A 72,089-nucleotide genomic window follows, 5' to 3' on the forward strand; every position below is an offset into this window, starting at 1 on the left:
CAGCTTCTAGGATAACAAAGCCTTTAGGAGGAATGTAGCTTCACTTCCTTAGTCCTGCTTTGCTGGATTTTCTTAATGTTTCATACTTTTGTTCACACATCTGCCTGATCATGCTATGCCCTTTGTCTTGATTGGTAACAGCTTTGTTCATAATAGAACTCTCAGCTTTTTCCTTTCCTGATCATGGGGAGTCTTACGAGGAATGTATTTATATAGTCCTAATCTTCAAATCTAAAAGGGCTCTAATACTTCCCTTCAATGAGCAACTCTAACGGGGTACAGACTGGAACAAAAATAGAAGCTTATTTATTGATTGTCTTGTTAGCAGAGCAGATATTCATCTGACAACCTTAACTTTTTGATTCCTAACAAAAAGGGTGTTTACAACCCTCTTCTTGGACAGTACAGTTAATTTCCCAAAGGGTAGGTTTTTGTTTGGTGGGAGTGAAGTAGATCTCTGAAACAGGGGAAGTAAATTAATTCCCTACCCATCACTGAACCTTTCATCTTTCCACAGTGACTAATCCTCTCAAGGGTGTAATACTGGTAGAATTTGTGCTAGACCAGAAACAAAAATATCACAAATGTAATATTGAATAATAGATTCCCCTTGATATTGAACCTCTACTCTGTTGCAAGCACTGTAGTCTTTACTGGAGACATAATGGAAAACAAATTCAATATGGCTTCTAAATCATGTAGTTGACATTGCAGTAAGAAGGAAAAACACCCCACATAATTAAAATAATGTGTATAGTATTATAAAATGTTATGTTTCAAAGTAAAGAAAATTGAATTTGTAGGAGTGCATGAAGAGAACTCAATCTAGATTGGGTACAAGAAATCTTCTTGAGAGAGTGACCACAGGGGCACAGAAAATGATACCCCAAAGTGGGGTGCTTTGGCAGGCTGCACACTTTGAGCTAAAGGAAATTAAAAGACTTTAGAAGCAGCCTCAGAGCCAAGGACTTTCTGGCCTTCTCTTGTTTCTCTCCCCAAGTGCAAGATGAAACTCTCCCTAAAGTTTCTCATCTGAAGCTCCCTAGAAGGAACACAATTGCATTGGATCCACTCCCTGAAATTCCATGACCCAGGGGATATTAAACTCACATTACGGAAAGAAAGACTGAAGAATGTTATCACACTTAGACAGACTTTGTCACAAGCTATTTTCTGCTCTTTTGCTCATTCATCTTCTAGAGAGAATCATTTACAAACTCCTGTCTATTCGTTGGGCCCATTCAGTGCCCCTGAAAATCATTTACTACCTCTCAAAATTGCCTACCTCCCCCATTGCCATCTCCTTATAAAGAACATATGTAAACCTCAACCAGCAGGCCCTTCTTTGAGTCTCATATTTTACATGGCTCCCATGCACAGTTGCACATAAGTTTGTTAGCCTTTTCTTCTGTTACTCTATTGTCAGTTTACTTCAGCAGATTCAAACCTTTAGAGAGGGAGGGAAAAATATCATGTCACCCTACATGATATTTGATATGAAATCTGAAGGAAGAGTAGGAGGTGATCAAATAAAAAAAGCATTCTGGACAGAGGAAATGATCTGGGAGAAAAATATCACATTCGGGATACTGAAAGGAGACCCATATGGCTCAGGTACAGAGAACAAAGGGGAAAGTCCAGTAAGATGGGGTTGGAAAGGGTATACACCAAGTCATGAGCAGCTTGTAGGCCATGGTAAGTATTTTCATCTTTATTATAAATGAACTTCCACTTAAGCAATTTATACTTAAGAATGGTGTAATTATAACCACATAACTATGGTATCTTATAACTACATAACTATATAATAATGGTATAATTATAACTACATAATATGGTATCTTATAACTACAACTTAGGGAAAAAATCATCTAGCTGAAATGTGAAAGACAGAAATAATTTGTGCCATATTGGCCTTGAGAAATCAAATTGTAGATTTTTTTTCCCCAAAGGTATGGATGAGTAAAAAAAATCAGTAGTAGCTGCTAATCAGTTGAATATATGGGATATGATAAAAAGGGATGTCAAAAATGGCAGCCAAAAAATTAAGAGTGACTAAATTCATTCAAAATTAACTGGATGCTGGGTTAGATATTACTGGGGTATGGGGAAAAAGGATGAAAGTGTTAAGCGACTGCAAGATTTCTATCCTTGGCAGAGGAAAAGTAGGATTGGGTTTTTCTTGAGTGGAGTTGATGTCAGGTGGGTGTGACAAAAATCACAGGAAAGCAAGAGAATTTATGATATCGGCAAGAGTGTTTTTACAATGTTGAACTACGAAATCTAAACTAGATAAGGATAGAAGTGAAGAAGATAGAGGAGTAGGGGTTTAGAACAATTTTAAAATAGCAATAAACTAGATTTCCTGATGGTGTTGATACAAGGGAACAGCTTACTAAGCAAGTTAGATGGAGGGAAGGTTTTGGTCAAAGAGCACAAACCTTGAATTCATGATTTATGAAGCTTGTGCTCGCCTATTTTCTTGTTTGACCAAAGTGAGTTATATGGAACACTGAAGAAAGACCAAGAGTGTGGAGATTTGGTGTTTGGGGTTTATGGGAGCTGGTTTCTTTCTTAGACAGTGATCCTCAAGGAAGTAAGGGAGGAGAGCTGACCCCATGACCCTGACCCGTAAATACTATCAACCTGAAATAATCAGAAAGATATCCAGTTCTAAAAGCTTTATTCAAGCGCAAAGTTTAAGGATGACCACGTGGGAAATACAGACTCCAACAGGATGAGTTCAGTGCTGTGAAGAAGAAAAGTTAAGATTTTACTTACATAGATATAAACAAAGGAGTCTGGCAGAATTACAACATTTTCCTTACAAGGCTGGCCTACATGTTACAGTCATTTAAATGCTTACAGCTTATTCCTTTCTGAAAAAGGTATATGCAACATTTCTTGAGCAATATGATAGTCTGTTGTGCTATCTGTTCTGAGTTGGTGTGAGAGAAGAAATAAGAAAGTTAATCTATAATGAGAGCCAACAATTAAAATGTAAAAGGTCTTATTTCTGGTGCCCCTTAGTTTTTTATGACATTTTACAATACAATCTAGTAAGAAAAAAGTTAATTTATCATCAGAGAAACAAAGATTGTAGCTGTCTTTTACATGACTCGGGTCCCACAATCACATTTTCTTTAAGGCTCAAATAATTTTAGGTTCCAACAACTTGAACTTGAATTACCTATTTCACAGTATAAACATCAAAATCATAGGGACCATTTTCCAAACTACACATAACCCATATGCCCCAACTGCACTCCCTGACCAAGCTCCAAGTATGCATGGCTTGCTTCCAGATACCTTTTCCCCAAATTCTCCATTGAAAATCATTGTTTTAATTGAATCACGCTTACTGAAAGGGGTAAATTTTATCCCTTAATAATGTTGAGGAGGACAGATAAGGTTGAGAACCTCTGTAGTACATCAAACTGCTAAAGAGAAAAGAATATGAAAAGCGTATATATTTGGACACATTCACCAGCTTTTCTACCTTTGTATCTCCCACACATGGCACAGTGCCTTGCACAGTGGAAGACTAGAATATGCCACCCCAAAATATCTTCTTTGGCATAAGGATTATTTTAAGCTGATTATTTTGGGAAACAGCAAAGACAGGAGAACTTCTGAAAATAGAATAGAAGTTCCCTTTTGTAAGAATAATTTCCATCTATAAAGGAAATCTTCATTTGTAAGGGTGTCTCCCTCTCCGTACAAGGAAGAGAAGCATGACTCTAAATCATAAGAGAATCTTATCAATGGAAAAGGAACTTAAATCTGCATAATATACTTTACCCTTATCTACTGAGCTTTTCTTGGTTACTTCCCATAATTGGTTTCTCACACACTTTTGTTTTTGTTTCAACTGAAGATGGTATTTAAGCCTGAATTCTAAGCCAACTTTTGAGATTTACTCATTTTTCTGGGTATCTTCCATGTATATATGAGGCATCACATAATACATGTCTGCATGCTTTTCTCTTATTAATCTGTCTTTTGTTACCGGGAGTTCCCGCTAAGAATTGAGAAAGAGTAGAGGGAAAATTATTTTTTCCTCTTCTACACATATAATAAATGCTCAATAAACATTCTTAAAATTAAATTCCAGATTATGTTGATAACAGAACTGGCAATAAAGATCTTTCCTCCTTTCCAGCACTACCCTTTGTTTTTCCAATGTTAGCATTCAAAAAAAAGGAACTGAAAAAACAAAATTCTGAGTCCTTCTGAGATCACCTTTGTGAAGATTATGATAGCAAGAGAAGTCTGGCATGGCTGACTCCATCTTGCTTCTAGCCTCACAGGCTGGCTGTCATTGCTCATTCCTGGGCATAGGCCAAGCTAGACATGGGAGGAATTTAGTTCATAGTTTAACTTGCAAGCAAGAATGATAATAATTCTTCCCTAAAACTAACCCCTGTCTTGGTCAGGAACTGAAAACTAACGAAAGGCCACAAGATAAGGATTGTGAGGGGGCCTGAACTCCGCTAAAATGTAGGTGTAGTTTCTGTAATCTCTTACTGCATGGGAGTCCTGTGGCCAGAGGTCACAAGAATTGTGACTTCCTCAATTGCTCCTATAGATAACATCACTATTGTAGAACTTAAGATTGGTCTCGATGTGTTTCTTAGACTTTTGCATCCTGGCAACTGTTCACACCTGGACTCATGACTCATGATTCAACTGGTTCCATGGCCCCACCGCAAGGTGGACTCAGTGTACATAGACCATTTTCCACACCCCTATGATTGCATTCCTAACCAATCAGCAGCATCCATTCTTTAGTCCTCTGCTACAAAACTATTTTTGAAAAACCCTAACCTCCAAGTCTTTGGAAAGGCTGATTTGAGTGATAACTTCAGTCTTCCCACTCAATAGCCTCACATTAATAAAACACTTTATTGCAACAGCACAGTCTCAGTGAATTGATTTTGTATTTGCAGTGGGCAGGAAGAATCTGTCCTGAATTTGTCTGAGTTACACATCCAATAACGCTTCAGTTATTTTCCATGCCTGGCCAATTCACTCTGCTCCAAGAACTCTGGGGTCATCCTCCTATTCTCAGGAAAATCCAATTTTGATCAGTTTCCTCTCAAACCATGCTTTCAAGAACTCAGTCTCAGCTTTAAGATCACACATTTCCTTTCTCGCTTCCAGAAAAAGTCTGATGCCGTCAAGCACCTGCTCTTTCTCAGTTGTAGTGAAACTCTGATGAACCTAAATTATGCAAGGTTGGAATTGCCTGATAGAATTTATTAAAATCTTTTGGACATATTTTTATATAAAATGGAAAGTGAAGACACAAAGACAGAATGAGAGAAACAGAGAGAGTGGAAGAAAGAAGGGAAGGAAGGGAGGAAAGGAGAAAGAAAGGATGGAAGAAGATGAAATAATGGTATAAGCCTGAAGTCATGTAGAGTCAGTAGAGATTGAGATTTTTGAAGATTTAAGAAGCATAACCTGAAGATTAGGTCCCCAAATTAGATAAACATGAGCAACAAATAAAGGTGAAATAACATGATCCAGCCAAGGTGAAATAACATACCCAAGATCATGCAGAGACAAACTATATTTTGATTTCCCCAGCTTTCCCTGCCTTAATCCAGGTTACATTGGAAGCTTTGTCAGTGGACCAGCCATGCTTTATTATTCCTGCCACCACTCCATCATAGTACTCAGGGCATAGTAGTTAATAAATGAGCCTATCTGGAAAAAAAAAGCAATGAAGCATATCAATCCTGGAATGGGTCCTGATGTGGGGGAATTTCTGATGTAGGAAATTAAGCTGGATATTTAGTGATTGTAAGCAATGGTTTATTTATCTCAAACTTTTCAGGAAAGTTGAAGCCTCAAACAAGAGGTTTTAATTTTTATAAATAAGATTTACAGAGCTTAGATGAACCCTATGAAGAAGGTACCATTATTTTCTTCATTCTATGGTTAGGGAAGGTGGGACACAAAATAAATAAGTAACTTGCCTAGGGCTCATATTTAGTAAATAGTGAAACAAGGATTTGAATCTCATGATTTGGGCCTCTGCAGAGATTATGTTCTTAACCGGTACACTGTAATACCTCACACTCAAACATGTTTTGTAGACTTCAGTCCACTTGAAGCTAAGAATATCTCTTTAAATACCTTGTTTGATATTGAAATGAAACAGGATGCTGAACTGGAATTAGGATTTCATCACCATCAACATTTAAATGTGGTGAGATATTGTTGAAGCTTTACATACATTATCTCATTTAATCCTAGAAATAGCCCTTTGAAATAAATATTTTATAATATCCTTACTCGGCAAACATAGCTAGTAGCTGGTAGATGCAAACTCAGGCAATCTGATACCAAAGTATGTGTTCTTAACTAATGAAATACACCATTTCTCTGGAAAAACTGCCAGATAATTGTAATGGGTCTTGCTAAACACAGACATATACCAAACAGTGTGTCACAGGGACAGTTCTGATTTATTTCTATGTCATGATGTTGTTGCTTGGGTCACCTGAATAAAGATTGTTTTTCAGGGAGCAGCAAAGCTTACCTGCAGAAAGAATTAGGCTTATAATAAATTTATATGCTTCATCAGTTAAAATGTCATCAAAGTAGGATCCTTGTGCCCTTGGGATAGGGAGAGGAGAAAGGTATGTAACTATGATGCTGTGAACATATGTCAATATTCAACAGCATTCAGTAAATTAATGATCTTTAAAGAGAAAAGTAATACTAAACAGAGGAGGGTGGTGAGCAGGAGAGGTAACTCATGACCCTACAATCACAGCTCTGTGCCTGCGTATGTACCAAAAAATATGAAAAAGGATGCACTGTAATTGATCCTTATGAGAGAGATGCAATCTTGAAAATTCTCTGACACTGTATCTTCCACATCTACCCTCTTCTTTCCATGCTCAGTAGAAGTTCTTTGATGTTCTGTGTCCTCGACTGCAATGAATCACACAGACAAGGAAAACAATCTATCATATTCTGTTGGCAGCCAGTAAAGGATGATCTGTTGAGAGGCTGAATTTCCCAAGATCCTGTATAAAATCAATCTTGTAGAAATGTTTCATTGATCATATTTAGTACCAGTTGGAAATTACAAGCTATCTCATTGGTAGAAACTTTGCCTGTGATCATACAACCTGAAGATCTTTCATTTGTTTCTTCCAGGAGACTCAGGAGTCTCATAAAGGCAGCATCAGAAATTCTGCAGAAGCTCTTGCGTTTGATCTCAACTTGTGGCAATAGATGTAATTACTGAGTAGAGGAAGAAGATATAGATTTTAAAAAGAAAAATGATAATGGGGGCTTGGAAGAATTTTATGAAATGATTATGAGAGTTCTATCAGCTCTGTCTGCCAAAATTCTAATATTCAGGTAGAACTAAAGAGTTTTTAGAAATCCTGTAGGTTTTCTTAGCTTTCCTTTGGATGATTTGACATCTGCATAAACTCTGTGTGTTAAAATATCAATCAAAGCTGTTTATGATTTCTGCAGCAGCGCGGTGAGAGAGGCAGAGTTCTAGCTGCTGCATGCTAAATCATCTGATTCTGTATTTGTTCTTTTACTATAAGAAATTGTATCAGAGACTGAGTAGCTGTTCACCCAACCCACTTACTCCACTTCCTGCACAAATAGCAAGCCTGCATTCTTAAGCCTGTCTTGCAGTTTTCCATGAACAGGTGATTGAATTCTAGCCAAAGACTTACTTTATTTTATATAGTGTGGTTTTCTTTCATGTTGTTATTGTTGAACTGCGATTCCATTTTTATTTTTTTAATTAAAAAAAGAGCTATTACTTTTATAAAAACATACATATATTTTTATTTTGTTTATTATAAATATTTTGTCTGTGAAAAAGTCTAAAAGAATAAACAAAGATACCAGAAATAACTATTGCCAACATTTGGGGAATATATTTTCAATCTTTCTCCCATCTAAGTACTAACCAGGCCCGACCCAGCTTAGCTTCCAAGATCAAATGAGACCGGGCGCGTTCAGGGTGGTATGGCTGTAGACTCAACCTTTCTCTATAAAGAGAGAGAGAGAGAAAGAAAGAAAGAAGAGAGAGAGAGAGGAGGAAGGAAGGAGAAAGAAGGAGAAAGAAAGAAAAAGAAGAAAGAAAAAAAGAAAAAGAAAGAAAGAAAGAAAGAAGGAAAGAAAGAAAGGAAAGGGGAGGGCGGAGCAAGATGGACAAATAGGAACAGCTCCAGTCTCCAACTCCCAGCGCGAGCGACACAGAAGACCGGTGATTTCTGCATTTTCAACTGAGGTACTGGGGTCATCTCACTGGGGAGTGCCAGACAATTGGTGCTGGTCAGCTGCTGCAGCCCCACCAGCTAGAGCTGAAGCAGGGCGAGGCATTGCCTCACCTGGGAAGCACAAGGGAGAAGGGAATCCCTTTTCCTAGCCAGGGGAACTGAGACACACAACACTTGGAAAATCGGGTAATTCCCACCCCAATACTGCACTTTAAGCAAACGGGCACACCAGGAGATTATACCCACACCTGGCCGGGAGGGTCCCACGGCCACGGAGCCTCCCTCATTGCTAGCACAGCAGTCTGCAATCTAACCAAAAGGGCAGCAGCGAGTCTGGGGGAGGGGCGCCCGCCATTGCTGAGGCTTAAGTAGGTAAACAAAGCCTCTGGGAAGCTCAAACTGGGTGGAGCTCACAGCAGATCAAGGAAACCTGCCTGTCTCTTTAGACCCCACCTCTGGGGACAGGGCACAGCTAAACAACAAAAGGGGAAGCAGCAGAGGCCTGTGCAGACGCGAACGACTGTGTCTGACAGCTTTGAAGAGAGCAGTGGATCTCCCAACATGGAGGTTGAGATCTGAGAAGGGACAGACTGCCTGCTCAAGTGGGTCCCTGACCCCTGAGTAGCCTAACTGGGAGACATCCCCCACTAGGGGCAGTCTGACACCCCACACCTCACAGGGTGGAGTACACCCCGGAGAGGAAGCTTCCAAAGTAAGAATCAGACAGGTACACTCGCTGTTCAGCAATAGTCTATCTTCTGCAACCTCTGCTGCTGATACCCAGGCAAACAGGGTCTGGAGTGGACCTCAAGCAATCTCTAACAGACCTACAGCTGAGGGTCCTGACTATTAGAAGGAAAACTATCAAACAGGAAGAACACCTATACCAAAACCCCATCAGTACGTCACCATCATCAAAGACCAGAGGCAGATAAAACCATGAAGATGGGGAAGAAGCAGGGCAGAAAAGCTGGAAATTCAAGAAATAAGAGTGCATCTCCCCCTGCAAAGAAGCACAGCTCATCGCCAGCAACGGATCAAAGCTGGTCAGAGAATGACTTTGACAACATGAGAGAAGAAGGCTTCAGTCCATCAAACTTCTCAGAGCTAAAGGAGGAATTACGTACCCAGCGCAAAGAAACTAAAAATCTTGAAAAAAGAGTGGAAGAATTGATAGCTAGAATAATTAATGCAGAGAAGGTCATAAATGAAATGACAGAGATGAAAACCATGACACGAGAAATATGTGACAAATGCACAAGCTTCAGTAACCGACTCGATCAACTGGAAGAAAGAGTATCAGCGATTGAGGACCAAATGAATGAAATGAAGCGAGAAGAGAAACCAAAAGAAAAGAGAAGAAAAAGAAATGAACAAAGCCTGCAAGAAGTATGGGATTATGTAAAAAGACCAAATCTACGTCTGATTGGGGTGCCTGAAAGTGAGGGGGAAAATGGAACCAAGTTGGAAAACACTCTTCAGGATATCATCCAGGAGAACTTCCCCAACCTAGTAGGGCAGGCCAACATTCAAATTCAGGAAATGCAGAGAACACCACAAAGATACTCCTTGAGAAGAGCAACTCCAAGACACATAATTGCCAGATTCACCAAAGTTGAAATGAAGGAAAAAATCTTAAGGGCAGCCAGAGAGAAAGGTCGGGTTACCCACAAAGGGAAGCCCATCAGACTAACAGCAGACCTCTCGGCAGAAACGCTACAAGCCAGAAGAGAGTGGGGGCCAATATTCAACGTTCTTAAAGAAAAGAATTTTAAACTCATAATTTCATATCCAACCAAACTAAGTTTCATAAGTGAAGGAGAAATAAAATCCTTTACAGATAAGCAAATGCTTAGAGATTTTGTCACCACCAGGCCTGCCTTACAAGAGACCCTGAAGGAAGCCCTAAACATGGAAAGGAACAACCGGTACCAGCCATTGCAAAAACATGCCAAAATGTAAAGACCATCGAGGCTAGGAAGAAACTGCATCAACTAACGAGCAAAATAACCAGTTAATATCATAATGACAGGATCAAGTTCACACATAACCATACTAACCTTAAATGTTAATGGACTAAATGGTCCAATTAAAAGACACAGACTGGCAAACTGGATAAAGAGTCAAGACCCATCAGTCTGCTGTATTCAGGACACCCATCTCACATGCAGAGACATACATAGGCTCAAAATAAAGGGATGGAAGAAGATCTACCAAGCTAATGGAGAACAAAAAAAAAGCATGGGTTGCAATCCTAGTCTCTGATAAAATAGACTTTAAACCATCAAAGATCAAAAGAGACAAAGAAGGCCATTACATAATGGTAAAGGGATCAATTCAACAGGAAGAGCTAACTCTCCTAAATATATATGCACCCAATACAGGAGCACCCAAATTCATAAAGCAAATCCTTAGAGACTTACAAAGAGACTTAGACTCCCATACGATAATAATGGGAGACTTCAACACTCCACTGTCAACATTAGACAGATCAACGAGACAGAAAGTTAACAAGGATATCCAGGAATTGAACTCATCTCTGCACCAAGCGGACCTAATAGACATCTATAGAACTCTCCACCCCAAATCAACAGAATATACATTCTTCTCAGCACCACATCGCACTTATTCCAAAATTGACCACATAATTGGAAGTAAAGCACTCCTTAGCAAATGTAAAAGAACAGAAATTATAACAAACTGTCTCTCAGACCACAGTGCAATCAAACTAGAACTCAGGACTAAGAAACTCAATCAAAACTGCTCAACTACATGGAAACTGAACAACCTGCTCCTGAATGACTACTGGGTACATAACGAAATGAAGGCAGAAATAAAGATGTTCTTTGAAACCAATGAGAACAAAGATACAACATACCAGAATCTCTGGGACACATTTAAAGCAGTGTGTAGAGGGAAATTTATAGCACTAAATGCCCACAAGAGAAAGCTGGAAAGATCTAAAATGGACACTCTAACATCACAATTAAAAGAACTGGAGAAGCAAGAGCAAACACATTCAAAAGCTAGCAGAAGGCAAGAAATAACTAAGATCAGAGCAGAACTGAAGGAGATAGAGACACAAAAAACCCTCCAAAAAAATCAATGAATCCAGGAGTTGGTTTTTTGAAAAAACCAACAAAATTGACAGACCGCTAGCAAGACTAATAAAGACAAAAAGATAGAGGAATCAACTAGATGCAATAAAAAATGATAAAGGGGATATCACCACCGACCCCACAGAAATACAAACTACCATCAGAGAATACTATAAACACCTCTATGCAAATAAACTAGAAAATCTAGAAGAAATGGATAATTTCCTGGACACTCACACTCTTCCAAGACTAAATCAGGAAGAAGTTGAATCCCTGAATAGACCAATAGCAGGCTCTGAAATTGAGGCAATAATTAATAGCCTACCAACCAAAAAAGTCCAGGACCAGATGGATTCACAGCTGAATTCTACCAGAGGTACAAGGAGGAGCTGGTACCATTCCTTCTGAAACTATTCCAATCAATTGAAAAAGAGGGAATCCTCCCTAACTCATTTTATGAGGCCAACATCATCCTGATACCAAAGCCTGGCAGAGACACAACAAAAAAAGAAAATTTTAGACCAATATCCGTGATGAACATCGATGCAAAAATCCTTAATAAAATACTGGCAAACTGGATTCAGCAGCACATCAAAAAGCTTATCCACCATGATCAAGTGGGCTTCATCCCTGGGATGCAAGGCTGGTTCAACATTCACAAATCAATAAACGTAATCCAGCATATAAACAGAACCAAAGACAAGAACCACATGATTATCTCAATAGATGCAGAAAAGGCTTTTGACAAAATTCAACAGCCCTTCATGCTAAAAACGCTCAATAAATTCGGTATTGATGGAACGTACCTCAAAATAATAAGAGCTATTTATGACAAACCCACAGCCAATATCATACTGAATGGGCAAAAACTGGAAAAATTCCCTTTGAAAACTGGCACAAGACAGGGATGCCCTCTCTCACCACTCCTATTCAACATGGTGTTGGAAGTTCTGGCTAGGGCAATCAGGCAAGAGAAAGAAATCAAGGGTATCCAGTTAGGAAAAGAAGAAGTCAAATTGTCCCTGTTTGCAGGTGACATGATTGTATATTTAGAAAACCCCACTGTCTCAGCCCAAAATCTCCTTAAGCTGATAAGCAACTTCAGCAAAGTCTCAGGATACAAAATTAATGTGCAAAAATCACAAGCATTCTTATATACCAGTAACAGACAAACAGAGAGCCAAATCAGGAATGAACTTCCATTCACAATTGCTTCAAAGAGAATAAAATACCTAGGAATCCAACTTACGAGGGATGTAAAGGACCTCTTCAAGGAGAACTACAAACCACTGCTCAGTGAAATCAAAGAGGACACTAACAAATGGAAGAACATACCATGCTCATGGATAGGAAGAATCAATATCGTGAAAATGGCCATACTGCCCAAAGTTATTTATAGATTCAATGCCATCCCCATCAAGCTACCAATGAGTTTCTTCACAGAATTGGAAAAAAGGCTTTAAAGTTCATATGGAACCAAAAAAGAGCCCGCATTGCCAAGACAATCCTAAGTCATAAGAACAAAGCTGGAGGCGTGACGCTACCTGACTTCAAACTATACTACAAGGCTACAGTAACCAAAACAGCATGGTACTGGTACCAAAACAGAGATATAGACCAATGGAACAGAACAGAGTCCTCAGAAATAATACCACACATCTAGAGCCATCTGATCTTTGACAAACCTGAGAGAAACAAGAAATGAGGAAAGGATTCCCTATTTAATAAATGGTGCTGGGAAAATTGGCTAGCCATAAGTAGAAAGCTGAAACTGCATCCTTTCCTTGCTCCTTATACGAAAATTAATTCAAGATGGATTAGAGACTTAAATGTTAGACCTAATACATAAAAACCCTAGAAGAAAACCTAGGTAGTACCATTCAGGACATAGGCATGGGCAAGGACTTCATGGCTAAAACACCAAAAGCAATGGCAGCAAAAGCCAAAATTGACAAATGGGATCTAATTAAACTAAAGAGCTTCTGCACAGCAAAAGAAACTACCATCAGAGTGAACAGGCAACCTACAGAATGGGAGAACATTTTTGCAATCTACTCATCTGACAAAGGGCTAATATCCAGAATCTACAAAGAACTCAAACAAATTTACAAGAAAAAAACAAACAACCCCATCAAAAAGTGGGCAAAGGATATGAACAGACATTCTCAAAAGAAGACATTCATACAGCCAACAGACACATGGAAAAATGCTCATCATCACTGACCATCAGAGAGATGCAAATCAAAACCACAATGAGATACCATCTCACACCAGTTAGAATGGCAATCATTCAAAAGTCAGGAAACAACAGGTGCTGGAGAGGATGTGGAGAAATAGGAACACTTTTACACTGCTGGTGGGGTTGTAAACTAGTTCAACCATTATGGAAAACAGTATGGCGATTCCTCAAGGATCTAGAACTAGATGTACCATATGATCCAGCCATCCCACTACTGGGTATATACCCAAAGGATTATAAATCATGCTGCTATAAAGACACATGCACACATATGTTTATTGTGGCACTATTCACAATAGCAAAGACTTGGAATCAACCCAAATGTCCATCTGTGACAGACTGGATTAAGAAAATGTGGCACATATACACCATGGAATATTATGCAGCCATAAAAAAGGATGAGTTTGCGTCCTTTGTAGGGACATGGATGCAGCTGGAAACCATCATTCTCAGCAAACTATCACAAGAACAGAAAACCAAACACTGCATGTTCTCACTCGTAGGTGGGAACTGAACAATGAGATCACTTGGACTCGGGAAGGGGAACATCACACATCAGGGCCTATCATGGGGAGGGGGGAGGGGGGAGGGATTGCATTGGGAGTTATACCTGATATAAATGACGAATTGATGGGTGCTGACGAGTTGATGGGTGCAGCACACCAACATGGCGCAAGTATACATATGTAACAAACCTGCACGTTATGCACATGTACCCTAGAACTTAAAGTATAATAATAAAAAATAATAAAATTTAAAAAAAGAAAGAAGGAAGAAAAAAAAGAAAGAAAAGGAAGGAAGGAAGCAAAAGAAAGAGGAAGGAAGGAGAGAAAGAAAGAAAGAAAGAAAGAAAGAAGGAAAGAAAAAGAAAGGAAGGAAGAGACTTTCTTTTGCACTTGCTACCTCTGATCTCTCTAGCATTCAATATAATCTCCAGTCTTCTTTGTTACCTAGGAGGCTAGATCACTGTTCTACGGATTTGGGGCCATTTGATTTGCCAATGCTTTCAACTCTCTTACCTAATTAATTAATTAATTATAGAGATGGGGTCTTGCTATATTGCCCAGGCACGTCTTGAACTCCTGGCCTTAAGTAATCCTCTTGACTTGACCTCTGCAATAGCTGGGACTATAGGTGCACACCATCACACCTAGCTCTTTTACCTTTTATAATTGTTGCTATTTGTCTTCCAATATGTGTTATACACTCTCTTCATTTTTCAATTTCCTCTCATAGTGGAGGAGAATTTAGGGTTCTTATATTATCTCTTTCCCATATTCTTACTTCCCTTCTCTCCTAACATTTATATCACAATTTCCATCTAAATCCCAATTCTTCCAATTCAGTTTTTACCTTATAACAATGAAAATACTATGTTATTTACTACTAACCCTACTAATGAATTATGATTATGCCTTATTTTTTGTGTTTTTATTATTTCCTTGGAGTAAATAACTCTCATATGTTTCACATACATGTTTTTCATACATATGTATACACACATATGGAGATGTGTTGGAGAAAATTTTGTAATTCGTATACATATTTTGTATACATTTATATACAAATTATATACAAAATTACGTAGTAAATATGTATTAATATGTACACATATAACAAAATTTTCTCCAACACATCTGTAAAGTTCTCATAACAATATTTCTTTCTTTTTTTTTTTTGAGACAAGGTTTCACTCCCGTCAACCAGCCTGGAGTGCAGTGGGCACAATCTTGGCTTACTGCAACCTCTGCCTCCTGGACTCAAGCGATTCTCCTGTCTTGGCCTCCCAAGTGGCTGGGACCACAGGTGCCTGCCAGCACACCCAGCTTATTTTTGTATTTTTTGTAGAAACAAAGTTTCACTATGTTGACCAGGCTGGTCTCAAACACCTGAGCTCAAGTGATCTGTCCACCTTTGCCTCCCAAAGTGCTGAGATTATAGTTATGAACTACCCTGCCTGGTCCCCTCACAATACTATTTCTGTGTAATCAAATACATCAAATACATCAGGTGGTCTAAGCAGTTTTTTTCTGTCAGCTGTTGACTCCCTGCCCTCCTCCTCCACACACATGCAACACACACACACACACACACACACACACACACACACACACAATTATATATATATATATGTACACCAGAAGAACCTATGAATCAAGCAAAGAAGTTCATTAAACTTCTTGCTGTAAGGGAGAACACTACCTTGACAGAGCTGTAATAATCTCTCAGAAAATGTAGTGGAGAATTTTTATAAGGCTTTGGAATTTGGACTCAAATAATGTATAGTTGGGAATTTGCTAGGATTGGACAATGTTAGTGAAAAAACAGGTTAGAACAAGGAGACATGTTCTTGAAGTGAGTCTTTGTAAGTATATTGTTGTTTGATAAGTGAGTGACTTGCATTTATTTTTTGATCGAAGAGCTGTCTGCCAAAATGAAAAATTATTTGCACAGACAAATTGGTTTTCGGGAATTTCCTAAAGTTACCAGTGACATTATTTATTAGCTTCCTATCTCATTTGCCTGCATAAAAAGAAGAAAGTTATTTTGACAGAGAGTATCTCAGTTCTTAGTTCTGATAATTAAGCTATGTGGAAACAGACTGGCTCAATTTTTCCTCTCTTTCTCTCCCTCCTCCCTCTTCTCTCTTCCTTCCTTTCTTCTTTCATTTTCCTCTTTTTTTTCTCCCCTACTCCCTGACTCCTAATGACAGTTCCATCCTAGATCCTTCCTTTCTCCGTTCCCTGTCTGGACTGATTGCTTTCTATGCTTGCAGCATAGTGGACATTCTGGCAATTTTCTTACTACACTTTCTGGTGCTGGATTCTCTGTTTTCTGGGGTTTATGTTTGAATCACTCTGGCGAAGCACATCTCGTAGCAAATTCCTGAGGGGAGAAAAATACATAGAAGCTTCATCTCTTTTTCTCTCTTTCTTCTCCCTCCTCTCTCTTTCTCCCACTCTCCCTCCATCCCATCCTTCATTCACTCCTCCCTCCTTCCCTCCCTTGCTCCCTCCATTCCTTCCTGATCTTAAATGCCAGAAAATGAAGTCCTGGTCTTTCCTTTGATGGGATCATTTTTATTACTATTTCTATCTTGTTACTTGCTATTGGTCTATTTAGGTTTTGGGTTTCTTTATGGTTCAATCTTAGTAGGTTGTACATGTCTAAGAATTTATCCATTTTTTTCTGAATTTCTTAATTTATTGGCATATAGTTTGTCATAATAGTCTCTAATAATCTTTTGAATTTCTGTGATATCAGTTGTAATATCTTCTTTTCATCTCATTGTATTTATTTGGATCTTCTCTCTCTTATTAGTTAGCCTGGTTATAAGCTTATTGATTTTGTTCATCTTTTTTTAAAAAAAAAACTTTGTGTTGCATTGATTTTTTTTTAGTCTTAATCTCATTTATTTCTTCTCTGATCTTTATTTTTCTTTTCTTCTACTAATATTGGGTTTGGTTTGCGTTTCCTTTTCTAGTTAAGATGCATCATTAGGTTGTTTATTTGCAGTTTTTCTACTTTCTTGATGTAGGTATTTATTACTATAAACCTCTTCTTAGTATTGCTTTTGTTGTGTCCCATAGAGTTTGGTATGTTGTGTTCCCAATTTTGTTTTCAGATATTTTAAAATTTTAATTTTAAATATTTGTTTAATTTGTTCACTGACTCAATTGTCATTCAGGAGCATATTACTTAATTTCCATGTTTGTATAGTTTCCAAAGTTCCTTTTATTATTGATTTCTAGTTCATTGTCTATTATGGCTAGAAAAGGTACTTGATATGATTTCAATCTTTTAAATATTTTGAGACTTGTTTTGTGGCCTAATATATGGTTTATCTTTGAGAATGTTCCATGTGCTAAAGATAAGAACATGTTTTCTAAGGCTGTTGGAAGAAATGTTCTGTAAATGTCTTTTAGGTCCATTTGGTCTATAGTATAGACTAAGTCTGATGTTTCTTTTTTGATTTTCTGTTCAGATGATCTGTCCAATGCTAAAAGTGGGATGTTGAAGTCCCTGGCTATTATAGTATGGGGGAGTCTCTCTCTCTCTCTTTCTCTCTCTCTCTCTCTCTCTCAAATAGGATGGGCTGTAATTATACACACACACACACACCCACACCCACACACACACACAGTGGACTACTACTCAGCCATAAAAAGGAATGATTTAATGGCATTTGCAGTGACCTGGTTGAGATTACAGGCTATTATTCTAAGTAAAGTACTCAGGAATGAAAAACCAAACATTGTATGTTCTCACTGACTTGTGGGAGCTAAGCTACGAGGACACAAAGACATAAGAATGCTACAATGGACTTTGGGGACTTGGGGGGAAGGGTGGGAGGGGGTGAGGGATAAAAGACTACAAATAGGGTTCAGTGTATATTGCTCAGGTGATGGGTGCATCAAAATCTCATAAATCATCACTAAAGAACTTATTCACGTAAACAAACACAACCTGTACCCCAATAACCTATGGACAAATCAAAAATTAAAAAAGAGAGAGAGCTTGAATTTTGTAACAAAATAAAATGGATTACAGACTGAAATCTAAGATGTCAAACTATTAAAGTACTAACAGAAAACATTGAATAAAATTTTCAGGACATTGGTACAGGCAAAGATTTACTGAGACAAATCCCAAAAGCAGAGGCAACAAAAGCAAAATAGATAAATGGGATCACATAAAGCCCAAAAGCTTCTATGCAGTAAAGGAAACAATCAACAAAATGAAGAGAAAAACCACAGAATGGGAGAAAATATTTGCAAACTACCCATGTGAAAGGGATTAATAAGCAGAACATATAAGGAGTTGAAACAACTCAATAGGAAGAAAACAAATAATTGTTTTCAAAAATGGGCAAAAGATCAAAATAGACTTTTCTCAAAAGAATGAATAAAAATGGCCAACAAGTATACAAAAATACTCAATATCACTAATCATTACAGAAATGCAAATTAGACTACAAGGAAATGTTGTTACCAAAGTTGCAATGCGTTTTATCCAAAATACAGGCAAGGATGTGGAGGAGAAAGGAGAACCCTCCTACATGTTACATTGGTGGGAATGTAAATTAGTACAACGACCATAGACAACAGTATGGAGATCTATCAAAAAACTAACAATTGAACTACTATATGATCCAACAATCCCACTGCTGAGAATATATCCAAAGGAAAAGAAACCAGTATATCAAAGTGATACCTGCTATTTCATGTTTATTGCAGCACTATTCACAATAGCCACGGTATGGAATCAAGAGTCCATCGACGTGTAAATAGATGAAAAAATATAGTACACATACACAATGGAATATTATTCAGTCATTAAAACATAGAAATCCTGTACTATGCAACAACATGGATGGAACTGAAGGCCATTATGTGAAGTGAATAAGCCATGAACAGAAAGACAAATATTGTGTGTTTTCACTGATGTGTGGGAGCTGAAAAAAAAATTGAGCCCATGGAGACAGAGAGTAGAAAGATGGTAATCAGAGACTGGAAAAGGTGGTGGGGAGGAGAGAATACAGAGGGATGTCTAATAGGTACAAAAAATATAGTTAGATAGAATAAATAAGATCTATTGTTTGGTAACACAATAGGGCTACAATAGTTAACGATATTTATATCGTTATATAAATTTATATAACGTTATATAAATTTATATTTATTTGAAATATATATATTTCAAAATAACTAAAAGAGTAGAATTGGAATCTTCTTAACACAAAGAAATGATAAATGCTTGAGATGATGGATACTGCATTTACCATGATGTGAATATTACATATTGTATGCTTACATAAAAATTTCACAAGTACCTCTTAAATATGTAAAACTATTATGTATCCATAATAATTAAAAATTTTAAAAATTTAAAAATAATGAAATAGTTGCCTGAAAATGTTTGTATTCCATCCTGATGTTTGATTTCTAGATGAATGCCATGTAATTCTAAAATAGAACCATATCTTTCAAAACTATCAAGACAATATACTATTATCCCATAGACTCCAGTACCGCTTTTGAAAATTATAATGTTTTCTGGCCTATCTCTTTATAATGATAAGCCTTCGAGTTGGCTTCCTTTCAATCAATAAACTAAGCAACTAACTGATCTTTTAGACTCTAATCCTTCAGTTCTTAGAAATATTCCTGAATTAGAATTGCTTGAACCTGGCAGGCAGAGATTGCAGTGAGCTGAGATTGTGCCACTGCACTCCAGCCTAGCGACAGAGCATGACTTCCTTCTCAAAAAAAAAAAAAAAAAAAAAAACAAATGAAAGTAATATTCCTGCTTGTGTAACTTTTTCTTCTCCATTTTCTCTGCTCATTTTCTGGAATGCCCACTTAACCATTGGTTTGTGTTTTGCATTAATTATTACTGATTCTTAACTTTCAAATCTTACTTTTCATTTTTGCCTTTTGATCATTTTATCAGAGATTTCTTTTACAAGCACTTCCTATTTTCCAAATAATGGTTGACATCACTAGTATCCTGTTGTCTCTGGTCCTGTTCTCTTTCTCTTTGTGGATTAATAATATTTTTATTGCTTTACTGAAATTTTAGTAGGCATTCAAGGAATGAGTATAACATATTTTCAATTTGACATTTTAACCAGAAATTTTTAGAGCTTTTTGGTGTAAAATTTTATGTTTTTGTTTTTTCTGTCTTTTTTTTAAAGATTATCACATAATCATTAGACCAAAAGTTTTTGTATTATATTTATTTTTATCTCTTTTTCTTCAACTTTTATTTTAAGTTCCAGAGTACATGTGCAGGATGTGCAGGTTTGTTACATAGGTAGATATTTATTTTAAAAGAGATAATTTGAGGTGTCTCTGTTAGCTCTATTGTTTCTCTGTTTTCTGACTCCCAATTTAGTACCTCTGAGTTTAATCTTCCTGATTTTCTTAGCATATAAAAATTAACTTAAGGTTTAGAATTGATTATATAGTCATTTTTCCAACTAGTCTCATTTACTAGAGACATATTTAACATTTTGAAGGTTCAGCTGAATATGGTGCTAATAATTTATGTATAGTTTCTTCATTGTAATGATTTTCTTAAAAGTTTGTGATTGAAGTTGACTTCCTCTTTGACAAAAGAGTTAATTAGGACAATTTAATTTTTAATAGCTGAACAATTTTTTTTGACATTTTATGTTAACTTCTACTTTGGTGATAATATGTTTTACACAATTTAATATAATTTAATTTAATGAGGTCTTTTCTTTTTTCTTATGGTCAAAAAAAATATTGATTAGCTGACTCCATAGCTACCACCCTTCCCTTAGTACATTTCAGTTGTGGGAGATATGTTTCCAAAGTGGCAATCTGTTGTGTTTCCTGGTAGATTTTACTTTCCTTACAAACCCATTGATTACTCTCCACCCCTTTTATGCCTTGAACACAGATGTTCCAATGAGAGCAATACCAGACATACTGAAACTATGGAAAGGCCAAGAAACTAATAGAATAAATCTTTTGTGATTTTGAGCTTTTAAATGAGCTGTACATCAATTACATTTTTCATCTGTACTTCTTGCTATATTTGAAAAAAAAACAAAACAAAACATGCCTCTTTCTGCCTCTCTGGGCCCATTCTAAGTTACTTGAAATAGTTTCTTACTAATACAAACCTTATATGATCACTCTTTATATGTGTTCTATGGGCACTTTTTGAGGGGTTATTATATGTAGTATTGAAAGTACTAACATAACATTTTGTTATATAAACATTATATAAAGAATATATCCTATGCAAATACATTAGCATACTTCTTCCTTCTCTTACCCTACTAAAGTCCCAATTTTTCTCCATATATTGTGGCACTAGTTATTATTATTGTTGACTACTATATGTAAATAAGTATATATCATATATAAATAAGTATATTTTATATTTGCCTTCCATATTGCAGCATTATTTTTTACAAATTATATTTAATGCTAACCACTGGTCTTCTTGTCATGGATTTCCCAATCATGACATTTTAAGTTTGATTAATCACTTATTTAGTAAAAGTATGTCTGAGACTTTTGTTTTGCAAGAAGAATAGCTGGTCCAGCAGTAACAACATAATGACAATTTAGAAGTTAAAATAGAATCTTTTTTTTTTCTCCCATAAGCTTAGACAATGAGGTGAACTTGCCTGGGCCTTTGAATCTTAGCCAAAGATGCAAAGACACAATGACTATGAGAAATACCTTCTGGTAACTAAGAAAACAGTAACTCACTATTTCTGTAGGTCATGGAAGAAGCATAACTGGCAGTGGTTTCCAGAGCCTACAGCTGCTGGTAGTCTCGGTATAAACTATTGTGCCCACTATTGTTGCCTAAACTGTTTTCTGCCTGTTTCATAAGCCCAGCTTGTCTTAGTCTGTTTTGTGCTGCTATCAGAGAACACGTGAAACTGGGTAATATATAATGAACAGAAATTTATTGACTCATCATTTTGGAGGCTGAGAGGTCCAATATCAAGGGGCCAGCATCTTGCAAGTACCTTCTTGCTGTATCATTCCATAGCAGAAGGGCAAAGAGAAGGCAAGAAAGAGCAAGAGATCAGACTCACAGCCTCAAGCCATTTTCTAATGAGCATTAATCAATTCATGAAGGTGGCGCCCTCGTGACCTAAACACCTGCCATTAGGGCCCATCTCCCTATTGGCAACACTATTGCATTTGAGATTAAGTTCCCAACACAAGCTCTTTGGGGGATACCTTTAAACAGTAACACATTTCATCAGTATTCCTAGTGATTCTACGAGTTACTTAATATCCTAGTAATTTTATGCTTTGCTTACATCAGTCAGAGTTGGTTTCTGTTGTTTAAAACCAAGACTGATCGGGTTGAACATTCAACATTAAGCTATTTTTCTGTTTCCTTTAGCCTCTCCATGAACCACAATTTTCATGTGCTGCTCTTTTGCACTAAGAAATAAATATCTAACAAATGTATTCCCTAAAAGTTAGATAGCCAGTCCTCACACTTGGACCCAGGATGTTCAAATAAGGTTTAAGGTTTTTTTTTGTTTTTGTTTCTTTTTAAAAGGGCTCTTTTACATGCTTCCAACTGACATTTATTTTTGTTCAAAGATATTGCTGGAAATAAACCTTCAATGAACTCCCTCAATTTTTTTCCCATCAGCACTTTATCTAGGAATGTCCCAAAGATTCTGATCTCTCGGTAGAATCCTTCACTGGTTACCAACACTAATGTCAGTTTTTTTTCCCTTCTATGCATTTGATTTCATTGACTTTTTACTGATGATCCAGAAAGTGAGCAGTTTATCTTCCCATACCATCAGATTTTACTATCCAACCATTTAAGTGTGCTACGTAAGGTACCAAGTAAAATATAAGTATGTTCCAGCTGCATTCATGCCATGCTTATACATCGTGTTAGCTCTTGGATGACTTTCTGACCAGCCCTTGGATGACTATCAGAAAAATAGAAAAAGTCACTCTATCTTTTTACTTATTGGGGAGAAAATGTTAAAGCATGATGTCCCTATTGAAATGGATGCTGGTTTTTATCCTTAAATTTCAAAGGGGTGTATTTTATAATCCCTGAGAATCCAAACCACCTTCTGTAGTTCGACAGTTATAACAAACCAGTGTCTTGTCATTTGTCCAATGCTTTCTTCTTTGCTCAGAATTTTACCTTGCTTGCCTCCACTCTGACCTTAAATCAGTCACACTCCTGATACCCACCCTAAGGATTTTATGGCTTATGACCAATAAGCAATGAAAACCATGCATTCACTTCCCCTAAAAAAAAGACCACTTTTGAATTATCTGTGTAGTATTCTCCCTTGCTGCAAACTTTTATTATAACTCAGTTTGTTTATATCATAACAGGTTTCTTTCTTTGTGGAGAAGGATTTCCATACCCCCAATTATTATACACTATCTAGGAGATAGAAAAGAATCTCCCTATCACCTTAGAGCATTTTCATTAATTTGGGATTTAAATTGTCATTTCACTATAAGCTCAATGCCACCTTTTTTTCTATTTATTTGCTCATTCAATTTGCATAAGCCATTGACTGACTCATAAGCAGGCATGTGCTCTCTAGATTATCCTCTTTGATTTCTTACTGACCCTATTTCTGTTGTTAGTTAAACTCTCATTACTAATAAACATTCACCTTTCTCTTTTTGCGGCAACATTTTAAACAATAAATTCCAAGTTTTGCTTGCATATCCACCTAAGAAAGATAAAAAATAAGGAAAGAAGGCAGCAAAAAAAGAAAAGAGGAACATTGAAGGTCAGCATTTCTGTAATCCTAGAAGCAAAGGTTTTCTTACATTTTTACAAATGAATTTCATAGTTTGATGTTAATTCAGGTAGCATATAAATACCAAAAAGAATTTTCTCTCAAAAGATTATAATTACAGATTCTGGCAGTATTTAAAAAAATATTTACAAATGATAGTCCTGCATTTTTAAAAATAATTATCTTTTTAAGCAATGCTTTTCTTATTTTTCTTACCATATAATTCACATTTCTTCTAAACAATTCACATAATTTTTTCATTATGTATTTTAGACAAATTTTTTACTGCCTCTCTGATTTATGAGAAGAGGCAGTTTGTAAAACAATCTTAAAATGTTCTAATGATTAAATAAATCACCTTAAATAAGTTGCTTAGACAAAATTATCTTGCTTGAGACTGAAATCATTTCTGTCCCAGGAAAGGGTTATCACTACTAATGGGTTCATCAGGTTGTCATTGATGGGCAATGCCCTCTTTACCGTCTGTTTATAGAGGAACACACTGGGCATAATTTATTTTCCCAGGAAAGATTCCTGCTGATGAAAACCAATACAGAAATGCTACAGTTGTCAGCAAGTGGGAGTAGCAGTGTAGAGCAGGTGGCATCAGGTATGCGAAGCCTCCACTTGACCCCATTTCTATGCAGCCTTCACCACCATCCTCAGAACTGCACTCTGAGGGACCTGCTTCTTCCTCTGCCCGGGTATCATCACTCAACAGTGACAGTGCTGAACTTTACCTGAGCCCCACTCTCCTGGAAAACTGCGAAGCTTAAAAAAAAGAAAACACCTTCACCATCGGTGTTTCTGAGAACAACTTACTGCAAAGAGGCTTAAGACTCATAGTTTTCCCCTTGTTTACTTATGACAAGGCCAGACACAGACCCTCCAACTTTCTAACTCTTGGTCTCATCAATGATTAGCTGAACCGGTTGTCATCATGAATCAACAGCTACAAAATGCCGGTTACCTAAACTTCTCCCAAGTCCCTCAGCTGTGGCTCACCCTCAGCCTGAGCTGGTGCACACCAGAAAATAGGCTGGCCTCAGGTAAAGCACTGTCTGATCTACCAGCGGATCATGCTACATAGTCATCCAGCTATTTCCAGCCTTGTTTACTCCACTTTCTAAAACAAATATCCATTTTCCCAGTCTTTGACTCCTGGTAGATTTCATGTCATGGCATTATTCCTATTGCAATAGTTCTCCTCTCTCTGTTTCAAGTCTCTTCACCACTCTCCTTGCAATACGTTTTTTGGTTAAGTCTCTCCTTGCTAAGCCCGTATTTATTTTTTTTATTTGACCCCATGGGTGGTGATGGGGTTCAGAACACACTCTCCCAAAATATGGCACTGGTAGGATGAATATTTTAAGCTGAAGGAATTTGAGAATTGGCAGGTGCACAAAGGACTCTCTGACTTTCCTGTGTCCCCTGAAGCAGATCATAAGATCCTCCTGGGTGAGGGGTTTCTGAAGGGAATCTGCATGAACAGGCTTTGCTAAATTCCCCCAGTTCACTACTGTTAGCTCACACCCCTTTGTCCTGTCATGCTTTTCTATGACTTTCCACCCTACACCCACCCTAGTACAAAAACACTCAGGTTTGGCCTGACACAGTGGCTCACGCTTGTAATCTCAGCACTTTGGGAGACCAAGGTGGGAAGGTCACCTGAGGTCAGGAGTTTGAGACTAGCCTGGCCAACATGGTGAAACGCCATCTCTGCTAAAAATACAAAAATTAGCCAGGCATGGTGGTGGGTGCCTATAGTCCCAGCTACTCAGTAGGCTGAGGCAGGCGAATCACTTGAACTCAGGAGGCAGAAGTTGCAGTGAACCGAGATCATGCCATTGCACTCCAGCCTGGGCGACAAGAGCAAAACTCCGTCTAAAAAAAAAAAAGAAAAAAAGAAAAGAAAAACCCACCCACTTAGGTGTAACCATTTCTTTAGGTCTTCATTTCCTTAAAAAGGTTTTCATTTTTTCAGAACTCATACTGAATACATTTATATGCTTTTGTCTTATTCATCAGTCTTTTGTCAGTTGGATTTACAAGGGGCACAGCTGGAGAACCTAGGAGGATAGACGGGAAAAGCTACTTTTTTCCTCCTCTACAACTATATAACTCCACTATGAACAAGAACTAAAATATAATGGAAACAACATGGCTCCTCTGGCTGCTATTTTCCAACACAATCGGGGTTGGGTGCGGTTAAAAAAGAAGGTAGGAAAAAGATGAAAACCTCAGCTTGGAAGCCAGGAGCTAGAGGTTAGTTCTGCACATTCCCAGTTTTCTCCCTTTCCGTTTATCATGGAAGCGGCCAATGAAACATGTACCAGCTGACCTGGAGATTCCGCCAATCCTTGCTAAGATTCTGGAAGCTCCAGCCAGCCGGCCACAGGACCCAGAACTGGCTCCGGCAATATTTAAAGTGGAACAGACGACAACCACAGGGTGGCGCCAAATACTGCCCGGACAAGGACAGGTTTGTGCAACAGTCATGGACCTTTGGTACTGCAGCTTTTGAGCTGACCTGGTTCATACAATGGTTTCATTAGCTACTCAATGATGCTAGACTGCACATTAATTTTTAGACCTTAGTCTTAGTGAATTGTATTTATTAAGTACCTTCTGAATGGCAATTCAAATAAACATCAAATAATAGTCAGAGTTTATATTACCGGGGATTAAGGTATGAACCTCTAAAAAGATATGAGAAAAAAAGATATGGCAAAATAGTGTATTTCGGGTCCCTTCACTGAATTTTTTTTAAACATTTAAAAAAATTCTTATGGGTACATAGTAGGTGTATATATTTATGGGTTACATGTGATGGTTTGATACAGGCATACAATGTATAATAATCAAATTAGGGTAACTGGGGTATCCATCACCTAAAGCCTTCATTATTTCTTTGTTTCAGGGACATTCCAATTTTACTTTTTCAGTACTTTTAAAATATACAATAAATTACTGTTGACTATAGTCACCTTGTTGTGCTATCAAATACCAGATCTTATTCATTCTAAGTATACCTCAATGAAATTTGTAGCAGAAATTTTTGGAAATGTTGACAGGTAGAAGATGGAAGGAGGGAAATCTATTTAATGGTGAGAAACAATGCTCTTTGCTCTAGAAGTGGAGACTAATTCTCTTTCTGGAGTTCCTTTCAGGAAAATTATTTGGATGATACTTTTAGTTATGCAAGTGTAATGTAAAAAGACTGCAAAGAGGAAGATGTGGGAGAAACTGGCTCAAAGTAGCTAAATTGCTGTGAATAACAATATAGAGTTTGCTTTTGTTGCAGCAAAAGTTGCATATTTAGAAGAGTAATTTTATTAAAGCAGTATTTCTCAAACTTTTCAACAGATCCTCTCTGAGCGATGAATTTTACAGTTTATGTCATGACCAAGTACACAAACACACACCTGTTTCACAATTTCCCTTATCACACACAGGTCTTGCATAATTTTTATTTATATTTTATTTAATATCTAAAAAATGCCTGTGGTTATTCATTATATTGACTTCAAGAATACCAGTGGATTGCAACCTACCATTTAAAAAATTTATTAGAGAAATGTTTTCATTTCCAGTATAGATTTAGAGTGCGATTTATTCCCCATCTTTATGGTAACAAAGACTCCCTTCTTGACCAACCCCTTAAAAAGCTTCTTTAAACTCTCCCCCCTTTTTTTTCTTTTTTCTTTTTTTTTTTGACTAGGCCCTATCTGAGCTTTGCTCTTAAGAGCCTGGTTTTAGCAAGAATCTTGCTAAGTCAGTTGGCCAGAACTTTCAGCCTCAATATTTGATAACCTGGGCCTGCCTTCAGCAAGAATCCTGCCAAATCGATTTAGCAAGAATCTGTTATTCCTGATTTTCCATTCACTGAACCCTCATCCTAATCCTTGACTATAAATTTCCATTTTTTACATTGTATTAAGAATTGAGCCAGTTTTAAACAGAGGTCTCTTTTCCCCTATTACAATAGTCCCTAGTTAAATTGCTCTTTTTTTTTTTTTTTTTTTTTTTTTTTTTTTTTTTTACCATTTTAACCACTATCCAGCTCTGATGTTCTTTGACAGAGAAAGTGTGAGTATTCTTGTTCAAGCAGTTTCTGGTGGGAGATCCAGAAATGACTCACAAACTGCAGGAAGGACATGTTAGGAAATCTTCACCTCCCACTGCTTGACACACCACAAAATGGGTACTCATCTAGATTCATGACATTCAACCTGAAACGTGCCCTGATGTTATTAGAAGTAAGTGAGAACATCGTGATGGTTGACTGGCTTCTTCTGATGAAACAGTGCCTCTGGGATGCATAGGACATCCCTGATAATGTGAGAATCACTATGAGAAGGCATAGATCCCAGGACAGAAATGATGACCAGGAGAGAGGCACTGACTTTGAAGAAGGCAGAAATGCTGTGAGAACTTTATAGAGCGTTAGAGTTGTGAAGGTTTGCTAAAATCACCGACACGAGGCAGACTGACTAATTGGAGAAAACACATCCAAATTTACTTCATGTGTGTATATTACTGATGGTGGATCCGTATGGGTCTGTGAATGTTTATGGGTGTGCAACCTCAGTTCTCGCCTCCGCAGAAGAAAGAATTCAACTGAGGGGCAGAAGGAGAGACCAAGGAAAGTATTAGAGCAGGAGTGAAAGTTTATTAAGGAGCTCTGGAGCAGAAACAAAGGGAAGGAAGGTACACTTGGAAGAAGGCCAAGCGGGTGACTTGAAAGACAAGTGCACAGTTTGACATTTTGACTTGCGGTTTTATACACTGGCACATTTCCATGGTCTTGCATTCCTTCTCCCCTGATTCTTCCCTTGGGGTGGGCTATCTGCATGCCCAGTGGCCTAATAACACCTGGGAGGGGCGCATGAACAGTGTGTCTACTGGCATTGTACGCATGCTCACCTGAGGTGTTCTTCACTCACCAGCTGAAGGTCCCCAGGAGGTTATATACCAGTGAAACTCCGCCATTTTGCCTCTTAGCGCTCATCCTTGAGCCCACTCGCCCAACTCCTCAGATCTTATTGGGAAGCTGCTGATCACCAGTTTCAGGTGTTTTCTATCTATAGGGGCACTGCCTTTCCCTGGCACCAACTGTGACCAATTATTATTTTAGAGAGAGAGTTAACAGCTGCATGCCCATCACCTGATGGTCACCTGACCTTCCTGGTTGTGGGGAGGGGGTCCTCTCCTACCCTGCTCATATCTGAGTAGCTACCTATTGTAACAAATACTCAGGAGCCTTCGGAATGGAGACCCAACTTCCCAATGAGGTATGGAAGCTTACATACCATCTCGAGGTTATGGAAAGAATGGGGGGCTTGCATCCAGGTAAAACAGGTTGAGGGAGGAGAGGAAGAGGAATTCCTATTAAGGGGCAACGAATAATTACTAGGGAGAATGATTGGGTCAACAAACAGAAATTAACCTATAAATAGTACTGTTTGGAATTTAAATGATCCCTGGAGACAATCATTATCTTGAAAAAGAAGGATCTATTTAGGTATAGTCACATCTAGGTCTTCTTTTCTGTGATGGATAATGCAATAACCGGGAAGGAAAGGAGAACAACTGTTCTTGGTAAGTCAGTCTTATTTTTATGTAGAGAAAAAGTCTCTTCCACTTGTGCTTCTTGACCTCTAAGGGTTTTTAGTTTAAAATACTCATTATACCAGGGAGACATATTTTGGGGTGAAATATTCTGATTCCCTTCAGGATAAAGTGACCTCTGGCATGTAGAGACAGTGAGGTGAAATGTAAGAGTCCCTGAGGAGTCTGCATCTGTGGTCTCAGAGAGTGGCTTTTCCAAGAAGTATTTTTAGTTTATTCCTTGTTATGTTTTCCTTCTATATTAGTGAAATTTCCATAAAGTCTTTTCAGAACTTGCAGCCAGGTTTACTTAATGCAGTGCAGAATTATCCTAAAGGTCTCTTGCATGCTTGGGATGGAGCGGGAGAGCCTAGAACAGTACCTGGCCAACTGAGGCCAGAGAGACTGCAAGAGTGGTGGATACCAACATAGGCTGGCAGTACCTGCTAGTGTTACAGTCTCACCAGTGCACCACAATGTAGCAGTCTCTCATTGTGAGGTATTACCCAGAGTTCTTTGTCTCATGCCCAAGAAAATTAAGGAGCATGGCCACAAAGGGTGAGTTTGGAGCAAAAGCTTAATAATCGAAAGAAGAATGTTATCTGCCACAGAGAGGGGGCTAGGAAGAGGGTTGCCATTTTTTACAGTTGAATGCAAGGCTTTTATAAGAAACTGATGAGGGCTGGACATCTCATTTGCATAAGGCACAAATTTCAGGTAGCTTCACCCCATCTTCGTAATGCACATGTGGGCCCTTAGCTTGAATTACTCCAAGATGCTTTGTTCCTCTTACTACACATGTGTCAGGGGATGAAATTTTCCATTGACGGCATGTCTGAGCAAGTTACCTGTGTAGCCTTTCTTAACAGTGTGATTGTGGGCATGTCTTAGACAAGGTCCGTGTGCAAGTTCCCTTGTCTGTGCCTGTAGGCTGTTCTTTTATTTGAAAGAAGTTGACTGAGGACCCACCCTAACTCCCTGCCTGACTGGTTTTTTCCTTTCTCTTCTCTCACTGGGGCAGTCATCTAGGAAAGGCCTACCCACCGGTTTTGGGATAGTGTCATGGTGGCTTTATGAGAAGCTGAAGGAAAAGACATACAGGCCGTTTCCTCAGTGCACAGTGAGCTCTGGGACCTAAGTGGGTTTCTGTACTGAAAGGCAGGGGATTCAAGTCTTGTAATTTGTACAGTAAATTTAATGTCACTGTGTAACTGCCCAAAGGGTTCTCCTTGCCTACTGCCTAGAGAGAGCTGATTTGTTAAGAGAGGAAAATTGCAATAGAGAAAGAGTTGAATTCGCACAGCCAGCTGTATACGAGACCAGAGTTTTATTATTACTTAAATCAGTCTCTGCCAAAACTCAGGGATCAGGGTTTTTAAGACAATTTGGTGGGTAGGGAACTAGTGAATTGGGAGTACTGATTGGGTCAGAGATGAAATAACGGCATCAAAGCTGTTCTTTTGCACTGAATCAGTTCCTGGGTGGGCGCCACAAGACCAGATGAGCTAGTTTATCCACCTGGGTGGTGTCAGCTGATCCATTAAGTATAGGGTCCACAAAATATCTGAAGCACTGATCTTAGGTTTTATAATAGTGATGTTATCCCCAGGAGTAATTTGGCGAGGTCCGGAATCTTGCAGCCTCTAGCTGCATGACTCCTAAACCATAATTTCTAGTCTCATGGCTAATTTGTTAGTTCTGCAAGTGCAGTCAATCCTCAGGCAGGAAAGGGGTTTGTTTTGGGAAAGAGCTGCTATTCTCTTTGTCTCCAAGTTAAACTATAAACTTAGTTCCTCTCAAAGTTGGCCTATGCCCAGGAGTGAACAAGGACAGCTTGGAGGTTAGAAACAAGATGGAGTAGGTTAGGTTGATCTCTTTCACTGTCATAATTTTCTCAGTTATATTTTTTGCAAAGGCAGTTTCTACTGCGTTTATACTTAGAAGCTGGTGAAAAAGCCTGGGCTCTATGGTTCTCATGTCTTGGTGCCAAATAAACAGTGTGTTCAGATTTTAAAAGTGCATGATGGGGTCAGCTTACTTATTTGGATTTGGAATCAGACTTCACCACGTGTGCTTCAACAGAGGAGCACAGGGAAAAACTGCTTTACCAATGGACTTGTGTTCCACACAGAACAAGAGGCAGAGTTATAAGGTGAGGACAAACATGACTGTGGAAGTTCAGCAATGCAGGCTACCCACACTTTTCAGAACATTTACTACTATCACTATTATCGTAGCTCCCCTTCAGTGCTGCAGATCAAAAACAGAAGCACCAATAATATAAAACCTCTTGTGTTTTAGCTTCTGGTACTGAGCTTTGAAAATAAAACCAGGCTGGACGCGGAAGCTCACGCCTGTAATCCCAGCACTTTGGGAGGCCGAGGTAGACGGATCACGAGGTCAGGAGATAGAGACCATTCTGGATAACACAGCAAAACCCCATCTCTACTAAAAATACAAAAAAAATTAGCCAGGCGTGGTGGCAGGCGCCTGTAGTCCCAGCTACTCAGGAGGCTGAGGCAGGATAATGGTGTGAACCCAGGAGGCAGAGCTTGCAGTGAGCCGAGATCCCACCACTGCACTCCAGCCTGGGGGACAGAGGGAGACTCCGTCTCAGAAAACAAAACAAAACAAACAAACGGAAGAAAACGGCCAGGCACAGTGGCTCATGCCTGTAATCCCAGCACTTCGGGAGGCCAAGGGGGGTAGATCAGAAGGTCAGGAATTCAGGACCAGCCTGGCCAAGATGGTGAAACCCCATCTCTACTAAAAATACAAAAATTAACCTGGTGTGGTCATGGATGCCTGTAATTCCAGCTACTTGGGAGGCTGAGGCAGATAATTGCTTGAACCCGGGAGGCAGAGCTTGCAGTGAGCCAAGATCGCTCCACTGCACTCCAGCCTGGGCGACAGACCAAGACTCTGTCTCAAAAAAAAAAAAAAAAAAATATTTTTCGAACTTTCCTTTCTAGTGATGTGGTCTGGATTATGGGGACCAACTCTCCCACTGAGAACAACAAAATGATAGATTAAAAATTGTATGATGTCTTAAAAGTATTAAAGATGTGACGGTAGAAAAGAATCATCTGGATAAAATCAAGAGAAAGAAGGAACCTGATGAACTAATGGAGGACAAGGTCATTTTTGTTGTGAGAAGGTTTGTCCACCTAAAAACACTTGACCTTTCCTCTAGATGATCTCATGGCTTACGGGGAAGGAATCCAAAACCCAGAAATACCATAGTTATAGAATCTAAGCGATAAGCTTTACACAGTGAGATGGGGACCCAAACAGCCATCCTCTCAAAGTAAACGTATGCTAAAAAGAAACCCATTTCCACCCTCAAATCCCACGGGGTTTCTAGGAACGTTGTCTTCATAATAAGTAATGATTGGAAAGGGATACTGTCACTGAGAAGTTGTAAAGAAAGCTGAAACTTTTGTGGATTTGGAGCCCAACTGATATCACCTGAGGGGCCAAAAAACACTTTTAAGATCGTAAATTTAATGTAAAATGTTTGAGAAGAAATAGTTCTCCTAGGCATCCTGTGTAGATGCCACTTTATCTTAGTCCTCAAAGAACACTCATGTTTCTCAAAGGCGACATAACAAAGCACATAAGGAAGAGGAAAACCCTGAGCAAGCAGCATCATAAGCAAAAGCAAATCGACGAACATCTATCAACACTTCTTACAGGATAATCGTCAGATACAGTTTATGAAACATAGATCATAAAAATACATGTTACTATGTACAGAGAAAAAATGACAAACTTGTAGTATCTGTCCAGAAGAGGAAACTATAAAAAGTAATCTAGCATACCAAAAAAGTGCCAAATAGAAACTCTAAAAATAAAGATTAGATTACAATCTTTGAAATTCAATAACTTAATAGATGGATTTAAAAGCAAATAAGACACAGTGAAGATAAAATAAATGAACTGGAAAGTAAGTCATGGGAAATTGAATAGAAAGCAGCATACAGAAATGAAAAGATGGAAACATAGAAGAGAACTTAAGAGATAAGTAAGAGAAAAAGAGCAAATATATTATATATTTAATTGTAGTTCTTGAAGGAAAGTAGAGAGAAGGGCAGAGTCAATGTATGAAAATGATGGCTAAGAAATTTCTAGACACAGTGAAAATCATTCAAGAATCCCACTGAATCTCTAGCAACTAATTTTTAAAACATTTTTTATCTGAAGGCATTCTACTGAAAGTATAGAATACCAAAGATCAAGAGAATTTCTTCATTATAGCAAAAAGAAAAGAAAAAAGAGATAAAATGCAACAGTTAGATGTATTATTGATTTCTTAGCAGCAACAATAAAAATCAGGAGATAATAAAATAATATCTTCAACTTGCTGAAAGAAAAGTACTGCTAATCTCAAAATTCTATGTCCAGAGACCCAACCAATTGGAAAGTTACTTTTATATTCAAATGCTTTTAATGAACTTTTTGAGATCAATCGGGAAAAGAAAGGAAGTACAATTAACCAATGTCAGGCATGAAAGATCCTACAGAGCAGAAGTCGGTGTATTAGTCTGTTCTTTCATTGCTATAAGAAATACCTGAGACTGAGGTAATTTATAAAGAAAAGAGATTTAATTGGCTCACGGTTCTGCAGGCTTTACAGGAAGCATGGCAGCACCTGCTCAGCTTCTGGGGAGGCCTCAGGAAACTTACAATCATGGCAGCAGATGAAGCGGGAACAGATACTTCACATGGTGGGTGCAGCAGCAAGAGAAAGAGCTACGGGGAGGTGCTAGACATTTTTACACAACCAGATCTCATGAGAACTCACTCACTATCACAGTAAGGGGATGGTACTAAGGCATTCATGTGAAATCCGCCTCCATGATCCATTTACCTCCCACCAAGCAGTACCTCAAACATTAGGGATTACAATTCAACATGAAATTTGGTGGGAATACAGATCCAAACGATATCAGTTAGAAAACTACAGTTTGCACACTTGTTAACTGTTTCTGTGAATATTTATTTGAACATAACTACATGCATTCACTTATATATTGTCTATATTGTTTTCACAACAATAGCAGAAATGATTGTGACAGAGAACACATGGCCCTTAAGCCTAAATATTTAATATCTTGTCCTTGCTGAGAAATGAGTAAACTTTGTGTATTACAATACATCTCACAAAAAAGAGGTTGTGTGAAAAAACCAAGACCCCAAATAATACATAGGAGCACAATTCCATTATACAAAAGTAGACCAAATTACACAACACTATATAAAGCTGCATGTATAGATTGAAAACTACAAAGTAAACAGCTCCCAGAAGAGTGGATTACATTTAGGGTAAGGAAGGATGGTGTGTTTAGGAAAAGACTTGTGGGCTATGGTTTGTTAAGGTGTCTTTTGGTAATAGCAATGTTTCATGTCTTGATGTAAGTGGTGGCTATAAGTATGTTTGCTTTATGATTATTACAGTATTATTACTGTACATGTATGTTTTCTGTACTATTATGGAATTTTGTCCCCCTCAAACTCATATGTTTAAGGACTAACCCTCAATGTATTTGGATATAGCGCCTTTACAGAGGTAATTAAGGTTAAATGACATCATAAAAGGGAATCCCTCATCCAATATGACTGTTGTCCTAATACAAAGAATAAGAGTCCCCAGGGATACGTGTGCACGGATTAAAGACCACGTGAGAAGGTAGCCATCTATAAGCCAACGAGAGAGGCTTTAGGAGAAATCGATTTAGCTGGCACCTTGATCTTGGACTTCCTTTCTCCCTAGCTGTGAGGAAATACATTTCTGTTTTTTAAACCACCCAGTCTGTGACATTCTGTTATGGCAACCCTAGCAAACTAATGCATGCACATTCTTGTTTATATGTTACATTTCACGATTTTTAAAATGGGGATTTTCTATGAATTTTATACATGTCACAAAAAGAGAGCTGTGTAAGGCCATTTTCTAAATAGTGTTTTTCTAAATAGAGGCATATTTACCCTTATATTTTGAGATCCTTTGCTTGCATGGCCCTAGGAGATATCTTTGAAATTTGTTTATGTGGTCACTTTTTTTTTTTTTTTTTTTTTGCGATGGAGTGTTGCTCTGTTGCCAGGTTGGAGTGCGGTGGCGTGATCTCGGCTCACTGCAGCTTCCGCCTCCTGGGTTCAAACAATTTCCCTGCCTCAGCCTCGGGGACTACAGGCACTCACCACCATGCCCAGCTAATTTTTTTGTGTTTTAGTAGAGATGGGGTTTCACCATGTTGGCCAGGATGGTCTCGATCTACTGACCTCGTGATCCACCTGCCTCAGCCTCCCAAAGTGCTGGGATTACAGGTGTGAGCCACCATGCTTGGCCGGTCACATGTTTTTGTAAAACTTGCAAACCTAATATAACCGTAATCTATTAAGATTGACCTACTTCACACCTTGCCTTGTTTCTGTTGGGCTGTGTTGGAGTGGCTATAGCAGTTGGGGAAACTGACAAGGGACAGTTCTGTGAGGGATACATTTACTTCGGGTTTAGTAGGACACATTTCTTTTGGTTCCCAGTCACTTCTGGGTATAATTTATTGTTAGCCATATGGAGCCATAGTTGATATCATGATACAAATATTGGTATCGTTATATAAAAGTGCTCACCAAGGGAGATAAGTGGATAGTGAAAGAGAAACAAGTGTGAAATGTTTGAACTGCAAGCTATTCTGGAGTAATTTTTTTCTAATTGTTACCTACATAAAATTATAAGTGGTGGATTCTGTTATCACAGCACCTAGAAAAAAAAGTTTTCTCATATCAAGATGTATTCATAAGAAACGTACAATTATAAAAGCATCATACTTTTTTCTTTTTGATAACAGTTGTGCAAAATAGAATGTATCAGAATTCTTATTTGTAAGGCTTAAACCACTAGCAGTAATACGAACAGCAACTACATTTGTAAGAGCTCGTATATGAAAAAGTCTTGGTAGAAGGCTTCCAAATTTGGCCACCATTCTAATATTGTATGAGGTGCAACCAATACTGAGTTTTGAAGCAAAAAGAAACTTTTCTTAACTACCAATAATGAAAAGTTTTTTTGTCAATCATGCTAACATAAAAACTGATTATCTTTCTATCTTCTATATAGAGAACATTATTTTAAAAATATTTGTCATATGGAAAGGCAATGAAATAATATGTAGCAAAAATGCAGAAAAGTCATTAATTATATAGGTGTGTCAGGCTATTATTTGTTGTTATTTTTTCTGAATTATATAATTTTTTAACATTACATAGATTTGTAATTTGTTGTGATTAATTTCTAGTTCTAAATAGAAGCTGTTATACCAAATTTGGCATCCATAATGTTTTCTTGTTTGTTTGTTTGTTTGTTTGTTTTTGTTTGTTTGAGATGGAGTCTCGCTCTGCCACCCAGGCTGGATTGCAGTGGTAAGATTTCACCTGACTGCAAGCTCCACCTCCTGGGTTCACGCCATTCTCCTGCCGCAGCCTCCTGAGTAGCTGGGACTACTGGTGCCTGCCACCATGCCTGGCTAATTTTTGTATTTTTAGTAGAGACAGAGTTTCACAGTGTTAACCAGGATCGTCTCGATCTCCTGACCTCGTGATCCTCCCGCCTCGACCTCCCAAAGTGCTGGGATTACAGGCATGAGCCACCACACCTGGCCCCATAATGTTGTTGTTTAGAAAGTCCCCAAAATTGTATAAGCTTCAGGTCCCATAAAACCTGGATCTGCCTTAACCTAAATAATCAGATATTTGACTGATGAATTTTCCTGTTTTCTCTGATAGTTCTATCTTTCCTGTGATAAGATACAATTTTTCTGTAGCTCCATCTTCTCATATTTTTACACAGTAATCCTATTTGTGAAATTACCATTAGTCATTGATTAGCCTTACATTGGTTAATGTTACCCTTCATGTGGAAAGAACTATTTTCTACACATTTAATTTCCAAGATGTGACCTTTAGTTACATGTCCCATAGTAAAGTAATCCTAAAATCTTAGTAACTTCAGCCTTGTAAGTCTTTGACTTCACACTCTTGTGTTTTAAGGGCTTTAATGTCTTCTTACCATTCTCTAGCAAAATAATTTCCTATGTCTCAGATGTTTGTACTGCTACTTTAGTTCACTGCAACTTCAGTCTAATATTTTCAACACTCCTTTAGCTTTTATTTTGGTCTGTTTTCATCTTCTTTCCAAATACTTTATTTTCCTAATAAACTATATTATTTAATGAACTCAATCCCAAGATTCCAGTTAAAAGCTCAGAAGTCAAAGGAGGAAAAAAAACAGTCTCAATTTAGACTTGTCAGTCAAACACCACCTAATATACTTTCCTTTGCATGCTTGAAATAGTTTCATGGCAGTTTACAACTACTAGATTTTTTCATTTGAGAGTAACAGAAAATCTTCAACATCATTTAGGAATGAAATTAATCTACCATATACAGATGTTTAATCAAACTGTCAAAAACTTGGCATTTGCATTATTTTATTGTTTTCTAAGTACTTTGTGCCCAGTGCTGTGTTAGATGCTATAGTAGATATTAAAGAGATGATAAGATGGTATTTGCTTTCCAGAGATTATGGCCGAATTAGGATATGCAGTATGCACATATGGAGGCTGGGTGCTGTGGCTCTTGCCTGTAATCCCAGCACTTCGGGAGGCAGAAGTGGGAGGCTTGCTTGAGGCTAGGAGTTTAAGACCAGCCTGGGCAACACAGGGAGACCCTGTCTGTACGAAAAAAAAAAAAAAATTAGCCGGGCATGGTGTGCAGGCCCGTAATCCCAGCTACTGGAGAGGCTATGGGAGGAGGATTGCTTGAGCCCAGGAGTTTGAGGCTATAGTGAGCTATGATCAAGCCACTGCATTTCAGCCTGGGTGACAGAGTGAGACCCTGTCTCTAAAAATAAAAACCAAACAAACAAAGAAGAAAAAGAAGTAACTAAAAATGATATAATCTAATATCAAAGCAAACAGGAAGAAGACAAGTTACTTATGAACTGGAGCTTTGTGATAAATAAATTTAGATTAATAAACAGTATTGGAAATGATTTCAGAAATAAATGAGCAAATAATACAATGTTTGATATCAAACTTAGCCATAGTATTGACAACTTATTCATCTTTCAAAGTCCAGCTTAAAATGCTGTTATACTCAGAAACTTTCCCAATCTGCCTAGTCAGAATGAATCACTTCACTCTCTGCAGTTTCTTAGCCTCTGTATTGCTCTTGAAGCACTAGCCAAACTCACATATACACAATTCACCATAACAGAGGGCACACTTCTTACATTAACTACAGAACTACTGTATGGTGCTTGATTCATCTTTAACTCTTGATCCCATCTATGACCTTGCAGTAATAAACCAAATAATGGATACACTCATATTGTGTAATAAACAGACTCTTTTAGTTGCAAGTGACTGAAACCCAAAATAGAAGTGTAACCAAAAATTAAATGTACTGGCTCATATAACTGAGAAGTCCAAGAGTGGGTTTGGCATTATATATGCCTTGATCAACATACTCAAACAATAGAATTTGTGTTCTGTCTCTTCTCTCCCTCTTTTAAATATACTTTCCAGTGTACACTCTTCATTAAAATACATATGACTGACTGTTTTGATAGCTCATGAACCCTGTAGAAGTTTTATCTTTCACAGGTCCATAAATCATCTCAGGAATGGATTCTGATTGACTCAGCTGGGATCATAGTTTTGGGAGAATGGGTGGGATATGATGATTGACCAGGTCTGGGTCCTTGTTGCCATTTGTAGCAAGGGGTAGGGTGAAGAGGATGGTTACTAGGATTGAAAAAACCACATGGGTTAAGTAAGGAAAGGACAGCTGGGCTGACCAAAATAAAAAATATCTACTGTGTGTGTGTGTGTGTGTGTGTGTGTTGTGTGTGTGTGTGTGTGTGTCAAAGTCTCACTCTGTTGCCCAAGCTGGACTGCATTGGCGGGATCACAGCTCAATGCAGCCTTGACCTCCTGGGCTCAAGCAATATTCCCACCTCAGTCTCCCAAATAACTAGAACTACAGGTGTGTGGCACCACATCCGGATAATTTTTGTTGACAGTTTTTTTTTTTTTTTTTTTTTTGTAGCGATGAGGTCTCACTATTTTGCCTAGGTTGGTCTCAAAATCCTAGCTTCAAGTGATCCTTCTGCCTTGGCTTGCTAAAGTGCTGGGATTACAGTAATAAACCACCATTCCTGGCTGATGTCTACTCTAGAACGGTAAAGGGGGCTAAATGATTTCCATCACAAATGAATAGTTGAGATGTGTACAGTGCACAACAGGCATGCAATAGTCTCTTAATATTGGGAAGGACCTGTCAAAAATAAAGTGGTGAAACCATTATAATGGTTATAATGTGAACTATAAATTAGAATGGTGGAAATAGAGATATCAAAATTACAATCCAAGTGTGAAGGTTTGAACGACTAGATTGTTCAACAGCCAATGGAAATGGAGAGCTGTCCATGTGAAAAATGTAAAGAAAAGATAAGCAAGATTAAATGACCATGGATTATGTAATAAAAAGGAAAGAATTTCACATTGAATTTTTTGACTTTGACAGATATTTAGAAAAAGGGGATATGAATATGTTTTGTTTTAAATAAAATATCTTATTTAATTAAGATGGATGATCAGATATCTTAAAATACATATCCTCTGAGCAGCGTGGAAGGTGGAATTTAGCTTGAGTAAAAGATAATGGGTAAAATAATACAGGAGGCATCTTTAGTATTAATTTGATAGTTGAAGCCATGATATTTTATGAAAGCACTATCTGAAAAAGCCAAGGAGTATGAAACTAACAATTACTGTTGGATTTTTCCTGAAGGAGATCAGTTTCAACAGGGAAGAAGAGAAAGATGCCCACTTGCAAGGGCTCAGGGAGCAAGAAAGACCATAGAAGTTTATGCTTCTTTGCTATGTTTGGCTCTGAAGAAGAAAGTTATGAAGATAACATTTCTGTGGATGTCAGCAAAGTCACATTGAAATTATCTTTTTGTAAGAGACAGTGATTAAAAAGACAGAAGATAAATACCATAACACGAATCCTTAATGGAAGGGAAGATTAAGAATCAGTGCCAAAAGGAAGGCTTATTTTTGCTTGATCTTGCAGGGGAAGATGACAGAGGTGTACTGATTCTCCAGAGGAGATAAAGGAAGATGCTGTGTCTCACCGTATGCTAATACTGTCACTGTTGAGGGAAGACATTAGCTTAAAAGTGTTAGGATTGTGGAGAAATAGGGGGGAAATTTCCAAAATTTTTAGATGAAAGATACTATTTGATTCTTCTGAAGTTTTGAAGAGTCCCACAGGACGCAAGTGCTACTCTCAAATGTCCTAAATGGAGGTTAAAACAGAGGGGATTTTTTTTTTTTTTAAACAATGAGGAAAGCGCTCAAGGATTTGCTCAGGATTTGGAGCTATGCTCTTCTTGACCATGTACACCCCTCCAATAATCTCTGTATAGAATATAGGGAAGGAGTATGATGATTGTTGCTGTCGTATGAGCAGCTAGGTGGCAATTAGTCATATTTAGCTAATTAGGAGCCTAGTTTCTTGAGTCTGAATCCCAGACCACCTCTAAGTAGTCATGTGATTTTAGAGAAGTTTCATAACCTCCGCTGCCTCAGATTTTCCAGATGTAAAATGGTTAATAACAGTAACCTGTGTTAACCAGGTTACATCCTCCTAACCTGATGGCCTTTCATTAGTTTTACTAGGTGAAAGGCTATTACCATTTAAACTACAAACTAAATTTCTCTCAAAGTTAGCTTAGCACAAATCCAGTAATGACCAAGAGCAGTTTGGGGGTTAAAGGCAAGATGAGGGTTGGTTAGATCACATCTCTTTCATTGTCATAATCTTCTCATTGTTATAAGTTTTGCAAAGGTGATTTCATTTCTGGAATGTCATATAAATGGAATCACAGCATATGGCTGTTTTATCCTAGATTTTTTTTTTTTTTTTGCATAACATTGTGTATTTGAGATTTGTCTTTACTGAATTACTATTAGGTTGGTGCAAAAGTAGTTGCAGTTTTTACCATTACTTAAAATTACTTATAAGTAATTTCTTTCACACCAACATATCAACAGTTCATTTTTTATGTATTTTTTACTAATATTTAATTTTATAGATGTATTATAATTTATTTATCCATCTTCTAGTTAATGACAACTTGGTTTATTTCCAATTTTGGCAATAAAGCTACTAGAAAAAAAATATGGTTTTTCTGTAAATACAGTTGCCCTTCATTTCCATGAGTTCTGAATCCGTGAATTCACACAACCACAGACTGAAAATATATTAAAAACAATTTAAAAAATGCAAATACAAAAGCGATAAAGTATAATGACAACATACGTAGCATTTACATTGTATTAGTATTATAATCTAATCTAGGTAACCAGGTAACATAAGTATTATAATCTAATCATTCGGGTAATCTAGAGATGATTTAAAGTATACAAAAGGATGTGTGTAGGTTATATGTAAACACTAGACCATTTTCTATAAGTTACTTGAGTACCTGTGGATTTTGGCATCTGAGGGGGTCTTGAAACCAATTCCCCATCAATACCAAAGAATAACTACATATGTTTCTATTTCTAAATTCTAGGAGTGAGATTTCTGGGTCATATGATAAGTAAATCTTTAACTCTATAAGTAATTGCCAGACTGTTTTCCAAAGTATCAATTCTGTATTTCCATTAATAATGTATGAGAGTCACATATGTGATGTATCTTTGCAGGCACTTTCTTGTCAGTGTCTTTTAATTGAAACCATTCTAATAGGAGTTTAGTTGTAACATACTGTGGCTGTAATTTGCATTTCCCTATTGAATAATGATGTTCAGCATCTTTTCATGAGCTTATTTATCCATTTATCATTTTGGAGGAAGTGTCTGTATAAATCTTTTGCTCATTTTTATTGGGTTATTTGTTTTCTTATTGCTGAGGTGTAAAAGTTATAAATGTATGTTATGGATATCAGTCCTTTATAAGACATCTGTTTTGCAAATATTTTTCCAGAGTCTGCAACCTTTTTATTTTCTTAACATTATCCTTCAAAGAGCAGACATTTTTAATTTTGATGAAGAACAATTTATCTATTTTTTCTTTTGTAGTTTGTGCTTTCTTGTTTTATTTAAGAAATATTTGTCTCACTCAAGTTTCCAAAGAATTTTTTTTTCTTCTAGAAGTTTTATAAATTCAGTTTTTATGTATAGGTCTACAATCCATTTTGAGTTAATTTTTTAATGTAATGGTGGGTAAGGGTCAAGGATCACCATTGTGGATATGGATATTCAATTTTTCAATAAGAAAAATCTTTCTCACATAAATTGTCTTGGTATCCTTGTCAATTGACCATATTATGTGTCGGTGTATTTCTAGATTCTTTTCTTTTTTTTTTTGATCTATGTATCTATTACTATGGATGTAACAAATTGTCTTAATAACGGTGGCTTTAAAGTAAGTCAGGTAGCATGAGTTCTGTAACTTTGTTTTCTGTGTTTTAACTATTCTAGTTCCATGAGATTTCCATGTAAATTTCAGAATCAGTATATTGATTTCTGTAAAACAAAAGCCTGATGGAATTTTAGGATTTCATTGAATCTACAGGTAAAATAAGGGAGAATTGACATAATAACCATATTGAGTCTTCTAATGTTTAAAAATGGAAATCATCTAGGAAAGGATTGAGCCTTCTAATGCAGGGGTTCCCAGCTCCCGGAACACAGACCAGTACTTGTCCTAACAGAACCAGGCTGCACAGCAGGTGAGCTGTGGGCAAGTAAGCATTACTGTCTCCTGTCAGATCAGCAATGGCATTAGAGTCTCACAGGAGTACAAACCCTACTGTGAATTGTGCATGCGAGGGATCTAGGTTGTGTGCTCCTTATGATAATCTAACTAATACATGATGATCTGAGGTAGAGCAGTTTCATCCAGAAACCATCACTCCCCACCCACCCCATGGAAAAAACTGTCTTCCATAAAAGCAGTCCCTGGTGCCAAAAAAGTTGGGGACTGCTGTTCTAATATATGAGCACAGTATGCTTGCTTGCTTGCTTTTTCTTCCTTTTTTTTTTTGAGATGAAGTCTTGCTCTGTCGCCCAGGCTGGAGTGCAGTGGCGTGATCTCGGTTCACTGCAAGCTCCGCCTCCCGGGTTCACGCCATTCTCCTGCCTCAGCCTCCCGAGTAGCTGGGACTACAGGCACCCACCACCAGGCCCGGCTAATTTTTTGTATTTTTACTAGAGACGGGGTTTCACCATCTTAGCCAGGATGGTCTCCATCTCCTGACCTCGTGATCCGCTCGCCTCAGCCTCCCAAAGTGCTGGGATTACAGGCGTGAGCCACCACGCCCGGCCGCTTCTTTATTTCTTTAGTCATTTTGTATTTCTCTCATCAATGCTGTACAGTTTTTAATAAATCTTGTACATACTGTGTTAGATTTATCCCTATCTCCCATTGTGGTGCTATTGTAAATAACACTTAAAAATTTTCAATTTCTAATTGTTTACTGCAAATATGTAGAAATGTCATTGATTTCTATATATTGGCCTTGTGTTCTGCAACTTCATCAAAGTCAATTATTAGTTCCAGCAGCTTTATTGTAGATCCCCTGTCTTTGTGATTTTCTACAGAGACAATTAGGTCTTCTGTGAATAAAGACTATTTCATTTATCTTTTTCAATTATATATGCATTTTTTAAAAATGTATTATATGTCTTCTATTATATGTTGAAAGGAATGATGAGGATGACATTCTTACCTCATTGCTGATTTCAGGGGAAAGCATTCCATGTGTTACTATTATGTATGGAATGTGTTTATAGATTTTTTCATAGATACCTTTTATAAAGTTGAGAATGTTCCCTTTGATTCCTACTTTGGTTAGGTTTCTTTCATGTTTTGTTTTGTTTTTTTAAACCATGAATAAATGTTAAATTTTGTCAAATGCCCTTTGTGCCTCAACTGAGATTATCATATGGCTTTTTTTCTTTCTCCATTAGTCTGTTAATATGGTGAATTAAACTTACTGATTTTCACATGGACCCAATCTTTCTTTCCTATGATAAACCCCATTGTATCAGGTTGTATTATTCTTTGAATATATTTCTTAATTTAATTTGCTTTTTTTTTTTTTTGAGACAGGATCTCACTCTGTTGCCCAGGCCTCAGTGCAGTGGCACAATCTTGGCTTACTGCAGCTTCTGCCTCCCAGGCCCAAGCAATGATTCCAGCCTCCCAAGTAGCTGGGACTACAGGTGTACACCACTCTGCCCAACTAATTTTTTTTTTTTTTTTGGTAGAGGTAGGGGTTCATTGCATTTCCCAGACAGGTCTTGAACTCCTGGGCTCAAGTGATCCACCCACCTTTGCCTCCCAAAGTGCTGGTATTGCAGGTGTGAGCCACTGCGCCCGGCCTAATTTGCTAATTTTTAAAAAGAATTTTTGCCTCAATGTTTATGAGGGATATCGGTTTATAGCATTGTCAAGTAGATAAATAGTAAAAATCACAAATGTACTTTTAAATTGTATTGTAATGACATAACAACCAAAAAACAAAATTAATTTTAATAATGTAATTTATTTAATATAACTATTACCAAGTTATATTATATCAATGTAAAATATTGATGAAACATTTTGTATTTCTTTCATACTAAGGCTTTGAAATGTGGTGTTTATTTTCTAATTACAGCACATCTTAATTTGGGTTAGCAACATTTCAAGTGCAGAATAGGTACATTTTGCTGTTGGCTACAATATTGCATAATGCAGGTGTCAGGTTTTCTTTTCTTGACAATTTTTGTCTCATCTTGGTACCAGGGTAACTTTGGCCTCATAAATGAGTTGGAAAGTACTTCCTCCTTTTATAATTTCTGGAAGAACGTTTGCAGAATTGGACTTATTTCATCTTTAAATGAAGTTTTCCTGTTAAGTATCTGGCCTGAAGTTTTCTGCGTTGAAAGATGTTTATGAATTCAATTTCTTCAATAAATATAGGACTTTTCCAGCTGTCCAATTATTTTCTATCGAGCTTTGGTAGGAAATCAGGGAGTTTTTCCATTGCATCTAAGCGTCAAATTTATTGACAAATAGCTGTTCATAATGCTCCCATAATATCCTTTTAATGTCTGTAGAATTTATAGTAATGTCCTTTCTTTTATTTATGATATTGATAATTTCTCTTTTTCTTTTCTTTTTTTAATTAACTTTATTTTTGAGCAGTTTTAAGTTCAGAGCAAAATTTCGAGGAAGGTACAGAGATATCCCATATACACCCTGCCCCCACACATGCATAACTTACTCCCATTATCAATATTTCTCATTAGAGTGGTGCATTTGCTACAATTAATGAATCTGCACTGACACATCATTATCACCCAAAGATCATAATTTGCACTGGCATTCATTATTGGTGTTGTATATTGGGTTATTTGGACAAAAATATAATGACATATATCCTCTATTTTAATATCATACAGAGTTGTTTTGCTACTCAAAAATTCCTCTGTGTTCTGCCATTCATCCCTAACTCTGGACACCTGGCACTAATCTTTTCATGCTCTTCAAAGTCCTGACTTTTCCCAAATGCCATGTAGTTAAAATCAGACAGTATGTCACCTTTACAGACTGGTTTCTTTCACTTACTAATAAAGATTGAAGTCTCCTCCAGCCTTTTCATGGCTTCATAGCTCATTTCTTTTTAGTGCTAAGTGTTCCATTGGCTGGATGTACCACAGTTTACTTATCACTCACCTATTAAAGGATATCTTGGTTACTTCCAAGTTTTGCAATCCTGAATAAAGCTACTATAAGGGTCTGCACGAAAGTTTTTGCAAAGACATAAATTTCCCACTCATTTGGGTTAAAATACCAGGAAGCATGAGTGGTGGTAAGTGTAAATTTAGCTTGGTAAGAACAGTTTTTCAAAGTGGCTATACCATTTCGCATTCTCAGCATCAATGATGAGGGCTCCTGTTCCTCCACATCCTTACCAGCATTTGGTGTTGTCAGTGGTCTAAATTTTGGCTATTCTAATAGGTATAGAGTGGTATTTTACTGTTGTTTTAATTTGCATTTCCCTGATGACATACTATGTGGAGCATATTTTCAAATGCTTAATTGTCATATGTGTATCTTTTTTTTTTTTTTTTTTTTTGAGACAGTCTCACTCTGTCACCCAGGCTGGAGTACAGTGGCAAATCTTGGCTCACCACAACTTCTGCCTCCCGGGTTCAAGCGATTCTCCTGCCTCAGCCTCCTGAGTAGCTGGGATTACCAGTGTGTGCCACCACACCCAGCTAATTTTTGTATGTTTAAGTGGAGATGGGGTTTTGCCATGTTGGCCAGGCTGATCTTGAACTCCTAACTTCAGGTGATCCACCCGTCTTGACCTCCCAAAGTGCTGGGATTACAGGCGTGAGCCACCATGCCCAGCCCGTATGTGTATCTTCTTTGGTGAGATGTCTATCTGTTAAGTTCCTTGGCCCAATTTTTAGTTGAGTTGTTTTGTATTTTCTTCACTTTTCTTTCTTTCTTTTTTTTTTTGAGACAGAGTCTCTCTTGACCTCCCAGGCTCAAGTGATCCTCTCACCTCTGCCTTCTGAGTAACTGAGACCACAGGTGTGTGCCACCACACCCAGTAATTCTGTTGTTGTTGTATCTTTTTGTAGAGAGATGATTTTCCTGTGTTGCCCAGGCTGGTCTCAAACTCTTGGGCTCAAGCAATCTGCCTGACTCAGCCTCCCAAAGTGCTGGCATTACAAGCATGAGCCACTGCACCTGGCCAGCTTGTATTTTCAGTCTCTTGTCAGTGTCTTTCACAGAGCAGAGATTCTTATTATAATAAAGTCCAGTTTATCATTTTTTTCTGTCATTGATCATGGCTTTTGTGTCGTATCTAAAGAGTCATTATATAACCCAACACCATCTAGATTTTCCTCTATGTTATCTTCTGGAAGTTTTATAGTTTTGCATTTTACATTTAGGTGACTCATTTAAGCAAATTTTTGTGAAGGGTGTGAGGTCAGCATCTAGAATCATTTTTTTTTAACCTGTGGATGTGCAGTTGCTCTAGCACCATTCATTGAGAAGACATTGTTTCTACATTGTATTGCTGTTGTTCTTTGGTTAAATATCAGTTGACTATATTTATGCTAATTTATTCCTCAGATATCTATTCTTTTTCAGTGATCTATTTGTCTATTCTTTCACCAATACTACACTGTCCTAATACTATAGCTTTATAATAAGTCTTGATATCAGGTAGTGTCACTCTTTCAACTTTGCTCTTCTCTGTGAATATTGTGTTGGTTGTTCTGGGGCTTTCATCTTTCCATATAAACTTTAGAATCAGTTTGTCAATATCCACAAAATAACCTACTGATATTTTGATTGAAACTGCACTGAATCTATACATACATTTAAGAACAACCAAAATCTTGACAATATTGAGTTTCCCTATCTTTGACTTTTTTATGATCTTAGTAGGCAAGCTTCTAGTTTCTCATCATTAAACATTATGTGAACTGTAGGTTTCTTGTTGATATTCTTTAATAAGTTGAAAGTTTTCCTCTATTTTGAGTTTGATTAGAGTTTTTATCATGAATAAATTGCTAATTTTGTCAAATACTTTTTCTGTATCTGTGGATATGATTATGTAGTTTTTCTCCTTTAACCTGTTAATATGATAGATTATATTAATTGGTTTTCAAATTTTTAACCAGTCTTTCATACCTGAGGTCCTAAGTCCCACCGAGTTATGGTATGTAGTTATTTTTATACATTGTTGGTTTGGATTTACTAATATTTTATTGAGGAGTTTTGCATCTAGGTTCTAGAGAGATATTGGTTATAATCTTCTTTTCTTATAATGTCTTTGGTTTAGGTATAGGGTATTGCTGACCTTCTAGAATAAGTTAGGAAGTCTTTCCTCTGCCTCTGTCTTCTGAAAGACATTGTAGAAAATTGGCATTATTTCTTCTTTAAATGTTTTATAGAATTCCCCAGCAAACTCTTCTAGGCCTGGTGTTTTCTGTTTTCAAAGGTTATTAGATATTAATTCAATTTCTTTAATGGATATAGGACTATTCAGATTATCAACTTCTTCTTGTATGAGCTTTGACAGATTATGTATTTAAGGAATTTGTTCACTTCACCTACATTATCAAATGTGTGGGCACAGAGTTGTTCATAGTATTCCTTTATTGTTCTTTTATTGTCCCTGGATCCATACTAATGTCTCCCCTTTCGTTGTGGTGTTAGCGATTGTCACCTCTTTTTTACTTAGCCTAATTAGAAGCTTATTGATTTTATTGATCTTTTCAAAGAATCATCTTTTGGTTTTGTTGATTTTTTCTGTATTGATCTACTGTTTTCAATTTCACTGATTTCCACTGTAATTTTTATTATTTGTTTTCTTCTGCTTACTTTGGAATTAACTTGCTGTTTTTTTTTTTTAATGTTTTTCTAAGGCAGAAGCTTAGAAAATTGATTTGAGATCTTTTTTCTTTTCTAATATATGCATTCAATGCTAGACATTTCCCTCTAAGCACTGCTTTTACTGCATCCCACAAATTTTGATAAATTGTGGTTTTAATTAATTAATTAAAAATCATTTATAATTTCTTTTGAGATTTCTTCTTTGATCCATGTTTTATTTATAGGTGTGTTCCTCAATCTTAAAATATTTGGGGATTATCCAGCTATATGTTTGCTATTGATTTCATATTTAATTTCATTGCTGTATGAGCAGATATTGTATAATTTCCATTCTTTTAAATTTGTTGTGTTTTATGATCCACCTGTGGTATGTCCTGACAAATATTTCATGTGAGCCTGAGAATAATGTGTATTCTGCTGTTGCTGGAAGAAGTAGACTACTACAGATGTCCACTGTATCCAGTTGATTGATGGTGGTATTGAGTTCAACTCTGTTCTTACTGATTTTCTGCCTGCTGGGTCTGTCCATTTGTGAAAAGAGAGTTGAAGTCTCTGGCCATAATAATGCATTCATCTATTTCTCCTTCCACTTCTATGAGTTTTTGCTTCATGTGTTTTGATGCTGTGTTGTTAGACATGCACACACATTAACGATTATTATGTCTTCTCGGAGAATTCACCCTTTATCATTATGTAATGCCCCTCTTTATCCCCACAACTTTACTTGCTTTGAAGTCAGCTATATCTAAAATTAATATAACTACTTCTACTTTCTTTCAATTAGTGTTAGCATGATATATCTTTCTCCATATATTTACCTTTAATCTATAGGTCTTTATGTGTAAAGTGGGTTTTTTGTAGACAACATATAGTTGTATTTTGATCTGCTCTAATAATTTCTATCTTTGAATTCATGCGTTTAGACCATTGACACTCAAAGTTCTTGATGTAGGTGGATTAATATCTACCACATTTATTACTGTTTTGTATTTTGTTGATTTTTTTGCTTATTTTTTCCCACTCATCCACTCTTTTTCTGCCTTCTGTGATTTTACATTGTGTATTTTATATGATTTTATATTATTTCATTTTCTCTCTTTTATGCTTCTTTTTTCACTTTTTTTTAGTGGTTGCCCTAGAGTTTCCAATATACATTTAATAATCCAAATTAACTTTTAAATAATACTTTGCCATTTCACAAGTAGTGTTAATACTTTATAAAAATAATCCTAATTCCCCCCTTCTGAACCTTGTGTCATTGCTAGCATTCATTTCAATATATATATTAAACTGAATTATATATATATATTATATATACACACACATACATACATACATAAGCATATGTAATTGAATACATTATCATCATTATGATTTTGAACAAATTATTGTCTGTTAGATCTGTATAGAATAAGAAAAAAGTTTGTATTTTACCTTCACTTATTTTTCTTCAATGTTTCTCCTTTCCTTATATAGATCTGAATTTCTGACCTATATCATTGTCCTTCTCTCTCAAAAAAGTTCTTTTCACATATCCTGCAAGATAGGTCTACTGGCGATAAAGTCCCTTGATTTTTGTTTGTTTGCTTGTTTGTTTGAGAAAGTCTTTATTTCTCTTTCACTTTTGAAGGATCATTTTATAGGGTACAGAACTGTACATTGGTGGGGTTTTTTTTTCTTTCAACACTTTAAATATTTCCTTCCACTCTCTTCTTGTTTGCATGGATTTTGAGAAGCTAAATGTAATTATTATCTTTGCTCTAGTATAGGTAAGGTGTTTCTTTTCTCTGGCTGCTTTCATAATTCTTTCTTTATCTTTGATTTTCTGTAGTTTGAATATGATATGCTGAGGTGTAGAGATCTCTGTTGTGTAATTTTAGGGGGGAATTTACCCTATTTTTGTTTTCTGAGTTTTCTCAATATGTGGTTTGGTATCCAAATTAATTTGGGGAAAATCTCCATCATGATTGTCTAAACATATCTTCTGATCCATTTTCTCTTTTTTCTTCTGATACTCCCATACGTAGTTGCCCCACCGTTCTTGGATATTCTGTCCTATTATTTCCAGTCTTTTGTGCTTTTTGCTTTTTAGTTTCGGAGGTTTCTATGGAAATGTCCTAAAACTCAGAGATTTTATTCTCAGCCATGTCCAGTCTACAAATAAGTCTGTCAAATGCATTCTTCATTTCTGTGACAGTGATTCTGATCTCTAGCATTTCTTTTTGGTTCTTTCTTAGAATTTCATGTCTCTACTTGCATTGTCCATCATTTCCTATAAACTATCCATTAAGGCCTCTAGTATATTTGCCATTGTTGTTTTAAATTCTGTCTGATCATTGCAGCATCTCTGTGATATCAGAGTCTGCTTTTGATGCTCATTTTGCCTCTTCAAACTGTGTTGTTTGCCTTTTAGTATGCTATTTAATTATTTCTTGACAGCAACAAATAAAAGGAACTTCTGTAGCTAGGCCTTTAGTAATGTGGAGGTGTGGTGTGTGGGAGGGGAAACATCCAATAGTCCTATGATTGGGTCTCAGTCTTCTAATGAGCCTCAGTCAGACTGTGAACTCCACACATGCTTCTGCATCCCCCTCCCGCCTCATTGTCTTAGCTGGAAGAGTCTAGACTTGGCCTTTTCCTTTCTCCAGCTCAGTAAGGCTTTGATAATATCCCAGTGGGTGAGGTTCTGGTAAAATAGTTTCTCCTGAGGACAGATTTTGCTAAGAAGGTTATAATTCTCTGGGCTATTTCAAAAATGGTTTATTTCCCCCTCTCCATGAAGGAAGCATAAGGGATTTTTTCTATGCCATTTATTATGAGAACAGGCTGAACTCCTGAAGATAAAACTCACAAGAGTGTGGAAGCTCCCATATAGTCATATGATATGGTTTGAATGTTTGTCTCCTGAAAATCTCGTGTTAAAATGTGACCTCCAGTGTTGGAGGTGGGGCCTGCTGGGAGGTGTCTGGGTCATGGGGGCAGATTCTTCATGAATGGCATGGTGCCCTCCCTGTGGTAATGAGTCCATGTGAGAGCTGATTATTTAAAAGAGCCTAGGACTTTTCCCTTCTCTCTTTTGCTCCCTCTCTCACCTGCCATGTGACATGTTGGCTCCCCTTTTGCCTTCCGCCATGATTGCAAGCTTCCTTAAGACTCTCACTAGAAGCAGAGGCTGGCATTACACTTCTTGTACAGCCTGCAGAACTGCAAGCCAATTAAATCTTTTGCCTTTATAAATTACCCAGTCTCAGGTATTCCTTTATAGCAATGCAAAAGTGCCTAAGACACTGAGCCTCCCTGGAGTTTTTAATTCTCAGAGTTGTCCACAGTGAGCCTCTAGCAGTTCATCAATTATAGTTCAGGTTTTCCTACCCTGGCACTGGTTCCCATGGAGGGTTCTGCTTGTGAGTTTCTGCCCCAGCAAGTAATAATTCTCTGTATTCACCTGTCTCTCTAATTTTGGGGGCCATAACTTATCTTGTGATATCACTTATCTTACAGATCTAAAAAAAGTTGTTTTTTCAGTGTGTTCAGCTTTTTACTTATTGTTAGGATAGAGTGACAACTTCCAAGCTTCTCTGATGCTGTACCAGCAACTAGATAGCTTCTCTAGTTTTTATTTTTGATCTGTATACCCAAATGTTTACCGATCGTACTCCTCTTTTCAAAGACCCAAATTTGGTTTCCTTGTTCCCTCTTATTGTTTTTCTGTTCTCAATTTTATTGATTTCTGCCATTATCCTTATCATTTCCTTCCTTCTGCTTGCTTTGTTCTTAATTTGAACCTTTCTCCTTTCCCACCTTCCAGTTTCTTATGGTAGGTGCTTTAATCATTGATTTGAAAGCTTCCTTCCTTTCTGATATAAACGTGTAAAGCTTTAAGTTTCCCTCAAAGCACGGCTTTAGTTGTATTCCACAGGTTTTTTTTCCCCATATATTTTTAAGTTCTTTTGTTAGGTTGGAACCACATAGAATTGGTACGTCTTCTCTGTGAATTGAACTTTTTATCAATCAGTTACTCATGAAATAAAATACATTATGTACTGACAATAAAACTGATTTACTTCAGGGACTATTTTTCATACATGACTTAGTGAATGAGTTTATTATTTATGAAAGCAAATTTTTTAAGTTACTGAAATTTTAGTTTACTTATATTTACTTATATTTAGTTGTATATATTTAAGATACATAAAACTTTATTTTAACAGAAATAAATGTCAAAATTGAAACTTATGAAACAGATATGAGAAATATACCAGTTATATTTTCAGTATACACCTTTGTGTCCCATAGCCCCTTGAGCATATCTCAATTATGAATTCTATATTTGCTTGTTCTTTTTTTTTTTTTTTCAACGGAGTCTCACTCTGTCGCCCAGGCTGGAGTGCAGCCGTGCGATCTCAGCTCACTGCAAGCTCCGCCTTCCGGGTTCACACCATTCTCCTGACTCAGCCTCTCGAGTAGCTGGGACTACAGGCGCCCACCACCTCGCCCGGCTAGTTTTTTGTATTTTCACTAGAGATGGGGTTTCACCATCTTAGCCAGGATGGTCTCCATCTCCTGACCTCGTGATCCACTGGCCTCGGCCTCCCAAAGTGCTGTGGTTACAGGCGTGAGCCACTGCGCCTGGCCTCTCTTGTCTTCTTATATACATACCTGGGACAAAAACTGCCTCTTAATTTCTGATGCTCAGCCCGATAACTGATTCAGAGAAGGTATTTAATAAAGTATAACTACATAAATGCATAATTAATTACTCAGGCTTTCCTCATTTTGCAGAAGACTCTATTTTAAATACTGAGCTCTCCTAAGATATTTCTTTGAGTTTCATGTTATGATGTACTAATCACCCCATTTTGCCATTGTTTCAGCATTGAAAGTCTTGCCTCTCGGGTACAGTGGCTCATGCCTGTAATCCCAGACTTTGGGAGGCTGACGTGGGTGGATCACTTGAGGCCAGGAGTTTGAGACCAGCCTGGCCAATTCTGTCTCTACTAAAAATGCAAAAATTAGTCAGGCGTTGTGGCGGACACCTGTAGACCCAGCTACTTAGGAGGCTGAAGCAAGAAAATCGCTAGAACCCAGGAGGCAGAGATTGCAGGGAGCCGAGTTGTGCCACTGTACTCCCGCCTGGATGATAGAGTGAGACTCTGTCTCAAAAGAAAAAACTCTTGCCTCTCAGGAATGTAGCCCCTCAGTCCTGGGAAAACTGGGATGGTTAGTCACCTTATAGCTTCTCAGAGTGAATCTGAATGCTTAAAATGAGAACAAAATAGTGTGACTTGAAATTATACTTTTAAAGTTGTAAGGCTGATGTCAGTTGGAATTAGTCAAATGAGTATAATTAAATCACGAAGTTCATTAACATGATTTTTAAGCTGGGCACAGAGGTATTTAAAACTTACAATTTGAATTAATAATGATTATACATTTCATTTTATTTTCCTGTGGAAATGTGTCCTTCCTTTGTAAAAATAAAATAGCTTTTCAAGACTTGTTTTGGTTGACTCTCGATTCACAGGAGGTCAAGAAGGCAAAATTGAATTTTAAAATGCTGTTTCTCCTTGGCGTTACAGCTAAGCAGATAAAAAGTAGAGCACTGACTTCAGAAGCCAGCTGGGTGTCTGAACAATGCCACACAGCATGTACTTGACAGAGTTACCTCCATTTTGTGTGAACCATTTCTAAGGAAAAAAAAGTAGGCTTAATTTCATCGGAGTGAACTGATAGAATAAGCTAACGGGTTTTTTTTTCTTCTTTTGACAGTGATTATTCATAACCTCACTTTCCCTTCTATAAACCCCAATTTCAATACCTTCCTCTGTTTTTCAGCAAAGTGTTTTTTAATATTGCAACAGGATATTATGCAAATATAAATCACACTGGATTGGACTATTTCCTTAGTAGCAAAGCAATGTTCTTGCTGGGATGATAAGTGTGAGTGTCTCTAATTATCCTTTACTACACAGCAGTCTGAGAAAAAAATCAGGCTACAAATAGAAAAATCAGCTAGACTGTATATGTTGAAAAATAAATTGTTAATTCATAAAGAACAAAGCAGTTAATTACTTTATGGGACAAACTTTATTGGTCTTTTCCAATTTCAGATGTATATGTATGTGATATAATTATCTGTATCTTTCACAGAGCTTATAGATTCCAACAAAATAATGATTCTTGCATAATTAAGAAACAATGCTGAGATATAAAAGTCAGCCAGACACAGTGGCTCATGCCTATAATCCCAGCACTTTGGGAGGTCGAGGTGGGCAGATCACCTGAGGTCAGAAGTTCAAGACTAGCCTGGCCAACATGACGAAACCCCATCTCTACTAAAAATACAAAAAATCATTCGGTCATGGTGGTGCGTGCCTGTAGTCCCAGCTACTCAGGAGGCTGAGGCACAAGAATTGTTGAACCTGGGAAGCAGAGGTTGCAGTGAGCCAAGATTGCGCCACTGCACTCCAGCCTTGGAGACAAAGTGAGACTCGGTCTCAAAAAAAAAAAGTCATAAGTCAATACCATAGATGAGGCACGGAGATGAACACCAATGCAGAATGACTATAAATGTCATCTGTTTATTCTGCTTCTTTCTATTTTTAAATAAAAAGATGGAAGGTAAGATGTAATTCTTAGTTTCAAAATTTGTAAAGAGATAATTGAAATGTACCTATTAGATCTTTACATCTTCATGGCTCTGTCAGTTCAAGAAAATGTTTTGGCAGCCAAGACAAAATAAGGGATGGGGAAAACTATATGATATGCTCAGGTGTATTGTCCAACCTTCCACTGCAGTACGTATTTTGTTCTTCTTTCTAAGTACAAATAAGGAGATTTTGCTGACTTTTCAGAAGTAACCAAAGACATTTATTTGTTCCTAAAATCATTAACAATAATAGTTAACATAGATCGAGTGCTTACTATATGCCAAGCTAATCATGTGTAGGAGGGACTTAGTATTATTGTACCAATTTTAGAAATTTAAAAAACAAAGAAACCCTCGGACCTCACTTAACTTGATTGTTCAGAGATTCACAGCTGGTAAATGGAAAAACCAGCTTTGAAGCTCCTGGTGCCTGAACAAAGCCAGTGTTCTGTACCGAAGCCTCTCTACTAGGAAGGACTTCATATGCATCTATAGGAAGCTCTGTGTCCACATTTTATGCTGACACAGGTCCTGAGACTGGTATAAGATTGGGATATTCTTTTGGTTTGTGAGCAGATTTATAATGTGTGTATTTTTCAGAAAAAGTCTTAACATTATCTCCAACTATCTCATATTAAATTATGGTGTCTCACACATGAGATAAATTTGTAACAGATTTCTCACTCATGCATAATTAACCAGCCCTTCACAAAACATTTATAGGTAGTTTAGTATAGAAAGAAAGACTTTAGGATCATTACCATCTGTAACTTAGATGGCTGAAGACAACCATTTGTCATTGACACCTAATACATCCTATCCTATAGGTCACGAAATGTCCTACTTATTTTCTATCCAATCTCACTTGATAACTGCACTGGTTCTTCCCACAACTTATTCTCTTACATGCAGTTGCTTCTTATAGATTTATTTATAGACACATAACATCCTTTCAGTCATTTCAGTTAAGTAGTCTCTATAAAAAATAAGTTGTGCTGAATTGCTTCAATAAACCTTAGCTACCTTGTGATAGAGAGACCTTTTGGCTTCGTAAGCTGGTCAAATTAATGTCTTTAAAAAATCATTTGAGTATGTGCTACATTCTAAGATGCTCTATTCTCTAAATCCTTTCTAGGATGATCGGAAGAAATCCAAGGTAGAATTGTACATCTGAAGGTAAGACTTGAGGTTTAGTCTATAAATTATTTAATTTGTACCTCAGTGTTTTTGTTTTTTAACTCTTACTCTAAACAGTGTCTGTTTATTTGTTTTGGTTTGTTTCCCTTTTTAAAAAAAATGACTGGTTAAACCTAGAGTAAAATAAACATCCAAGCAAACATCAGAGGTAGTGTGGGAGAAAAAAAGTCCAATAAATGCATTCACTCTAATAGAAAGAAGAAAGTCAGACACAAAACAAGAAATGACTGAGCAAGGTTACACTGTATAGTTCCCTTTCTTCAATATGTAGCCATTAGCCAGATGTGGCTACTGAGCGTTTGAATTATGGGTTATTTATTTATTTATTTTTAAATTTTATTTAAAGTCTTTCTCTGTCACCCATGCTGGAATGCAGTGGTGTAATCTTAGCTCACTGCAACACCTGCCTCCTGGGTTCAAGCGATTCTCCTGCCTCAGCCTCCCGAGTAGCTGGGACTACAGGCGTGCGCCACTTCGCCCAGCTTATTTTTCGTATTTTTAGTAGAGACAGGGTTTCACCATGTTGGCTAGGCTGGTCTTGAACTCCCAAACTCAGGTGATCTGCCTGCCTCGGCCTACCAAAGTGCTGGGATTACAGGCATGAGCCACCACGCCTGGCTGAATTATGGGTAATTTAAATTGCTATGACATTGGGTTTTGAAGACTTATTATAGAAGAAAAAATGTTAATTATCTCATTAACAAATAACAGTAATTATTTACATTGATTTCACATTGAAAATATTTGGATAATTTTGTTGAACATGTTTGAAGACCTCTTAAATATGTCTACTAGAAAACATTATAGCACATAGATGGCCAACATTATATTTCTGTCGAACGATGCTGATGTAAAGCAAGAGAAAAGAGATTTTTCAGCCTTCATGATCAAAGAAAGCTTAACAGAGGAAATGCTGGAGAAGGACACTGTATAAGATGCCTGTGATACAGGAAGGAAAACCTCACTTTTGAGGACCCCTCACTGACTTGGAGAAACATACCCAAGCCAGTGTTTATATTTGGCTCTCTCTCATGGTCCACCCTTGTTTTACAATAGTGATACAATTGTTATTAAAGCTGAGCAAAGAGATTGGTAAAGAAATAAAGGACAGGACAGAATCTTGGTAACAGCAATGATAGGAAATACATAAAGCAAGTGTGTTCGCTGTGTAACACATTTTACATACTATAATGGAGTATGTATTTGTTCATAAGACTTCATTCTCTCTCCAGGCTTGCCATGGTTTCCCAGGGGACACTGTATGCTTCCCTAATCCACTGACTTTAGGCTTGGCCATGCGACCAGCTTGACCAGTGTGATGTGTACCAGTTCTGAGTGGCAGTTTTGAAAGACATGACCTATTTCTTCTTGCCCTTTTGTAGTCCTGTCATCCTGAGATGAACAGATTCCTCCTGCTCATCCCGAGATGAACAGATTCCAGATAATTGCTGCTACTTCAGCTTAAATCTGGAATAACTGGATTCCGAATTGGGTTGGACACATGGGACAGATCTGAACCAAAGCCAACCCAGCCTCATTGAGCCAGAACCTACCTGTGAATGTGAGCAGAAGAGAAATGTTTGAGAGATGCTCATTATGCAGCATTATTTCAACAAAACCTGACTAATACACATATACAATATAATTTATCTTCACAGCAATTTGATGAAGAAGGTACTGCTAGCCTCATTTCAAACAAGGAAAATGAGGTACAGAGAGATTAAAATACTCAAGTCACACAGCTAATAAACGGTGGGAACCTGATTGGAACTCAAGAGATTCCGACTCCAAATCTAGATAATAATGACTCTGAAATGAAACTGTAATTGTCCAGTGGGTTCATCTTGCCCACTTGCCTAAACAGAACTGATTTCTCAAGACAGGGGAATTGCAATAAAGAAAGAGTAATTCACGCAGAGCTGTCTGTGTGGGAGACCGGAGTTTTATTTATTACTCAAATCAGTCTCCCTGAGCATTCTGGGATCAGAATTTTTAAGAATGACTTGGTAGGTGGGAAAACCAGTGAGCCCGGAGTGCTGATTGGTTAAGTAGGAGATGAAATCATGGAAAGTTGAAGCTGTTTTCTTGTGCTGAATCAGTTCCTTGGTTGGGGCCACAAGATCATGAGCCAGTTTATGGATCTGGGTGATGCCAGCTGAACCATCAAGTACAGGGTCCGCACTGATCTTAGGAGCAGTTTAGGGAGGGTCAGAATCTTGTAGCCTCCAGCTGCATGACTCCTAAACCATAATTTCTACTCTTGTGCCTAATTTGTTAGTCCTACAAAAGCAGTCTAGTCCCCAGGCAAGAAGAGGGTTTGTTTTGGGAAACGGCTGTTATCGTCTTTGTTTTAAACTATGAACTAAATTCCTCCCAAAGTTAGCTCAGCCTATGCCCAGGAATGAACAATGACAGTTCGGAGGTTAGAAGCAAGATGGAGTCGGTTAGGTCAGCTCATTTATAATTATGTAATGGCAGTTTCAAAACTTACTTTTATTTTACATATAATGAACATAATTTCTGTATTATACTGTAGAATATTTACTTGGGATTTGCATGTTTGCTTTGTTCTGATAGTTATGGATTCTACTCAACCAAGGTGTAAATTTCTTGAAAGTTGGGTCCTAGCCTGATGCTGCTTTGCATTCACTGCAGTATGGAGCCTAGCACTTACTTTGTGTGCTGTTGACTTGCAGAAAAGGTTTGAAGATTGACAGATTGATGTGATGACTTTTTATCTTATATTCACTATTCATATAACATAACAGACTTCGTGATCACCAAACAAATTATTCTTTGTGTTTATGCTTAAGGGCTTAGTCTGAATAAGAATAGCTCTCCTAGCCCTGAGCAAGAGATCTTAGTTGATGGCTTTGGTTCAGGACTCCTGATTCATTCATGGCTTATACTTCCTGCTGTCCTCTGGAGGGTCTGAGGGTCACTGCATTTTGTGCTTTTGTGTAAGAAACAGCAAAAAGCATGCAAAGGCACAGCAACAGAGCTGTATTTTAAAGAAACACAAATCCAGAATCCATTTATTTTAAAATTCCAAACAAATGAGCAGTAAATAATGTGAAGAAAATGGGGCTTTCCAAAATATAACACCATGGTTCCCTGTAGCCTTTGCCTCTAAGATATCAAAACCTTTGAAGCAAATAATTATTTCAGATGTTAGAACACTTTTTTCCTCTTAAAATTATGGAATTCCCCATTCAAAAATTTGCCAAAATTGAAGAAACAGGTTAACTATCTATAGTTCAAAGAAAAATTATATTCTGATATTTTTTTCTTTATTATTTTTAAAATTTTGGCAAGCTGTGTAGGTATTATACCTTCACTGGTATTATTTATTTGTCAAGTTACCACTCAGTGTCCTGCATTTCAGCCTGAAGGATCTTTGTAGCATTTTTATAGGGCAGGTCCATTAGCTATAAACACCCTTAGCTTTTATTTATCTAGGAAAGACTAAATTCCTCCTTCCTCCTTGAAGGACAGTTTTACTGGATAAAGAATTCTTGATTGAAGTTTCTGTTGGTTTTTTGTTTGTTTGTTTTGTTGTCCTCTCAGCACTTTAAGTATTCCATGTCTGTCCTTCATGATGAGAAATCAACTGCTAATCTTAGTGAGCAAGTAATGTTTGCATTGACACACTTCAGACAGCCTGTCTTGTTAAAAATGTGTTAAGGTGAAAATGAAGGAGACAGATAAAAGGATTTACTGATAGAGAAACCAGTGTTTCATTGGATCATAGAATCTCTAGGCTAAAAGGAACATGAAAGGTCATTTGTCCAACTGTAAACACATCCGACCAATCTGCTTCAACTGTTACGTAACAAAGTTATGAGTTGTTTTTCAGTTGCCATGGACCCCTAGGTTGAAGGCCATATAAGCTGAGCATGCCCCAATGAACCATGCATGCAACCATGAGTAGAACTTAAGTACTTGAACCAAGAAGCAGGGGCTAAATTAAGAAGCAGAGACCACATGGCAGGATCCAGGATTCAATCAGATTGAGCCCTGGTGTCACCCCATGGCAGGATGCAGTCAGATCATGACTCCTAGCATCACCTCATTGCAAGATTCAATCAGATCACATCTCATTACTCTGTGCTTATAAAATGCAACCTAGCCCCAGCTCTGGGAGAGAAATTTGAGCATTTCCTCCTGTTTCCTTGTGAGTCGACTCACAGTAAGCTTTTCTCACTGCAAAAACCCAGTGCTTCAGTGTTTGGCTTTCCATTGTGCAGTCAGATGGACCCAGTTTGGTTCAGTGACACAACCACTGTGACTAAAGGTATATGAGCTTTTGAAGTATACTCAAATGTTCTAGTGATATATTGAATAATTGTTAGGATTCAGGGTGTAAATCTGAATTAGTTGTATATAAGGAAGATTGTACATTTCAGGATTTGATTACTTCTGCTTTGTAGGCTGTCAAATTTATTTCAGGGCAACCAATGAGAAAGTCTACAAAACCGGGAAATACCCATGGCATTCCTGTCTTAACCAGAGCCACAGCAGACATCAGTAATCAACCACGGCATTCTCCCACAGAGCTCATATTTAGCTTTGTAATCCTTCTCAAAAAGAGATTTTCCACCTTCCTACAACATCCCTAAGAGTTTATCTATCAAATAGAGAGTGACAATCTGTGGGCATTTGAGATCTCCCTAACATCCTCAGCCTCGTATACACTTTTTCCCACTAGCAATGCAAGAGATCAGGTTGTGATGTTGGCTCCTAGATCTACCTGATTCGTCTCAAGCCTCCTTCCTTCCTTGTTGTGTATCTGCACTTACCAAAGAGCAAGGACTAATTGAGAATAGCACAGGAATCATTAGAAAAGTTGCTTGTAATCATGTTTCTCATTATTTTTACATTTTATTAACCAATTTCTGTTTACCCTGAAAAATATGAGGGAAATATATGAAACAGGGAGGCAATGTTCAGATCATTGATAACAAGATATGATTCCTACATCAGATGCTCTTTCCTTTCCTGTTTATTTCTTTTTTATTTTGGTTGTAGGGTTGAATGTAATAGCTTTGTTTCAAGAGAGAGTTTTGGCAGTTTCTGTAGCTTGTGACACTGCTCATGTCTCCAGGCATCTATTTGCACATTAGGAGGTGACGTGGGAGACTGAGAGGTCTATTTTTTCCATATTTGGGCAACTACAAGGAGAGATAGCCCTGAGGAGAGAAACAGGTAAGCAGCAGAGATAGAGGAGAAGGTGCTGAATTTTATCTCCACCTAGCCAGCGTCAAAGAGTTTAACCCTTTGACAACTTGTAGAGCACAAAGTATTTAAATGAATGGAGGATTCAGTACTCTCAGCATTTATAATTTCCAAGCAGAAATGTGGGGCAAGGTAGAGGCTATGATGAAAGCAGGGTAGATAAAGAGTAGTTACCCAGAAAATATTTTTCTTAAATTTCTATTCCACTTTTTTTTTTTGATGGGATGCAAAAAGGACATGTTACTAAACACAGTATTGAATTTGTTTCTCTAAGATCCTAAACTTTTCCAGAATAAATTTATGTAGAGCAAATTTTTTATCATAGCTATAGAAGGCATCTTAGAATTCATCTAAAGCAATCCATTCAATTTTTCAGATAGGATCCCAAGGCTTCTAATTAAACGATTTGCCTAAAACCACAGGGTTGTTGGCTGGCCTGAAACTGACTCCCAGATAGATTTTTCCAAGTGTGACTTTTCTTCTGAACAAGAGAAAATAAGAAATAATATTTATGATTATTTAGTTAAATCTCCCAAGGACAGTACATAGATAGTACCAGTGTAAAGAATAGGGGAGAAGTTAATTCATAATATTCAGTTAGACCTCAGTACCCTGGTCAAGAAAGCCTGTACTAGCACGTTATCACTATCTGGCTTCCACAAACTATTTGGGGACTGATTGATTACATGAAGGCCACAGCGGGTTTATAAGAGTTCTACAATTAAAGTATAAAGCTTACTGGTTTGGGCTGTTAGCAGATTTAGGGCTATGGAAACACAGCCTGTTTCATCTGTGACCTTGAGTTATGATTAATTTTAGATAAGAAGTGGATAATATATTTAAGGGAAATCACCTTTGAGCCACCTTGAAAAAGAAGCATAAATTTCACTTGTATTCTAGTTCGTTGTAATAATGGCTTTGCCATAAAATGTCTCCTAAATAGCTTGAGACTGAAAATGCTGGCTAATAAAAGCATATTGTGTGCTTATTAGAGAAGAGCAAAATGCCACAAAATTGAACAGTTACCTGCAAATAATTGTCAAGAGCTTGCTTCCTAAAGGAATTTGCTCTTTCCCTGGGTGGTCATCCAAAACCAAATGTATGGGAGCAGGAATCCCTTCCTCTTAGACTGTAGTGGTGATGCTTAAGGAACAGTCAGAGATAAACATAATCAAAAAACACCCAGGAGCTGACTGACTGCAGGAGGCAGAATTCGCTTGTGAACAGGACCAGGCAGCAACTTAGATTCATCACTTTATATACAAATGATGACTTATTTGTTATTTTTCTTATAGTCTATCCATGGATAATTAAATATTTGCAGGTGAAAGAAATAGTGACACTCACTGAAATGAATCCACCATCCTTTATGTATGATGCCACTGTTATCGGAAGAGATGACCTTGATTTTTGATGCCCTCACCAATACAAGCTTTTAATTTAGAACCACTCGTTTTAACCCAAACGGCATGGCATGTTAGAAGGGCTCAGGTCCCCCATGAAGATATGCTATTGTGGAGTCTGATGGAATCTCAGTACATTTCAGGACTAAGAATGCAAGGCACTGGGCATTTCAGTTGTCTGAAATGAGAAATTGAAATCAGGAATGAGGATCAAGGTCACAAAATTAGATCATAAGTCTGTCTAGTACAGTGGCTGTCACTCCTTTGCCAACCTCTATAATAAAGGCTGAGAAAACCAACACATGGTGCCTTGCCAGTCCACTCTACAGTGAGAGGTGAGCATGGAACACTGTTTTGACTAAGGAAACAATAAAAGAAAATGCTTAGAACTGGTTTTTGCTTTCCTAATTAAAAAATGTCAAAAGTGGCTGAATATGGCCCCCTCTTTTCTCCCTGCCTTGAATGTGGAGGCAATGTTTTTGAAGAGGAAACAGACATCTATTATTCATGAAGGGAAGAACACAATGACAAAAGGCAATTTTCAAAAGGCAAAATAAGAACTCAAAGGAGAGTTTGAGCATTGGTCCCTAATAGAGTCACCAGCAGGTAAACCAAAATGATCAACCACCTGCTTTAGGACTTCTTGTTAGGAGAGAAAAATGCATCCCAATTTGTTTGAGCCACCGTAGTTAACATATACTGTTATACTCAGGCAGCTGAAATCCTAGCTAATCCAGATAATTATGACAAAAACAAGAACCAGAGGCCAGCATCAGGAGGAATAAGGAAAGTCTGGTAACCGTAAATGATGCATTGCTCTTGCTGTTTTCTCCGAATCCTATAGACTCGTACTTAAAATTTAACCACCTGGAGCATCTTTGCTCCCTTTTAGGGGCCTAACATAGAAGAAGAGAATTATGTAAGCAGGTTGCAGTGGCTGCATCTTGCACGCTTTCTTTGGACTATAGCTAGTGTCTGAGCAGAGGAAAACATCCTCTCGCCTCTGTCCTCTCTTTGCCTGCTTCATAAGAGCCTCGGAAATCCTGTAAGAGTGGGTAAGTGAAGTGGGTAATCACACTGCTTTGTTTTACTTACAGCCAAGAGGATCATTTATAACTCTTATCAGGCCTTAAGAGCAGCTCTTTTGCTGAAAAGCTGGAGGCCTAGCAGGGAGGAAAATTATACAGAAATACATATAAACTGTTTCCTGGGGACCACTGCACAAAGTGGGATAAATGGAAAACACGTGACCTATGTAAAATTACCCTCTGCTAGCCCCGTCCCGGCAAGAAGCAGCTCAGAGGAGAGACTGGCTCCCCACTAGGGACATAAATGGGCTTTCCAGGTGATGCTGTGTCAGACTTTAAAGATTCTTGTCTGTTACAATAAAGCAAAATAAAAGCAGTTCATAATTTTTCATGCTCCAGTAAAAGAAATGCAAACATCCAATTTTTTTTTTTTTTTTTTAAGACAGAGTCTTGCGTTGTTGCCTAGGCTGGAGTGCAGTGGTGTGATCTCAGCTCACCACAACCTCCACCTCCCAGGTTCAATCAATTCTCCTGCCTCAGCCACCTGAGTAGCTGGGACTCCAGGTGTGAGCCACTATGCCCAGATAATTTTTGTATTTTTAGTAGAGATGGGATTTTGGCATGTTGGCCAGGCTGGTCTTGAACTCCTGACCTCAGGTGATTAGCCTACCTCGGCCTCCCAAAGTGCTGGGATTACAGGCTTCAGACACTACACTCAGCCCAAAAGTCCTATTTTTTTGAAGTCACAAATCTATGGCTTTAAAAGGCCCTCTCTACCCATGCCCCTACCACCACCCAAATCCATGTACCCTTGTGGCTGAAATGTAATCTTCTGGTAACTTTCTTTTGTATTAGCCATTACCTTCCTCAAGACATCCTCTTTTAGGATCCAAAGACTCCTGGAAAAGTGAAAAGAGGGAAAGAGGAAGGAAAGGAGTTAATAACATTTATGCAGGGCCTATAGTGAACCAGGTAGTGTAGTAAGCACTTTATTAAACTGTGCGCTGGCTGTGGTGCAGTGGGACAAATATGTGTGTGTCTGTGTGTGGTTGGGGATACACTGCGTAGGGAACGTGGGAGGGGAAGGATAGAAGAGGGTCTGGCTGAGGTCATGTGACAGGAGAGGTAACAGTGTGAAGAGAGTCAGTAGGAAATGTGGAATGGGGGATACGGCAGGTATTGAGTGACAGAGGATGTTACTTACAGGACTCTATTGGGATGAGTAGACAAAGTCCTAGATCTCTAAGAAAAGAGACATTGAGCATTAAAGAGGCTGAAAAAGAGAACAAAAATCGAGAAAGTGTCAAAAACATGGACAAATGTTGGCATTTCCCTTTGACCTTGGGGGCAAGTCTTTATGAATTCCATGACTGGAGTCCAGAGGGCTCTCTCTGAATACCTCCAACACTTTCAAGGGAAACAACAAGCAAGCAAACAAACAAAATGCATGAACATACCTGGGAGCACATCACTTCTACTTGGCAGCAACTATCTTCACTCCCAAAGGGCCATGCTGTTGGGCATATTTAGCTAAGGAAGCAAATCACTGTGGAATAGTTTCTGTTCCCGGAGAAATAGCGATTATGAGCAGGATCAGTGTTAACTGTCAAAAAGCTTGAAAAATGTCTTTACTTAAATCCTACCCTGTGCTGACTTCACACTATTCCCCTCCACCACCAAAAGAAGTTGAAAGAAGTATTTTCAGTAACACCCCACCAAGGAAACTAAAATTACAGTAGGCAAATAGCTGCAGAAGAAAAACAAAAACACAAAGGATTTGAATGGAAAGCCCAAATGTCTTCCATTCTTCCAAAGAAAACCATCAGAAATGAAAATATCAGGACTTGTAGGGTTATAGGTCATAGCTGAGGTTAGCTAATCTTGGTAATAAAGAGGCGATCACAAATCTTTTATTACCTCTGTGGAGCTTCAAGCCTTTTGTTTGTACCATAGAGGTCGTCTTTGGAAATGGATCAACATGGGAAAAGGTAAGTCTTATGATATGGTTAGACTGCGTCCCCACCCAAATCACATCTTGAACTGTAACTTCTATAATTTCCATGTGTCATGGGAGAGCCCGATGGGAAGTAACTGAATCATGGGGGTGTGTCTTTCCTGTGCTGTTCTCATGATAGTAAATAAGTCTCATGAGATCTGATGATTTTATAGTGGGGAGTTCCCTTACACATGCCTTCTTGCTGGCCCTCATGTAAGACGTGACTTTGTCCTTGTTCACCTTCAGCCATGACTGTGAGGCCTCCCCAGCCATGGGGAACGGAGTCAATTAAGTTTCTTTCTTTTATAAATTACCCAGTCTCGGGTATGTCTTTATTAGCAGTGTGACAACAGACTAATACACCTTACTAAGTGTTTTTCTAGTACTTATAAAACACCTTTTGTTTGCTTTTTCCTGCAACTCAGCTATGGAAGATACAAATCTTATCAGGGTAATGTTTAATTCTTTTCCTCTTAAGATAAACATGAAACTGTGTTTAGGAATCATGAGCAAAATAATAATTATGAAGCATGATATATTTGGATGACTTTGTTTTGGGCAGAGGATAGTATCTTGTAAGTGTTAGGACTCTGAAAGACAGAAGTAAAAATGGAGACTTGAATATCTTCTACCATGGCTCTTTGCTCTTAGCTATTCACCCCCCAATCTTCTGGAGGCTGTACCCTATGTTATATGTTACAGAGAGAAAATAATCATGTAGAACAAATGTAATGACTTGAAATATAAAAGTGATTTATGGTGAGGAAATTCTTTCATAGGAAACCATTCTCTCAGAAGTTTTCCTGAAAGTCTCTGGGAATTTATGAAACGATTTTGCTGATGAAGCTTATTTTTAGCTGTACCCCATGGCAGTCTCCTTGCAAAAGAAATGGGGATTCTGTTTATGCTACAGAAATTGAAGTTCTGCACAGCAGTCAATAGAAAATAATGGATATCAATTTCACAGCTGGAACTGCTGACTTGATCAGATTGTGTAACTCTCTTCTCTAGGGGGTCTTTTTAATAAATCCATGGAGAGTGGTGTCATGTATTTAACGAGAAAGCTTCAGTCTTTTATTCTATACACAGAAACGAGTAACTAAAGGGAGCTTGACCACCTTACAGTAACTCACATTCCTGAATACATAAAAATTAATGAAAAACAGACAAGGGATGTTAGATCTTTATTGTATCTGGAAGGAGTTGTCTCTTTCTAGGACTTGAAGGGCACTCTCATTCCCATTTTTATCTTTTTTTTTTGAGATGGAGTTTCACTCTTGTTGCCCAGGCTGGAGTGCAATGGCACAATCTCGGTTCACCACAACCTCCACCTCCCAGGTTCAAGCGATTCTCCTGCCTCAGCCTCCCAAGTAGCTGGGGTTACAGGCATGCACCACCACACGCAGCTAATTTTATATTTTTGATAGAGATGGGGTTTCTCCATGTTGGTCAAGCTGGTCTAGAACTCCCTACCTCAGGTGATCCACCCACCTTGGCCTCCCAAAGTGCTGGGATTACGGGCATGAGCCACTACACTCGGCCTTTATCTGACTTTTTAAAAGCTTATATTGTTCATCTCTCTTCTCAGAGAGAAGTTAGCCAGATGTGTTGCTTTGACCAAGGTGCATTCCCCTTTCACTTTCTCTTTGATTTGTCTTCTCCCTGGCGTAGTTTGCATTGGGCAGGATCTGACTTAGGAAATCTCCTCTAATTTTCTACCTTTACATTGGGGAATAATAAAAGCACCTACGTTCCAGATAAAATTGTCATAAGGATTAAATGAGATAATAAATGGAAAGAATTTAGAGCAATGCCCAATGCATAGAATGTTCTTAAAGATGTTGGCAACAAATCAGCAATCCAAGCCCTACTTGTTCTGCCCCATCTGATCAATTTAGAGGACAATGTTAGTAAAAGCAATCACTAAAGCAGATGTCTTCAATTCTTACAGGAAAAGGTTACTGTGAAATCCAGAGAAGAGAATACACTGCTATCCTTTCCTTTTTTAAAACTTAACTTTCCAGATTTCTCCTGGAGTGCTTCTCTGACTGAGTATACATGAGAATTCTCTGGAAGATAGAGTTGGGGGTGGTGGGTGCTGTTAAAAAGGAGATTCTCAAGGTTTTCCCATTCTCAGGAGATTCTTGTTCAAACTTGAGATGAAGCTTATGAAATTGCATTATCAACAACCTTCTCCACTCTGGAATTTCATGCAGGTGGTGCACAGACCTCACTTAGGGAAGCACAGTCTTGGCATCTCGCTTAAGGCCTGCCATTTGGCTCACTGAGCTCATTGAAATGCTGCTGAATTTCATTTTATCAGCACATAGATAGAATGAGAACTCTCTGCAGTTGAAAAAGTTCTTTAAAGAGATCTCAAAAACATCTACCTTAGATGTGGACAGTTTTCAGTTCTACCTGATTTTCCTGGAAGAATCCCAAATGGAATACTTAAGTCATCATTTCCAGATCCACAGGTGTTCTTCCAAAATGCCCAGGTGGTGTCAGCAACTCATCAGAACCTACTGATCAGAGTTTTGCACCTGCTGGATTGGGTCCTGGGATGACTTCATCCTATAGAAAGCATTTGGATGCTCTAAGTCGATTCTTTTTGGCACCCACAACAGGTGTAGAAATGATTACAGGGTGTCTAACCATGTTTCTTATGTGGGAAATGACTCACAAATTATTCCTTCCACATGCTCCTCTTTTATGCCTGCCTCTCTAAAAGAAGGTTTTAGCCTCTTTATAGGGCAACAGATTAAAAACAAACATGCCTGGGTCTGTTGAGTTTTCAGCCTCTGAAGTGCTAGGGGAGAGTAGTCTTCAGGATGTATTACTGGTTCCCTCAGTCATAGAGACCACCTACTACTTCTCCAGCTTCTGGGGGGCATGTCTACATTTTTTTCTTAGCGGAGGTAAAACTGCCTTCTCTTCTCATTCAACAAAAAGTAGAATCAGTTGAAAACCTTTCTTGGAGATATGCTGCCAGCTCATAAAATATAAAACATGGCAAGTAACCCTCCTCTCCATATGCACCGTCAACTCCCATAAGCAATAAAGGCACTTAGACTTTTGCACTGCAGGAGAACAGCACCATATGTATTTAAACTGTAAGGAGAAAGGGAAGAGAAATCACTGCTGTGATCTTTGCAATGTTTCATTTTCTGTTCATTTTTTATTTATTCATGTCATCATATAGGTTTCTAAATACAGAAGCATCGCATCTCCTGTGTGACATCTTCCCCGTGGTAAATCTAATTAAACTGCCATTAAAGTCTGTGTTCACTCGATTATGCCAAGGTGACCGCAGCGGCTACTAAATGTTAACAGTATCTTTCTTTGCTCACTGCCAGGCATTTAGAGAGAAACCAGTAGCAGTAGTTTTTATAGAAATAGATTTTGACAACGATTTTTTCTTTCTTTGTTACAATAAATATTTGCTGATTTTGAAATCAGTAGAGACAATGAATTCTAACAGGGAAAAATGATATATTTAGGAAACTTTCTTATATTTAATAGAGTTTGGGCCGGGCGCGGTGGCTCAAGCCTGTAATCCCAGCACTTTGGGAGGCCGAGACGGGCGGATCACGAGGTCAGGAGATCGAGACCATCCTGGCTAACACGGTGAAACCCCGTCTCTACTAAAAAATACAAAAAAAAAACTAGCCGGGCGAGATGGCGGGCGCCTGTAGTCCCAGCTACTCGGGAGGCTGAGGCAGGAGAATGGCGGGAACCCGGGAGGCGGAGGTTGCAGTGAGCTGAGATCTGGCCACTGCACACGCCAGCCTGGGCGACAGAGCGAGACTCCGTCTCAAAAAAAAAAAAAAAAAAAAAAAAAAATAGAGTTTGATGGATAGTTGAAGCCAATGTTTTTTCTGGCTTTAGATTAAGTGCTCCAGCCTGTATTTCCAAGATATCCTTGTCTGGGCACCTTTTTTTCCAGGCCTGTTTGCCTGCCTCTGATAGCACTGCTCCTGGCTTTTGAAAATAGCAAGTATGCTTTCACCATCACGTTTTTGTTCATGCTCATTTCCATTCTTTTTTTTAATCTTAATCCCACTCATCTTCAGGACTAAGCTTGAAATGAAGCTTGTCTTGGCCTCAGCAGCCCAAAGGAATTTTTCCTTCCTCTTAACTCATTTGACAACCCATAGGATCCTTGTCACAGTTCATCTTGCATTGTCATTCATCATCTGTTCATCAAAAGCATCGTCCGGGACACTGACCTGAGGAAGAAACAAAGGATTTGATCACTCCTGTGCATGTACTTTTTCCATTGCAATGGCGTGCTGTTTTCTTCACAGGTTACTGGAACACAGAGTTTTTACTAAAGTCTTGACTCTCCCAGAAACCAAGAAGGCTAGGGTTTTTCAGCAGCAGGCCTTCTTCCTCTGGTTATTCTCAGTTATTATTATTATTATTTTCAGACAAGGTCTCACTCTGTCACCCAGGCCCAGACTGTGGCGCAATCTCTGCTCACTGCAGCCTCTGTCTCCAGGGTTCAAGTGATTCTCATGCCTCAGCACCCCCAGTAGCTGGGACTACAGGCTCGCGCCACCATGCCCAGCTAATTTTTGTATTTTTTAGTAGAGATGGGGTTTCACCATGTTGGCCAGGATAGTCTCAAACTCCTGACCTTAGGTGATCTACCTGCCTCAGCCTCCCAAAATACTGGGGATTAGGTTATATATTTTTTTAACCTTCATTGTCATTTCTCTATTATTGTCATGTTGGGGCTCTACTTGCACTGTGCTCCTCTGAACCAGCAGGCTGTTATTCTCCATGACACTTTGCTCCACTCCCAACACAGACACACACACACACACACACACACACACACACACACACAATGCTGCAGGCTCTCCTGACACAACGTCTGCTCTGTCACAGTTCATGCCCACCCTGGCAGTCCCCTCCCTCAAGATGCAGGGCACACAGGACCTGTGGCTCACCAGGGGGGCTGCTGCTAGACTTGCTCCCAGCTCCATTCTTCTCTGAGCATTATTGCACATCCTTGCCCCTGCTCTTCAGATACTGCTGAGGCTCAGTTCTATTCCTCTTCTTAAATACCTTGGGTACTAGCTGAGCTAGACAGAGAAGCATGGGTTTCTTCCTCTTCCCTTTTTGTCCTTGCCTTCTCTTTTTTGAGCAGTTTTAAAAAAAATCTATCCCTACCCCATGGCTAGATTTCCTTCCACCTGGATGTGAAGATTCATGCATATGTCTGTGGCCCCAGAGATGGCAGGAAGAAAGGTTATGTGGAAAAACATTTATCTCACCAATTAGCCTACTCACTTAGCTCTGTGGAAGTCTCTGGGTCTACTGGACTCTAAATAAATATGAGTTCAAGTCAATTATTTCAAAGCTCTCTTGCCCTTATAGCAATTAGAGCTGCTATTTATCCAGCTTCTATTAGGCTGCCGGCTTCTTACCTTGAATTATCTCATTAAATGCTTACAGTGTTACCATGCAGCAGGTATCCCTATTTTCCATGTTACAGGTAATGAAACTAGACTCAGAGAAAGGAAGTCACTTTCCCTAGCCACTCAGTTACTAAGCATCAGAGGAGGGATTCTCATCCAGGT

At 38.0% G+C, this 72,089-nt stretch overlaps 1 long non-coding RNA gene across 1 annotated transcript; it reads left to right on the forward strand.

Annotated features, from left to right (window-relative positions):
- Window positions 1–35,163: 35,163 nt before the first annotated feature.
- Window positions 35,164–58,526, forward strand: LOC117092278. Its single transcript, XR_004440713.1, has 3 exons — window positions 35,164–35,283; window positions 56,778–56,818; window positions 58,222–58,526. It is a non-coding gene; the product is annotated as an uncharacterized LOC117092278 (long non-coding RNA).
- Window positions 58,527–72,089: the final 13,563 nt, after the last annotated feature.

Source organism: Trachypithecus francoisi, unplaced genomic scaffold, assembly GCF_009764315.1.
Source record: "Trachypithecus francoisi isolate TF-2019V2 unplaced genomic scaffold, Tfra_2.0 Contig01440, whole genome shotgun sequence".
NCBI classification, from domain to species: Eukaryota; Metazoa; Chordata; class Mammalia; order Primates; family Cercopithecidae; genus Trachypithecus; species Trachypithecus francoisi.